The 71,662-nt window shown below is 41.3% G+C and overlaps 5 protein-coding genes across 6 annotated transcripts; 1 reads left to right on the forward strand and 4 right to left on the reverse strand.

Moving 5' to 3' along the window:
- Positions 1 to 280: 280 nt before the first annotated feature.
- On the reverse strand, positions 281 to 17,688 carry cmya5 (cardiomyopathy associated 5). The gene is made up of 13 exons (XM_080852854.1): positions 17,245 to 17,688; positions 9,517 to 15,181; positions 8,534 to 8,629; positions 8,185 to 8,418; positions 7,693 to 7,715; positions 6,729 to 6,847; positions 6,200 to 6,334; positions 5,741 to 5,887; positions 5,029 to 5,176; positions 4,392 to 4,525; positions 3,996 to 4,110; positions 3,490 to 3,666; positions 281 to 3,036 (listed from the first exon to the last, which is right to left on the reverse strand). The coding sequence occupies exons 1-13, from the start codon at positions 17,364 to 17,366 to the stop codon at positions 2,784 to 2,786; spliced, it is 7,368 nt and encodes a 2,455-aa protein (XP_080708980.1). The 5' UTR covers positions 17,367 to 17,688; the 3' UTR covers positions 281 to 2,783.
- A 549-nt stretch (positions 17,689 to 18,237) lies between these two features.
- tent2 (terminal nucleotidyltransferase 2) lies at positions 18,238 to 27,769 on the reverse strand. The gene is made up of 15 exons (XM_080853056.1): positions 27,731 to 27,769; positions 26,905 to 27,072; positions 26,622 to 26,732; positions 26,202 to 26,472; positions 25,904 to 26,018; positions 25,670 to 25,761; positions 24,944 to 25,007; positions 24,681 to 24,747; positions 24,492 to 24,568; positions 24,174 to 24,302; positions 21,252 to 21,295; positions 20,592 to 20,728; positions 19,517 to 19,605; positions 19,155 to 19,234; positions 18,238 to 18,982 (listed from the first exon to the last, which is right to left on the reverse strand). Exons 2-15 carry the CDS (start codon positions 27,033 to 27,035, stop codon positions 18,908 to 18,910), a joined length of 1,482 nt encoding a protein of 493 aa, XP_080709182.1. The 5' UTR covers positions 27,036 to 27,072; positions 27,731 to 27,769; the 3' UTR covers positions 18,238 to 18,907.
- A 2,488-nt stretch (positions 27,770 to 30,257) lies between these two features.
- On the forward strand, positions 30,258 to 54,239 carry homer1b (homer scaffold protein 1b). 2 transcript variants are annotated; one of them, XM_080852887.1, is made up of 9 exons: positions 30,258 to 30,712; positions 38,023 to 38,179; positions 42,083 to 42,214; positions 44,506 to 44,598; positions 44,890 to 45,035; positions 50,633 to 50,789; positions 51,202 to 51,312; positions 52,520 to 52,600; positions 52,904 to 54,239. In XM_080852887.1, the coding sequence occupies exons 1-9, from the start codon at positions 30,708 to 30,710 to the stop codon at positions 53,090 to 53,092; spliced, it is 1,071 nt and encodes a 356-aa protein (XP_080709013.1). In that variant the 5' UTR covers positions 30,258 to 30,707; the 3' UTR covers positions 53,093 to 54,239. The 2 variants fall into 2 exon arrangements, with proteins under 2 accessions (XP_080709013.1, XP_080709012.1); XM_080852886.1 differs by lacking the exon at positions 30,258 to 30,712 and having other exon boundaries at positions 37,764 to 38,179.
- Positions 54,240 to 59,976: 5,737 nt separating this feature from the next.
- LOC308376351 (betaine--homocysteine S-methyltransferase 1-like) lies at positions 59,977 to 64,952 on the reverse strand (the record flags this gene model as incomplete). The annotated part of the gene is made up of 8 exons (XM_080852646.1): positions 59,977 to 60,058; positions 60,229 to 60,457; positions 60,576 to 60,758; positions 60,960 to 61,107; positions 61,843 to 62,034; positions 63,611 to 63,723; positions 64,489 to 64,621; positions 64,944 to 64,952. 8 exons carry the CDS (start codon positions 64,950 to 64,952, stop codon positions 59,977 to 59,979), a joined length of 1,089 nt encoding a protein of 362 aa, XP_080708772.1.
- Positions 64,953 to 67,503: 2,551 nt separating this feature from the next.
- Positions 67,504 to 70,786, reverse strand: LOC308375890 (betaine--homocysteine S-methyltransferase 1-like; the record flags this gene model as incomplete). The annotated part of the gene is made up of 8 exons (XM_080852100.1): positions 67,504 to 67,693; positions 68,245 to 68,473; positions 68,701 to 68,883; positions 69,025 to 69,172; positions 69,291 to 69,482; positions 69,591 to 69,703; positions 70,078 to 70,210; positions 70,769 to 70,786. 8 exons carry the CDS (start codon positions 70,784 to 70,786, stop codon positions 67,504 to 67,506), a joined length of 1,206 nt encoding a protein of 401 aa, XP_080708226.1.
- Between the last annotated feature and the right edge of the window lie 876 nt (positions 70,787 to 71,662).

The following is a 71,662-nucleotide window of genomic DNA, read 5'->3' on the forward strand; positions in this document are numbered from 1 at the left end:
AGCATCTGCAGCATGTGGCGAGCACAAGGAGTCTGCTGGCGGGGACGTCACATGGAATCCATTAGGCAGTCCTTAACCCACCACACCCCCCTAAGAATGCGTGCGCACATGCTGAAAGCGCACATCGTGGTGGAAATAAACCTGATTAGGAAGTGAAAGATCTGTCTTTTTCACTCCCCCCCCCCCGTCCTTGTCTCCGTTGGTCTGGCTTCCCCAGCGACTGCTCCCGCTCCTATTTACCCCTAGAAACAAATTACATTAAAAGGAGGAGACGTACAAGAACACTGGCCAGAAAGCAATCATTTAATTATTCTCAGCAGTGACGTGTCATTGGAAAAGTAAACTGTTTCAGCATAGTTTGCGTGTGAGGCTCACTCAGAACCAGAAAGTACAAATAAAAAAAATTCAACAAGCAGTGTATCACGCCAATTTCTTGGGGGAGTCAATTAAAAGAGAGGTTCAGTTTTCTTAAAACAAATTTTGCAATCAAACATCTCCCATCAGAGGTCCATCAAACCAACTTCCACAGATATGATGGATAAAGAAAAAGAACAATAGTAATATACAACATATTCAACACAATACTAAAAACAATATTGATTGTATTTTTGACCACCTTTGGCAGTATTTAAAAAAGAAACATGAACAATTTGTGTAATTTTCACGCCAGTGCTTGGAAACTACGCCATGCTTTGAGTTCATGCACATGTCGGTTTGTTCCATCTGTAAGCTGGTTCCTTCTGATACAGTAGTGTTGTCTATCTGTTTTCAGACTACCGTACCAGTTGTGAATCAAACCCCATAGTTTAACAATTTGTGACTATTTTTAGTTTCTGTTGTAAATATGTCCATCATTTTGTAAGCACACCTTCTCCTAAGGTATAGTGCTGCCTGTGTTTACAGACATTGTCACTGCCTTTCAAAGCATAACAACTTGTTAGTACATTGATTGGATTTCACTTTAATAATTTAAATAAATGTGCTTTGTTTTGGCAGTTGGGTGCAGGATACATGTATTACAGAAAAATATAAAACTGGTGACGTACAAATGCCAAAAAATTAAATTAAAAGATCTTCAGAGACATCTAGTGGATAATATGCGCCAACAACTGCACTCCAAAACAGCATAATTGGTGTGCATTCAGACTCCAGGGTTCCCACCCATTTTCATTGCCATTGATTTCTATAATAATATTTCTATGGCCTTTCACAACCTACAATCACACAAAATGTGTACTTTACGCCACATGTTGGTTCTAATTATTGAATGAAAATAAACAACCTTTGCATTTTTTTCTGTAAGGCTTGTTAAAGCAGCAGTTCTGTTCCAAAACTGGCATGCAAAAACCTTGCAAACACCACCAACATCCCATTTGACACTGATAGAACCTTGCCAACACACTAACTGGTGTCTTTTAGCAGTTTAGCTAGCAATGTCGTGTTGTGAAAACTTTCCTTCCATTCTTGCAGGGTATTCCAGCCCAGTTTACAGAACTACATAGGGCATATCTTGGATGGCTATTGGGGAAAACACAGGTGTTTATCTGTCCTCCACATGACCATATGCTATCAAAATGAATTTCAAAAAGTGTCAAATTGCTGCATAGTGTTCCTTTAAGCTACATCAATTCAAGTGGAAACTACATCACCCTGCAGACATTCACACAAGAAAACATGATCAGTGGAAGAGTACAATAACATAATTCATTTAGACTTTAGACTTACATATGACTAAATCAAATGACATGACTTCCATAACTTCAAATTAATTTACTTCTGGACTTTTCCAGGTCTAAAAAAAATGGATTTTAAAATGACATGCCTTTTCCAGGATTTCCATGACAGTGTGAATCCTGAGACTCAGAGATCACTTAAATAAATAATTGCCTAGTTTATCTGAAATAAATATCTGCTTCACAAACTAGTCTGCTTGCCTCTGGCCCCATAAAAACATACAGTCACAGGTCACTACATTCTCCCTATTCAGTTGCAAAAAACAACATGCATATGGATTACTTTCATATGTAATATTTATGTTTATGATTTGAAATAATAACATTTAATTCTCAGATAAAAGTTTATCTGCAGCAGAGGAGTACTTTAATTTGACTTTTGCTAATACAGACATTTTATTTTCTCAGTACTCCTCATTCAAATACAAAAATAGGCTATTTCATAGGGCACACCCATAAGAGGTATCCATTTACAATAAAGGAAAACAGACGAGTCAAATTGTGATACAAAGTATGTACACTTAATAGTATAGAAAACATTAAACTGAAAAGGTGTGACTTGTTGAAAAGAAGAAAAAAAAATGCATAGACATAGTTCTGAAATGTTTATGTCAAACATAAACAAATACGTTGATATTCTGGTGGCTCACTGCCCTGTTAGTACAGAAACCTAAATTACAGGGTTAAAGTGTAAATATTAATTCTGTAAAAGGTATCTAACAAATGATTAAATACATTTTTCAATCTATTCAATCAATTTCTCTAATAAAGTTTCCCATATTTACAAAATATTTCTTTATTTCAATGCAAATCGCATGGTATTTCAATAAAATATACTCAGCAAACATTGGTAGAAAACAAAGGCTGTTTTTCTACTTCTTCAACCCAAAGTACAACCCAGTCACACCAACTAAACACACTCTTTTCTGCCCGGTAAAAACAAAAGTTCTAGAGTGAGAAAGGTTTCTATTCGCAATCACAGAAATGGACCTGCTATAAAGGCAGACTTTGGGAGTACGTCACTGAGGGGAGATAAGCTAACCAGATGCCCTAGCAGTGCCTTGCGAACTCTGGCACCTCCAGCAGTGTGTGAAGGCTCAGGCTTCCTGGGCTCTCCAGGCCGAAGGCAGCATGGCAGGCCTCTGTGAACCTGTGCTGCGTGGAGCCCAGGAGGTGGCCATTCTGGGCATTGATGAACGCCAGACGCCCTTGGGTAAAGTCCAGCAGGGTTCCGATATGGGTCGGCACGTCCACAAGGAAAATGTCGGTCTGCACACTGTTGTGGAGCAGCTCAAACCTGCAGCTGTGATGCCAGAGAGGAGGTTAAGAGTTGAGGAGAAGGGGAGATATTAGTCATTTATAAATAATGATGAACCATCACATCACAGCATCAGTGGTTAGAGCAAACTAGAGGAAGACAGCACAGAACTGAATAGAATAGAATGGCATTGAATGATCTAGGCTTTATCAATGTCTCATCATACTGAAGAAATGCATAAAGATCACTCATCCCGATCTTGTTAACATGTACAAACAAGCTGAAGCTACCATGGACCAAAGAACTGTGTCCTTCCAGAGTAAACTAATGAAAGAACAAGGCCATGCAACCCTCCCTGCCCCATCGCTATACTGTTAAAGTATGTCATCAATGGAAAACGCTAGTAGCCAATGTTTCAAACAGTGATGACATGTATGCATATTAAGCTGCTTTGGACAGCGTAATTTGCCGTGAGACAACATGTAAACAACTTTGTACCTGCTTGATGTGGGAACACAGTGCAGACACCAGGAGGTACTGTTCTCTCCCAGAAGGCTGTCACTGGGGGTTGAGTTATATGCCACACCAAGGCGGTAGGATGAGCAGCCTGACACCACTGTCTCCCAGTAATAGTACCCTTTCAATGGGAAGAGCTCTCCCAGAATGGCTGGACATCTGGAGACAGCGGTAAACAGCAGTGTGAGGATAAGCAGCAGTATTCAGGGAAGCACTCCAGTTGGTTTGAGACTTGCATTAACCACCCACATGAGCAACAGTGAAAGACATTTGGACACATTGACAAGAGAACATTTAATGTGTATGTGTATATAAAATGATATATATATATATATATATATATATATATATATATATATATATATATATATATATATATATAAACATATATACAGTACTGTATATAAAACATTTGTGTATATACAGTTACTTTTCTTTTTTTTAATACAATTTCAGTGAGAACACACAAACTGCTGGTTTTCACTTACTCATTAATGGAAGCCATTTCACTGAAGCTGTCCTGTGGGTACGACACTGTGATCTTATCCTCTGACAGCCTAAGTGCTGGACTGGCTGTCTCTTTCAGCAAATGGAAATTTGTTCCTAAACAAGGCCAAAAAGGGTTTCTTAAACTTCTTGAATTGTAAGGAAAACAGCCAGGGTTAAGGGTGAGGAAGGGGGGTGATTCATTCTTCCCAAAAGTGGACCAGTTCATGTTATGCAAAACAAACACAGAGGGCTGACAAATTGCCCCCTACGGAGCTGAGTGTCCCAAACCCTGAGCTTATAAATTAGTCCAAATCATGGTCAGCATTTTATTTCTGGCGAATCCCTTTGGTAGAGACTTTGGAACATGTAAAGTGGTGTAGGTGTTGCTGGCTGACCTCTGGTAGAGATGAGGGCAGCCTCGCTCTGCTCACTGGCTCCCGCGGAGTTGACAGCTTTGATGTAGAACAGGTAGTTCTCATTGGGCTGCAGCAGAACTCTCTGCTCAAAGCCTTTTATCCCAGAAATAGACCTAGCCAGATACACACGTTTGAGTTCAAGCAAACTAACAGTCACAACGGTGTCATTAGGTACCACTTGCTTTTGTTAAAGCGCCACTGTATTAACATTTATTCATTTAGCAGATGCTTTTATCTGAAGCGACTTACAACACAGTGCAGGTATAACATTTTCGACATGTGTGTTCCCTGGCTACAAACACAAAGGTCAGACACCAAGCCAACACACTGAGAACAATTCACAAACCGTAACAGTTCAGAAAAAGCTTCTAAGGCATGTTTATGCAAACAGTTGAGTAGGCCATACTGAGACAGCCCCCATCTTTCTACCAGTTCTGTGTCTGCCGTTAGCACATAAGCACAGCCTGTGAGCTTGGAGGTACTTATAACTTATGAACTGAACTGGCCCAGCTCAGACCGTGGGATGGAGCAACATGACAGGCAGTTTTACACTGTGCCCCTGCATGTTCTCTGGGGGTTTGTATGTATGTTTTTCTTACAGTGCTGTGTGACCGACCTGAGGCCCTCTCCCTCACAGGCGTACTGGCGGCAGTACTCCAGCGTGAAGCTCTCCGCGGCAGATGGCTGCTCTGTGGTCCAGCGCAGGGTGGCCGAGTCCCACAGGACGGTGCACTCTTTGGGCTGGATCACTGGTACAGATGGAGCTGTGGAAGACATACACATGAACACACACACACACACACACACACACACACACACACAGAGACACAAACACACACACACACACACACACACACACACACACACACACATACACATACACACACACAGACACACACACACACGCATACACACTCACATACATACACATACACACACACAAACACACACACACACACACACACACACACACGAGAGACATACACACAGACACAAACCAATCTCAATTCATCCATCAGCATATACTTTTGCTTCAGTATGTCTTTCTTTGACCTAATACACCTGCGTATGCTAGTCGTTCATCATTCAACATACTTTTTACAGTTATATAATTAATGAAAATCTTCCACTTGATAGTAGTCTGACCAGTGACATTTGAAATTGTATTTCCTGTAGAATGACCTTAACATTGAGTAAGCTTAGCTAATTCTGGCATTTGACTAATGACCACAGTTACACACATTTATCAGGCATCTCCTGCTCCCGATTACCCACTATATTATACAACCATCAAGTGTCATGAGCCATACATGCAGAAATAAACTCACCGGTTTTGAAGGATAGTCTCTCACTAGCCAGGCTGCATCCTGTATAGTTCACAGCCATTACCCACACCTTATAACTCTTGTCTGGATCCAGTTCCTCCAGAGTGCAGTAGCTCTCTTTCACTGTCACCCTGTACTCCTCAGAGATGGCTGGGGGAGAGAGAGAAAATACAGTCTGCTCACAGTTTTCCTCAAGAGCATTTGTTCTACTGCACAGTTTAATCAAATTCAAATTCATTTAAAAAAAAAAACTCACTCTAAAGAAATGTTTTTTTTTATATGACTTCTGTTTATATGTGTACATCTGTGGATGTGCATGTGCATGTGCTTGTGCATGTGCATGTGCATGTGCATGTGCATGTGCATGTGCATGTGCGTGTGCGTGTGCGTGTGCATGTGCATGTGCATGTGCATGTGCGTGTGCGTGTGAGTGTGCATGTTTGTGTGTGTATGTGTGTGTACCTCCTTGAGGGTCCTCCATGCAGTACACCTGGAAGCAGTCAATGATATCCCCTTCATTGACTGTCCAGTATACAGTGACAGAGTTAGAAGTAGCAGAGTTGGCTTCTTGGGGCTGAAGATGTGGTTTCTGTGGCACTGTGGCACCAACATATCCAAAGACAAGCACTGTTATGTATTACGTAGTCAAATATGAACGTACAAAAAAAATAACAAGACACATACAGTATAAGATACATTTAAAGATTTGGTTTTGCAAAAGGTTGTTGATATTAGAGCTCAACGGTCAATCAAATTACACCCCTCCCTTCCATGCTCCTGAAGCACTGTGTTGATTGGCTGGGATTGTTTATCTATGTTTGTGTCCCATTTGAAGGGGCAGGGCTGTGTATGAACACCAGAGGTTTTTTGAGCACAAACAGTAAATGGACAGCTAGAAGACCACGAGGAGCAATTTGCTTAATGTGGTAAAAGGTGTATGGGATAAGAATAGCAAACTGCACCTTTAACCCAACAAACAATGCAAACACACCTGGAATGCCTTTACGATGCTTCTGGCCATTTCCTGAGCCCTTGGCATAATCATCAAATACAGAAAGTCCACGTAGCCCAAGTTCCAAAGACATTGTAGACTCCAAAGCTTTGGCAAGGCTGTTAAGAAATGACTGCAGTTTTAGTTCAAAGGGAAAGCTGCTAAATCATTTGATGATACACATACAGTAATTATTACAATGCCACAAAGCGTGAAGTCTTATAAATACATCATTGAAAGCTGACTTGAAGTATTGTTAATTCCACACAAACACAACCCAACAAATCAAGAAAAGGATTAACAGTTGGCAGATGGAACTACAGAATAATGTACTGTAAACTATATGATAAAAGTGTTCTCATGTAATCTGAAGTTCACAATAACATAACATAACCACAGCCGTCCACACATCTTGTATATTGAGACATTTGGACATAAAAAGCACTGTGAAGAACTCCACAGACAGCACAGGCTGCGAGTCTGAAGCCATGCAGGACATTTGATGAGAACTTCTAGACTCTGTTAATGTAGCAGCTGTTTTATTCCAGAACAGCGTGGACTACATATAGACATGCTGATTAATCTTGATTCGCGATTTTGCATTGAGGGTGAATTAACACATCATACCAAGGGACAAAGACATTTCGGACAAATCAATAAGGAGACAACGGCTGAATATCTCCAACAGCAGCCCAACACCACACACTGACTATCCAACATCCTCAAGCAATCCTTTTAGAGACATCATTAATATGTCATTAACTGGTATATATCTGTTAGTAGTGTCATTCTGTCACGAGAAGTGTCTAATAATCACACAACTTTACTGTATTGATAAAAAAAAATATGTCGTTAATTTATATACATTCTGCTTCGTCTACTCAGAAATTCTTGGCACAAATGCAGCAATGCAAAGTTATGCAAGTTTGGTAGTACAGCATGTATATATTTCATTTTAGATTACCTCATGTTTTTGTCTTTGGATGACTGGGAATGGAAAAGAAGATTTTTTTTGATTACATGTACTCTAAGGGGATATATTCTGAAACAACCTTAAAAGTAGGACCAATTTGCAGGAATTCTGTCATGAAATATGAATATGTATGATGAAATTACATTTAACTACTGTTATTCCTTACTGTTTTGAACTGTGAAGCATCACTGATTTAGTATTTCTACCACTTTTTGCAAATCTGTGCACATTTTCACATTTATTTTAAATATCTTGTCAAAAAGAATCTACAAAATCATACTGATTGTGTGTATAATCAGTTATAATCAACCTGTTCATTATTCTGTGAAAAATATTAGTACTTTGTAAAATATAATTACAGTAAATAATTTCAAAAGGTTCTGTTCTTACTTTCAAGTCACTTTCATTTGCGCTGGGGAAAAAAGCATCTTATAAATGATACATTTGAAGCTGGATGTTAAAACATGGATAGACTTCACTTACAATCACGAACATGAAGGGGTCAGACTCATCCTCTAGCGATACGTTTTTCTCCAGCATCTCTTTGGCAGTGTCGATACTTTCTTGAAATGAGACAATCTGGTCGTAGAGCTTCTCAAGCTTTGCCTTCTTCTCCTCCTCCATTGCGTTAGACATCTCATTGTACTGATCCATCACCAGTTTCAGCATTTCCTCGTTCTGATCGTCCATAGCTTGTTCGTTGGTCTTGCAATGTTCCTTTGAAAAATTCAAGGAAGTAAGCTTTCAGAAATGGAGGTGGCTATTTGCTCTCCATATAACTAGAGACATACTTAAAATACATATATTTCATATCATATATCAGGTCTAGTACCTCCACTGAATTGTAGGCCAGCTCAATCTCTGAAACCATGTCCTCAATATTTTCAGATCTTTCTTGCAATGTAGATATCCGACTGCTAAGATGGTCCTGTCAAAAAAGATATAAACATGATGCTGCATGAAGATTTACAAAGGTTGTTTTGATGAATAAATCAATTGAGTCTGAGGATATTGACATACAACAAGGTGGACAAAAGACATGCAAGATGGACTGCAGTCTCATACAGACAATGTGTCTTTCACTGGTGGGGGGAATAAAACATGAAGGTTTTTTTCTATGACTATAAATAAAACATGACAAACAGTGAAGCAAAGTATGGTGAGAATAATTTCAAATAATTACAGCATGTCCTCTGAAGATGTAAAGTAATTTTCAGGAAAACGGTGGAAAATTTATGGCACTTGCTCAACTAAGTGAAAAGGTTATGTAAAGTCCATCAGGTATCAATATTCCTGTCATCTCTTGAAATAAAGACAACACATCATCAGATAGTTTAAAAGAGCTTTAGCTCTCCTGGTAATATGGGACGAGTGACTTTACGATCAAGGACCCCTGAGACTGTAGAGACAGATCATATATCACTATGCCCCCGGATGATGTCACACAAGACCTTTCCCACACATCAAAACAGAAGGTGACCTCATTACTGCAGTGTACTGTGACGGGAGAAGTCATTGAGACAAACATCCCTTGACTGAGGACGTGATCAAAGAGTTGATTATTGAAGAGTCATCACTTCTTACACCATATAACTCAATATACGATTGTAACATTGGTATAATGTCTTTTATCACATATCCCATAAATAACTTCCAACTACACAATGTACTTAACTGTAAAGTGAAAATATATATCATATACTGTAGATGATAAAATATAACGTAAAATAACATGTAAAATATTTGTGTAGTGTTTTACTTACTAAGAAAGATCACAACAATAGGAATAATATTTGTAAACACAATGATACTGACCTTCAGGTCTTCATACGCTTTATCCAAACGGCACACGTCATGATTTTGATGTTCTTCCATCATCATAACTGGGCACTGGCACACAAGACAGAAGGTATCCAGTAATTGGATTTTAGCCTGATCTTCCTCTGACAGCTGAATACTCTCTGACGCCTCAATAATCTCATAGTCTGCCTCCAGGACATCTTCAGCAGCCTCTTCCTCTAAGACCTTGCCCATGTCCCCCTCTGCAAGGCATTCATCCTCTTCCTTCTCAGGGATGACCTCTGTGTCCACACCAGGATACTCCGTGGTCTCTTGTGGAGCGACAATCTCATAACCAAGCTCCTCTGCAGTTTCATCATGATACTCTGGATCTTTGAGGCACTCTGGCTCGGGAAGGACTGAGAGGTCCTCCTGAGGAGAGAAGCTTCGGAGGGGAGAAAACACTGGGCCCTCTGGCTCTCCCTCTTCCCGATCCTCAGTTGTCACCTCCTCGACTTTTACAAGAGCTGGAGCTGCTGAAGGTGATGGTGTCCTTACTGCTTTATTTTCAGCAGTTACAACCTCAGGGCCGGTGGTCTCGACTGAGGGAATTTCTGCTACTGCATCAATAACAGTTTTATCTGAAACTTCCTCCACAGTTACAACCTCAGGACCCGTGATCTCAACTAAGGGAATTTCTGCCACCATATCAGTTTTATCTGACCCTTTGTTTTCCACAATCAAAAACTCATTTGGTGTATCAACTGATAGAATTTCTGCCACTACATCGTCCAAAGTTGTATCTGAAACTTTGTTTTCTGCAGTTACAACCTCATCTGGTGTCACGGCAGAGGATATTTCTGCCCCTACACAACTAACAGTTTTATCTGACACTTGGTTTTCCTCAGTAACAACCTCAGGACCTGGGGTCTCAACTGAAGGAATTTCTGTCACTGCATCATTAAGAGTTTTATCTGACACTTTGTTTTCCTGCGTTACAACCTCAGGACCTGGGGTCTCAACTGATGGAATTTCTGCTACTACATCGTCAGCAATTGCATCTGAAACTTTGTTTTCCACAGTTACAACCTCATCTGGTTTATCGACCAAGGGTATTTCTGCCCCTACACTACTAACAGTTTTATCTGGCACCTTGGTTTCTGCGCTCACAACCTCAGGACCTGAGATCTCAACTGAAGGCATTTCTGCCACTGCATCATTAAGAGTTTTATCTGACACTTTGTTTTCCTCAGTTACAACCTCAGGACCTGGGGTCTCAACTGATGGAATTTCTGCTACCACATCGTCAGCAATTGTATCTGAAACTTTGTTTTCCACAGTTACAACCTCATCTGGTTTATCGGCCGACGGTATTTCTGCCCCTACACTACTAACAGTTTTATCTGGGACCTTGGTTTCTGCGCTCACAACCAGAGGACCTAGGGTCTCAACTGAAGGAATTTCTGCTACTACATCAGTACCAGTTTTATCTGAAACTTTTTCCACAGTTACAACCTCATCTGGTTTCTCGACCGAGGGTATTTCTGCCCCAACACAACTAACAGTTTTATCTGAAACTTTTTCCACAGTAACAACCTCAGGGTCTGCGGTCTCAACTGAGGGAATTTCTGCCACCATATCAGTTTTATCTGACACTTTGTTTTCCACAATCAAAAACTCATTTGGTGTCTCAACTGATGGAATTTCTGCCACTACATCGTCCAAAGTTGTATCTGAAACTTTGTTTTCCACAGTTACAACCTCATCTGGTGTCTCAACTGACGGTATTTCTGCCCCTACACAACTAACAGTTTTATCTAGCACTTTGGTTTCTGCACTCCCAACCTCAGGACCTGGGGTCTCAACTGAAGGAATTTCTGCCACTGCATCACTCAATATCTTACCTGAGACTGCAATGTCTGGTTTTACTGAGTCCAGTTCTTCCACAACAAATTTTATATCTTCCTGTGTAATTTCTATTTGACTGTCACCACCTGCTTCTGTTGGTACAATACTTTCTTCATTTACTTTCTCGGGCATAACATCTACCTCTACTTTGGGTTTGTCTAAAGCTTGTAGCTCTCTGACCTCAGGTTCAACCTCTTCTGACTGTTGCACAGCTTCTTTATCACTTTCTACGTCAGTCTCTGGTAAGACTTCTTGTTTCAAATCTTTCTGAACACTGGTAACTCCCTCTGTAGTTCTGATCACAGGCTCTTCACTTTCCTTGAGTCCTGACACTACAGGTGGCATTTCTGGTTTACTTGTAGGTAACTGGTTTTCAGTCGCCATGTCCAGAGGTAATGGTACTTTACCCAGAACAACCTCTATGATTGGTACAACAGCTCCCTTGCCTCTTCTCCTCGGTGCCTGTTTTACGTCATGCTTGGTTATTGTCACTCCAGCCTCAGCAAGCTTTTCCCTGTTAGCAACGACTAAGTCAATTGTTTCAATATTACTTGGGGAAAGTATGACAGTGGATTGTTTATCTTCTACTTGCTTAGGTTCGTGAGCATCCCAAACGATGTCTGTGTTTACCTGCAATACAGTGGCCATTTCATTAGAGGCTTCAGATTTTTTATTTTTCTCTTCAGTTTTATCAACTGGTTCCTCAGACTCAGTCAAATAGTGAACTTTTTCTAATGGTGTTTCAGTGGCGTGGTTCATTTCTTCCCCATTCTCAGGCTCAGGACCAGCGCTAATTACTTCTGCATTAGCATGCAATGCAGGGCTTATTCCTTGAAGTAGTTCAGATGCTTCACTCATCTTCTCCACAGGTTTATCAAGTTCTTGCTCCTGAATCACATCTACTTCTTCTTGAACTCCACTTTGAGGAAGTTCCACAGACAACTGAGGCTCTGAGGCGTCCATGGTGTCTTTAGCAACACTTATTAAACTATCATCTTTTACTGTCTTCTCTATGGCTTCACTTTTATCATCCAATAATGTTTCTGTGACCTCTTCCTGCTCTGTTGTATCAGGCTTGAGGTCCTCAGTTTCTACCTCAGTTACACCCTTAATCACATCCTCTTCTATAATTGTGGCAGCAGCCACGGTAGAATTCTCTGTTTTCTTTTGAGAAATGATGTCGTTGCTGACTCCTGCGACTTCATTTGGAACTTGACTTATACCGTCTGTTCTAGGCTGTTCTGCTGACACAGCACTTGGAGGTTGGACATCCTCACTGTCTTCTATGGCTTCAGGTCCTATAACAATAACCTCTGACTTAGCAATTGGAACTGTGGAATCTTCTTCCCTAATGACTGTTTCTTTGACTTCAACTTGACTTTCAATGTCTGGTCTAGCTTGTTCAGCTACAATCTCATCTGACTTTTTCACCTCAGTGTCTTCATTTACAGGTTCTTTCGATATCTTCATTTCAGTTACCTCTTCCTTTTTTTTTACCGAAGGCTCCTCAATTATTATGGGCGTTTTTTCTGATACATCCTCTGGGGCTGGGGTCTCAACTGATGGAATTTCTGCTACTACATCATCCATAGCTGTATCTGAAACTTTGTTTTTCACAGTTACAACCTCAGGACCTGGGATCTCAACTGAAGGAATTTCTGCCACTGCATCAGTAACAGTTTTATCTGACACTTTGTTTTCCTCAGTTACAACGTCAGGACCTGGTGTATCAACTGAAGGAATTTCTGTCACTGCATCATTAACAGTTTTATCTGACACTTTGTTTTTCACAGTTACAACCTCAGGACCTGGGGTCTCAACTGAGGGAATTTCTGACTGTACTTCAGTTACCTCTTCCATTTTTTTAACTGAAGGCTCCTCAATTATTATGGGCGTTTCACTTGTTTTTTCTGATACATCCTCTGGGCTTGAGGTTTTCAAGTCCTGGGAATGTACTGGTTCCTTGATGGTATCTTTCTTCACCTCCTCTGATTCAGACTTCTGGTACACTTCATTTGGCACAACTGGAAATTTTTCCAAAATTGTTCCAGAAATGTCCTTTGTTTCGCCTGGTGTCTCTTTTGAATCTTCTACCTTTTCTGGTATGTCATCATGCTTCTTAATGTCTACGACTGTCTCAGCTCTCTCCTCCAATAACAAGCTCCTGAAATCTGGCTGAATTACACATCCTGCTGACTCATGGATAACTGTTTCTGAATCACATGGTTCACAGTGATTTCCAACACAGACCTCTGTCTCACCCTCTTTTTCCTGCTCAATTTTACTTTCATCAGTAGCCTCGGTTATGGGCTCTTGACTGACTTTCTCTTGCTTTCCTGTATCCTCTGGTTGGGCTTTTTGACTTTCTGTCATTTGTTCAGTTGGCGTAATCTCTGTCTTATCCTCGCCTGAATCATCCACCTCCTCCACTCGCTTCAAACATCCAGTGAGTTCAAACTTGTTCTGTGGCCAGATGATTCTCCCTGCCTCTGTGTCATCGATGACTTTAGGGGGATCCTCTGTCGTTGGAGTCTCATCCTTCAAGATAAACTTTTCCAGGTAACCTTCTTCTTCCTCGTCAGCAGAAAAACTTCTCTTGTAGGATTTCTCAGACACAGTGCTCTCAACATCTGAGTGGTCATCATCTCTCCCTCTGACTCCCATGGCCTCATCATAGAGGTCAGTGTAAAGGAATGACAAAGCCCTTGGCTCTTCCAGAAGACATTGATCTATAATCTTTGCAGGACCTTCAGGCAGGAATACAGGTATGAGAATTGTCTCCTGGCTGCCGAACAAGGCTGAGCCACTCTCTTTTAATGATCTTGGTGAATCGTTTAGTCCTCCACGGCTGTCATCCTCTTCTGCATTTTCTTCTGCCATGCATCCAGTATTGGCGTAGAACACCTCATCCAGATGCTCGCTCGCAATGTCATCATCTGTGACGATCACGAAGCTTTCCTCTATGTCGGATGGATTAGGCTCAGGCTTTGATTCCTCTTGATGTTTCAAGTGTTCAGGCTCTTGGATGATGTCATCTTGCTCAGGGACCTCTGAAGGACTAAGCTGTTCACTAGGCACATGTGAATCGACCATTGTGAATTTCTCTAGATAATCTACGTCGGGCCTCTCTTTCTTGGCCTGTTTCAAGGCCTCTGATGCATCTTTGTCTGCTTGGGCCTTTTCCCTATCCTCTATTTCCTGGGCGCTTATCTCTATAATCCCTGCAGGCGCTGCAGCTGGTATTCTTCTGGACTTAATCTTTGGGGTGTGCTGTAAAAAGGACAAATTGTCCACCAGATCACTGGTCTCTTCTTCGTCCACTGTGGGAAGTTTTGATGGCACCACAATGTTAAGGATCTCATAACCCTCTGAGATGAGGCTGAACAGCTCCTGATCTTGATCCACTTTCACTTCTGATGGCTTGTCGTTTTCAGGCCTCACATTGGGCACAGACACCTCTACCATCGCTGGTCTCTCAGTTCCGTATGCAGCCGTTCTGGAGCCGGGCCTCTTGAGCCTGTCACCCAACCTGCTCCTGCCAGTTCTCCTGCGCTTCCTCACAATGTTATCCTCGTCCATGATGATGGTGATCTTTCCCTGCGCCCCTGAGCTTTCCAGGCTGTCAGATGGCGAGCTTGCCTCGGACGCCCAGGGAGTGGAACACCTGCTGGAGGCAGTCTCCCAGACAATCCCACTGTCCTCACTCTGCACCGTCACCATGGAGAAGGATTGGTCCACCATAAGGCACTGAAGCTTGGGCTTGACATATGGGTCTTTGACTACTTCCTTCAAACTGCAAATGTGAAAATGGAAAAATAATGAATGGCATCCAAACGCATCTAGTGGAACACAATGTATTATGTTACTGTAAAGTAGGACACTTGTTGACTGATAGGTAATATGTAAGGCAGGATACATTTCAGAACATGGTAACTTGAGATTAAGATGTGACGGGTACTTAACGATGCATGAAGGTGTGCAGGTTTGCAACTGCTCTAAGATCAAGCATTTCAATGGGCTATTAAACGTATTATTTACCTGTAATGGTACATGGAACATGCACATGTCATGCATTGCACACTCTCACAACTTCAAACAGAGGTACAAACTGAGATAAAGTTGACAAGGTGCCTTAACTTCACAGTTTACATACATCATCCACATTCTTAGAAACTTTAGCTTGACCCCACAGATAGCTGTGACACAGGCAATCCATATGGAATGTGTATGAAAAAAGCAGTCTTTATAATTATGTGGTATGAATGAATGAATAGCTCTTGGTTGTTAGAAAGCTATTGCATAATATATTATTTTTTTTAAATGTATTGCTAGAAACAATATTTCTTTTTTGTGAAAAGGCTGTCTGTCAACATTTTTAGACGCAATTATGAGGAACCTATAAAAAAGAGCACAATCCACCATCCAAATATCTAGATTGTTTAAACAACTTGTTAAATTGGGCTCTGTAGAGATTTGAAACTGTTAATGTCCAAAAGGATTTAAGATTAACCAAGCTGGGATTTCAAAAGGAAACTAAGGCTGAGATATCTCCTTTTTTCATGCTTAACAGTTTATGCATTCCCTGAACAATTCAATGTATTAGTGACATGGGATAAAACATCATGCAAAGCTTGAACATTTTAAACTCTATGCTATGATAAGTAACACTGCATGAATGTATTTAACATGTAATAATCTGTTTTAGCACAACCTCCCAACTCAAAATGTACCTTTTAGCTTTTTGTCAACACTGTCAATGGTGACAAGAGCCTGGATTTGTATTTATTTGAATAGTTTAATACTTTAAATCAATCAGTTAATGCATTCGAAGAGACATAATAGTGAAGATGTTTTTTTTTTTTTTTTTTACATTTTAATTTTAACATAAGGAAAAAATCTGTTGACATCAGACGGTGTTGACAAATAAGGCCTTAAGTACAAAATATAATTTATGTAGTAGCCGTTTCATTTTTGTTGTTGATGCTAGCTGCTAACAGAACCTACTTCATAAGAACAAAAATCTTTGAAATTTTCAAATAATGACAGTGTTGAGATATCATGGTTGTGACAGAGGAGATATTAACATTAAGATTTAAAATATTCAAAAACTATAAAACGTATCACAGTCTGTCTGCCTTCTGGAAAACAATCTCACTCATTTTTAAAACAAATATATTTGTATTACTTATGAATGATTGAACCCTCCTCTGTGGACACAATTTTAGTTGAAGTGAAGTGGAAGTCATTAGGTGTCACAAATATGATAATGAAAATGACTAAATAAAACTCAGTATGATAATCGTGTTTAATACATTCTATTGTCAATCTTTCATAACTTTACAGTTTAAAATGTGTCAATTATTAAACCTGGTAGTAGTTTAAATTGGTGTATATGACTGCTAGGATACAACTCATAAGCCTAAAACATGGTCAAGAATTAAGACTTGACCTTCTGTCAAACTGCCATAAGACTTGCCATAAATTCTACCCACTTATGATAGATGCATCTCACTAGCTGACCTGCACCCATCAGTCGAAGAGCTAGTCTATCTAGCTGGCAAATCATTTTTTTATTACGCTTTTAGCTCTTTCGTGGTAGAGTTGTATATAGTTACTTTACATTATTGGTCTGTCAATTACATTAAGTTCAGGACTTCCAGTTAATGCGTCATCCGTCATTCCAAAATAGCACACCCTCTCTGCCCCACAAATATTTGATACGTTTAACGTCTTGTGTATCCTAATGATCACAACAACGGCATTTTGGGCAAGTAATGATAGCCCACGAGGAAAGAAAAAGCAATTATCAGTCATGTCGCCTATCTTTTCTGCACGCTGGTTCGAACACCAGCCTACCTCTTGTGTAGTTCTTCAATCTCGTCCTCATCGTCGTCGTCAAAAGTTCCTGACCCCTCGTCCTGTAATGCTTGTATTTCTGGCTCGAATTGTTCACTTTCCTCTTTCGAAGTGGTATCCATTTTATTGGTTTTGTGATATTTTGTTGTTTTAAAAGCCCTTTTGGTGTTGAAGATAGCTTCGTGTTGGGACCATTGCAAGTTGGGTGTTGTCCACCTGACTCAGCGCCTGCTAGAAATAGCAAGTGTTCCCCAACCCTGGGCGAGTGATATGAAATGCATTCTGATCTCAACCCCGCTTCAAAAGCAGTATTGGGTTGCCAAAGTGGGTCTTCTTGTGTGTTTGTTTTGTACTCAATCTATATACATTGAATCACAGCTATCGAAATTTTAAAGTGGAACCAGTCGTGGTAAAACAACCAGCTGGCAGCTGTAACATGATCTTGAGGAGCGAAGGGCACAACTACCATGCCCCCTATTCAAAACGCAAAACAGAAGTGGTAGAGGAGCCGTTACCTAGCCAGAACTAATTTTAAACTGGTCCCGACACCATACCCTCCAACGGGAGCTTACACTATGCATGGGCCATACATTAGGTGTGTTTTGTCAGAGGAAAACAGTGATAAAACGAATTGTGTGGGTTGCCAACCTCCCTGATCCAATCTCACACCACTGGTTCTTTTACTAGTTGGTGTCAGAGTGAAAACACCAAATAAGAGCTTCTTTAATGAAGTTAATGTCCAAAACTTGGTCAAATCGACAAGCAGAAACCTTCATATACAGGGCCAAAAGATGAGCTACTCCCTATGGTTTAAACAGCAACCCTACTTAATAGAGCAAGCCAGAGATGCAATACCCAAATAAAACTAACCTACGTACTCTTATTACAAAACTTGTAGTGGTAACCTGGGCCTTTAAGGGGAGATTCCCTGCACACTTGGCCTCCTACAAATGGGATGATTGGTAAACTGATAAAAACAGAAGAGCACAGTAGCAGCTTTATAATTTTAATTCATTAAATACCACACATAAAAGATTGTACAAAAGTACAAAAAGTAACAAACACCCCATGAACTTCACTGGTAAAAGGAGTGAACTGCAGCCCTCCCAATGAGTCTGTGTACACCTGGTGTGTCTGAACATTTGGAGTTGGAATAAGATACAAATAAGGACAGAGCCTCCCATGCCTTTTCCAAAGCAAAATGCACCCTCTCACAACCGATATTTACATTAGACGTAATTCCTCTGTGGGAATACGAAAGAAAATAAACCAGAAATAACTTTGTACAGCTCAGCTGAGCCTCAGAACCTCAAGAGCATTCCAGAATTCTCAGGTTGAACACTAGATGAGGTTGAAACACTGGGAGGAGATGTAGCTTCTAATGTGAAAACCTTCTGAAAGATCTCTGCCACTTGAATGCATTGACTTAACAGCCACACCTCCACTTTATTGACATACACGCTGTGTGCCACAAGTCAACTTGGTTTCACTTTCCAAAGAGGACCAAAACATCATAACCATAGTCAGAGCAGTTGCTGATGCACAGTTGATGGCTTCAGCACCTTCTCATCATTCCAAAAGCACACGGCGTGATTTTGCAACCTCCAAATTATTTATTTCAAGAGCAGCCTGACATATCCAGAGGGCATGGATGGGAAGTCCATTATCTCTTCTGCTTGGACTGTCGCAGGGGCAGAACTGAGTTCAGGTCCTTCCTCAGCTGCAGTACCTGCCAGGACTACACAGAAGACACAGACATGATTTGATCCATAAAGAGAAGATCAGACATTTCTGGTGTCATTACATAAAGGAATGCATTTAGCTTGTATACGCCCAAATTAATCATAGCCATTCAAGCTAAGTAAATTAACTAACTTAACAAATTAAATAATGCTGTGACGGTTCTTTACCGCATGGAACTGGGATTTGATTGCTTCAAACTTGTCCTTCTCATGAACTGCTCTGGCTGTATTCGACCCATCAAATGGCTCTAGAAATCAAGGGAGCAGAATGAGTTAGCGTTAGAACAACTCCAACAAATACAAAATTTAAGCAAATCAAGGGCACTTAAATCCATTTCAATATAGTGAAGTGAGGTTTAAATGAGCAAGACTCAGTACAATTCTGTTTGACGGTACAAATAATTTACATAAATTAGACACAAACTGAGTACACCGATTTGTCAATGTGTTGGTTCACAGGAAAGTAAAGAACTGAATTAGTGTGCTTGAACAACATGGCATCTGCCTCCTAGTTCTGTTTGACCACCTACCCTCCACACAGATGAACTTCCTCCAGTCTGTGCAGTTGGTCTTGGGGATGGCTTTGGCCTGCCGCACTGAGATGACGTACTTATCCCATCTAAAAATACAAATACACATACACACTTGAGATGACAAAATCATTGTACCGTCCTCCTGGCATATAAAGAAAGTAGGAAGAAAAAGTACGCTGATGGTATTCCCACTACAACTCCATCACCATGCTTTTGGTTCATAGCTGTAGTCATACTGTATAATCAGCACACACACACACGTCATTAACCGATGGCTTTACAGCATCTGCCAGAGGGGGGTCAATGTCAGGCACACCTTCTGGTGCTGTCACTCAACCAGCCAAATGAAACACAATCCTAAAAGGGTGGGACTAGAGCCAGTGACTCTTCCCTGAAAATCCACCCTCCCTTCTGAGAGGGGATGTATCCAGACACCTCAGCCACTCAAAGGCAACCCAGACCCTTCAAACAAATATCATACCAGTTCTCATCTTAAGTGTTGACAAATTACCACCTGCTTCAGCTTCTGTTTGGTGATATGAGAGAATAACACTTGAGAGTCAGCTTCATCAACACTGAGCAGACAGCCTATGATATTCTAATATTCCCTGAAAGAATGATCCTTAAAAAACAACAGTTTGCAGGAAAGAACCACTTTCGGGGGTATGTTTTCTAGGCAACTAGTTTTGGCATCATCCTTTAATTCATTCTGATGGTATACAGTCATGCGAAGGACAGATAAACACACCTGTCGTTCCTACTAGCCACCCAGACTATGCACTGTGTAGCTCTGTGGTCTGGGTCAGACACCCCTCACAGCACAATGTCACCAACTATATGGCCAAAAGACATCAGTTAGCATGCTAGCACGTTTTTATCAGTGCCAGCTGTGCTGTTGGTGTTTGCAAAGTTTTTCATTCCGTGCTGGTCTTAGACCAAAACTCCTAACTGCTGCATTACAGTAGGTAAAAAAAAAAAAGGTGACACAAATACAAATTGAGATCTAAAGAAAAACACCCAAACAGAAATTGTATTTTGAGAGTACTATGTGCAATAACATGTCGAGTCTCACTTGAAAACAGTAGCATAATACTTCAGGAAGCCCAGAAATAGTTCTCCGAGTGTGGACTGGTTCTTGGAGATGAAGGAGGGTATGTTCCTTGGTCCATTCGGCACTAGATGGATATCCATGGAGGGGTTGAAGCACTCCTGTTTTCAACACATACCCATAGGAACATTTTAGTTCTCCTATAGGGCTCTTTTTGAGAAGCAATTTACTGTAAAAATCTACCATAAGTAACATAAAAGATCCCGTAGCTACCCCTCTCCACAACAGTTTTGAACAGTCTTTTTATAGGCTAGTTAAATGCACTGTATTGTCAAAATGTGTGCCTCATCCACAACCACCACGATTATCTCGTGAGAGAAACAGAGGAGGTAATATGGAAATGAATCATTAAGTAAAAACTGGGCTTGATTTGGAACCACATTTCTGTAGCAGATGCGTCTCAGTACAGAGGTTCTGGCTGCTCAACGACAAATCCAGTGTAATATGATACGGAAATATCTCTTTAGATTTTCTTTTCTTTTGGGATAGGATGAAAAAGCCAGTTCCATACATTTCATCATCCAAGTGCAGGACCAAAGTGCACATTATTATATGAATCTGAGAGAAGGATTTGTATAAAGGCATCACACTCTACGAACAAAGTCAATTGAGAAAGTTGCTTACCGAGTAATCCATCTGAAGGCAAGGAATGACTGGCTGGGGCAGGGCTGGGTAGAATGAGTATTGGGTTAGAAAAGCCATTTTTGTACAGTGATCCCAACATGAGATTAGACTTTCTGTGGAATAACTTCTCATCCAAGGTGAAAAAAATCTTTAGGACAGAACCATACATATCCAGACAAGGAACATACCTGAACCATTGTCTGTGTCATTGCAAGAGCTGTTTGCTATAATAATAATAATCATCATCAGTTGCTCATCCTGTGACATACAATATGTTCATATTAAAGCTTGGTGCAGGCTTTGCACTTCATGCACCTAAGAATATGACCCACTTTACCAAGCCAGATGAGCTCATGTTCTGCGCTCACAGCAGTATTTCTAGGACTCTCGGAACATGTGGGAGCTTCTAAGCTATATGTATTAATAATCTGGATGTTGCAAACAGAGGTTTTTAACAAAATGAGAAAAATAAAGGACTACGAATTTGGGATCACAACATCACTAACAGCTGATGAAAAATCAATACAGCATGTTGTACTGATTTGCAGTTCTGGGGCCTTAAACAAAGAATCTTAGGGCTAAAAGTAGCTCATGAGTGGCGAATTTAGGAGAAACTCCTAAAAATAATGGGCATGTCAGTCTTAAATTTAGGACTCCTATTTTTTTTTACTAAGAGCAATTCACAAAGTATTTTATCCCTAAAAGTAGCACCTAAGTCTAAGACAGCTTAAAACTCCTCATGAGGACTCCTAAGTCACTAAGACTTATTCACAAAAGATCGTAAGATGGCTGCAGCCGACTTGGAATTGATAAAAGACATTGCTTAAACCGTGAAGGTATTAATATTGTCGTAGAATTAGCGCGGGATGCAATGACGCCTTTAAACAACGATGTGTCCCGAAGTGAATGTTTGGAAACATAAAAAAAAACGCGGAAAACGCAAATGACGACACTGGGAATCATCAGTCAGCCGTTTAATTCATCAATCTATCAACGCACTGTAGACCCCACATCATCCAACAGTTTATCCAGTTGCCTTTGGACAATCGCCTATTACACAAGATCAAAGTAAATTCCATGGCGATCGCAGGAATGTCCAGTGACGGGACACACATTACAATAGCCTAATTGCCCCATCAAAAGATGAGGACGTTTTCATCCACCGTGGCCTGGATGTACCGATGACTCGTGCATTTCAACGGAGAGCGGTCTGCAGCAGGTTTTTGAGAACTTACCAGCCGGATGCCGCTGGGGTGACAGTGGCTTTTGGTCCTTGGACCAGTAGGCTTTCGCTTAGGCTTCGTTTCACGTTCGGTTCGCTTTGATAAATTAAGATTGGAGGGCTTGAAGGGCCATATGTGCTGATATTTGAAGTGGTCAAGGGCTGGAAATATAATAGCCTAACAGTTTGCTGGGTGCTTTAATTATTACTGCCTTGATTGCATGCAATTGCCATATTTTATATTGATCGCTTTCTATTTCTCTTAACGTGCAAAGTGTCATTCCCGTTGGATGCACAAACTTGTCATCATGGGTGTGCATTCTGCTAACTGCACTGTCCATAACTATTTAATATGACTTAATTTGAAGCCTAGGTTATTCTCTTATTTTCAGTTGATATAGTGGGATTGTTAGAGGGACGTCACAAATGAGTTTTTAATGAGAGAGCCTGTCAACAACCAATCACCGTCCTCACCCCTTCTAAACTCGTGCATGATGAGAATCGACGTCATCCATAGCAACGGTGCTTTTATCTTAAGCTTAGGAGTTGGTATTATCCTTAGTATGAGTAGGTCTCAGAGGCGTTGTGAATCACTTTTAAGAAATTACTCCTACGTAAAATGTTTTAGCGCGAGTTAGGAGCACTTTTAGTGGTAAGATAAAAAGCTTTGTGAATACCGCCCCTGGTCATCTTAGTTATATTCAAGTGTGAATCATAAAAAAAATTACAGATATTTCTGAAGTCCGTCTGGTTTGAGGTATCAGCAGTCAAGAAATAATGCAGGGCTCCTACATTATAAGGCAAGTTAGATTTAAGAGTTCAATTTAAGACCAATTTTACAATAACCAAAATAAATACACTTGACTCGACTGGGGCTATATTATTAAATCATTATATATTAGAAAAAGATTGTAAAAATAGATGTTACCAATTATGTTGAGATTATAAATAGCAAAAAATCTTACTTTCCATGTCTTAGCATTTTTTTTTAAAGATTGATTAAAACTTTTTAATACCAATTAAGGCTTTATTTTTAGATGAATTATTCCAATGCCTTTCAAGACTTTAATGATCCGTGGGAACCCTGTGGTAGACATAACCCACATAATATGAGTCAGTTTTTCTTTTAAATATTGACGCAGAGTGTGCATAGACAGTGGCATGCAAAGGCTTTGGCCAACTTGGGCAAAATGTCTTGTACTGTGAAGGGTTAAGGAAGACATGAACTAAAACATCATCAAAAATGTGTGGATAACCCTCAAAAGAGCAGTATATGCAAGACAGCCCAGGAATCTCACAGAACTAAATGCATTTTGGAAGGAAGAATGGGCGAAAATCCCCAAAACGAGAATTGACAGCCTCTTGGTCAGCTACAAACAGCATTTACAAGCTGTGATACTTTCCAAAGGGGGTGTTACTAAGCACTGACCATGCAGGGTGACCAAATTTTGCTTCAGGCCCTTTAGTCTTGCATCAAATATTTAAGAAATTAGTAATCAATAACATTATGCCTTTTGGAAATCAGGTCATCTTTTACCCCTCAGCTATTCACAGTAACAGAAATTTTGACCAGGGGTGTCCAAACTTACACATGCCACAGTATGATGGAATGGTTACACCATATGGCTTTTTGTTATGCCATTTCATTAAATATACAATTTTACAAGTGTTCAGGCCTGGTAGCCCCAACAGACACTTACTCTGGAGGTAATGAAGGGCCATCAGGACAAGTGTGTAGCTGCTCAGAGTCCCACGACTCGCGTCATTGATCCTGTAGTAGCTCGCCCACTTCTTGATAACGAGGACAATGGGACGGACCCGTCTCTCAACTACAAGGACACATGGTTAAAATAAAATGAAGTGGCCCAAGACAAACCAATCATGAAGGAAGACACTGTGAAATAACCATGACTAGGCACTTCATGACTTGACTCTTGACAATACATTGACTTAATACACAAGCAATGTAGGGGTCAGGGTCTTGGGACCAAGATCCGAGTGGGCCAAGTAGGACTTACTGTATGCATAAGACCTCAGTAGAAAAGTATTTCTGATCCCAACAATATTGTTGACGTTCAAATCAAACTCCACACCACTGTAGTAACAGAAAGAAGGAATATACAAAGTTTAGGCCTCAGAACGAAATTGGCAATATTGAGTTTATTTTGAAAAGTGTAACATAATACAAATTAAGATCCGACACCTACCTTATTTTGTCTCTAAACCTCAGGATGGGCACTTTTGCTCGGATGACCTGAGGTCTGTCAATGTAAGCTGTGAATCAAATGACATCTATTTAATAAACCCCTAAAAACCTACATTCATAATAAAAACGTTAGGCTTTCGAAGTGTCTAATGACTGTAGCTCCCCCTAAAGGTGACCAAGTGAGTAACATCAGTATGGACATAATCCTATCAAATTATGAACATACAGACAAACAAATAAAACATTAAAAGACAAAATACTTACATAGTGTGTAACACAACTTCTGAACAAGACTGAGCACATGTACAGCATCTTGATTCTGGTTTACCTAAAACACAGCAATGACATCACTATGTGTATAACATCAACACCACAAATTAACATTGGAATATTACTCAAATTTACTGTGGTCTTACATAGACAGATCACTGACTATATATATTTATTATACGGCTCTTCAGAACGTTCCAAAAAGCCCCATTGATTTGAATGGGCCATCCCCAACGTTCGCAGGTACTTATTTTCATATAATGACCTGCATATAATGACCGCTGTGCTGTCAATGGCAACGAGTTTTGTGCTTCTGATATAGGTCTTTCGTATCATTCCGAAAGTATTGAGTCCGGTAACTTATCAATGGAGTTTCAGCGGACGGTTGAGCAGCTGTGTTCTAAAGAATGTTCAACGTCTTTGAAGTTCAACGTCTTTGGCGAACTATTTCTCTGCTTTTGAACACTACATATAGTAACAAATACATTGTAAAAAGACACACTGTGTAAGTTATTTTTTTGTTTTGGCAAGTTGCCGTATAATAAGCGGGATAATGTATAGAACGCAGGTCCTTATCGGAAAATAAGTCCCTTCAGGGGGAAGCAAGACACCTCCGCTTCGCGTCGGTGTCCGGTTCACCCTGTCGGGACTTATTTTCCGATAAGGACCTGCGTTCTATACATTATCCCTTACATATATATATATAAAAAAAAGACTTACAGATCCCTCTTGAATGACAAGACACAAGTCTGCATCGCTACTTCTGCTCCCAAAGCCATTGAGAGAAGACCCAGCAAGGTAAATCCTTGAAACTTGGTGTGTATTAAAATAATGAATGAAGGCCGGCCAGCCAGAGAGAGAGAGAGAGAAAAAGAAAGCAGAACAAAATCAGAGACTATTTTACAAAACACAAACCCCGCACATTGAAACAACATGGACTACATTTCAGCTTACATGGAAAGAGTCTCTGGATATCCCTCTGCAGCTGTGCTCGACAGAGCTCCTTCTTCTCCAGGTCGTCATCTTGTTGCTGGCACGACAGGTAAAGCTCCAGAATCTGCTGACTCAGCTGAAACCAACCATATTACATGTTTACCCATATTGCTCCATATGCAACACCACCAACAGGTTATGTTAGGAACTGAGTTTATGATGTTCTTCACAATTGTCCATAGCTTGTAGGTGTGCTAGCTTCACACCTTATTGTTATCAAATATGAAGATAATAAACACAGTCCAGCAAGTATACACACCGTATCCTTGGCTGCGGACTGCAGGCGTATCAGGTCACTATCCTGAGAAGCCTCTCCAAAAGATGGCAAACAACTTGCTGGTCTAGGGGACAACAGAGGAGAACTGGCCTGGCTGCGGACATCACTAGGATGGGTGACTGCCGCCCTAGCTGTTTGCAGTCGGGTGGGTAAAGGGGAACCTGATGCTTTGGCTAGTGGTCTGACGTAGAGGCCTGGAGGGCTGTAGCACTGCTTCTTCAATTCAAACTGGCCATGGTCATCACTCCTCCTCCTGCAACACATGCAAGTCATGGCAGTGGTTAAAGTTCTAGTTCATCCAAAATTATGATAACACCAGTAGACTGAAGTCAAATAAATATTGGTAGACGGGGTATTGAAAGCATTTGTGGTGAGAGATGTTGACATTCCGCAAACACCCACTTTCTGCCCTTCGCTAGTGGAGATCCATGTAGTACAGGAGGCGGCGTGCTGGGAGCAGGATTCCACTGATAGGTGGGAATGACAGGCAAACAAAATGGGAGTCCATGGGAACTACGAGGGGGAAAAAAGATCTTGATCAATTTTCACAATGACCGGAAACAGGTAATTCTGAAATGACTGATGCCTCAACATTTAACAAAGTACATATGGACATCTTTTGTTAAAACTGAACCATAACACACGGCAAAAGGTACACAACTGAAAACTTAAATTTTAAACTTACTTTGAGTTCGTTCGGTTCCTCTGAGCCTCGACAAGTTGCTGCTGGGAGAAGATTGGTGGTACTGGGAACTGACTAAGCAGACCATTGTTTTGCCTTTGTTTATGGGGAAAGCCTGGTGATCTTGAGAACATACTCGTTTTCACTCGAGAGGGACATTGATTCTTTTGCCTGCAAAAGTGCAAAAAGTAAGTATTGTCATCTCCTGCCACTTTCACGCCAGTATATCAGATATACGCTTGACTTCCCTATGTCAAGTGCCATCAGCTAACAACGACAGAAGCAAACCTGGGTAGAGAGCCAGAACATGACGTGTAATGCCAAGAGAAATACATTAATACACATTCGTGGCATACACAGTCACTTCGTTGACGGGATCTCTGCTAGCATAATCCACATTTCCGTATTTATAAACACAAAATCAAGTGAGGAGCCGGAAGAGCTGGTGCTAGCCTTAGCTAGCAGCTAATTTAGCTACTTTGTTTTGCTAAAGCTCGTTAATGCTGGGTAGCGTTAATCTCCTTCAACAAACCACCAATCAGGATTTAGCGTTATTAATGTCATCTTTAAGACTGAACCACCTAATAGAAAGCCTGTGAGTTAGTGCCCACATCACATAAAAAGCATGCTTTGGTTTCAACGCGCAAGCTTACACTAGCTATGTTAGCTAGTCTCGCAGCGTGTAAATTAAAGTTACCTCAGTTATTCTGGGGATATCAGAAATAATTCTTAGTAGACCAAAGTGCCGGCCAAAGTATCACTGAGTGATGTAAATCAAACTCCTTATAAACATATGTACTTTAACTCCATGTATCATGATTCGACTTACCAAGAGGCCTGGCTCTCAGATCCCTTACCTGCATCAGTATATTCCTTTACTTGCTAGCTAGTGAGCAAAGCTTGTTTGTACTGCGCTAACTACATCCGGGTGACAAGGCAGTGACGTAATAGTCAGAATCTTCTTTTTTGTATGTGTGCAAAAAACTATTTACTAAGGCAAACACGCATGTATTAGTGCTTTACCTTCCAGTTTTACAAGAAACAACAGCTGTGACTCTTCTTAAATACAAAGAGCATAGAGGTAAGTTTATACATATGCCCACTACACACATCGCTATGTAAGATCAAATGAATAGGCTACACAATAAACTTAAGAATATTATATTGGCCACAAGACAATTCATATGTTTCTTTTTCGAGGGAATTCCATCAATTACGGTAGGCCTGTTTAATAGACTGTGCAGTTCATTACACATATACAAATACAAAATGTGCACACAATGTATTTCTCTTATATTAAAAAAGTATTTGATTTGATTCCAGAAACCAACATTTCTGGGTCATTGGTGTGAAGTTTGACCTCAATAGCCTTGTTCATCACAAAAAAGTTTCGTATCCAGACATGTGTATGTGTGAATGAGAGAGCGAAAAAGAGAAAGAGAGAGAGAGAAGGGGGGGGGGGGTCTTATTGTGGCATTCTGCAATATGCAGAATTTGATCACTGACTGGTCGCATGCATCACTGATGCATCACTGAACATGCATCACTGATTGCATGTTCTTAAACAATATATAAAAAACCTTGTTGTTAGCCTACCTCTCTTATAACTATAAAATACCTGGCAAATATTCATCATAGGAAGATGTCTCCTGATCACACAGCATAGCTGCATCAAATTTCATAACACAAGACTTCTGATGCCATGTCTGGAGCATCCTGATCCTGTCAGTGTAATGTTTGCATGCATGTGATGAGGCCTATCTACCCAGAACCGCTGCATGGCAGATCCTATTCACTTTGATCATATTTGATGGAGATAATTTCCAAACACCTAAGAATATAATAATCAAGTGCCTTGTATTCATATATTCCTTGTATAAATCATGTGCTTATGAAAGCAGGAACATGGCTTTTGGTGTGTGTGTGTGTGTGTGTGTGTGTGTGTGTGTGTGTTTGTGTGTGTGTGTGTGTGTGTGTGTGTGTGTGTTTGTGTGTAACTAAGATGTGAGGTGCCACTTAGTCTGCATACGAACAAGAGCATGTTTAGACCAGAGGTGATAAGAAGGGTCGAACTGTGCTTCTTCCAATCTTGTGCAAAACTTCCATCCGTGCCTTGGACGTCAGAAATCCACCACATGGTTATCCCTGCTGAACGCTTAACATCTGTCTATATAAACCTTGTGCGATGGGTTTATCATTGCTTCACTTTCATGCAACCTTGTGCTGGGAGGGGAGCCCGATTGCAATTGTTTTTGTTGTCTGTCTAATAAATATACTTTTATGCAGCTCCGGAGTCCCGAGGTAACTAGGGTGAATTTCCACCTAACAATATTCAAGTTGACAGATTGATTTCACAAACTTATATAGGCTGTTCTAGACTTCAGGACAAAGCAAAGAATGCTTAAAGGTTCCACACAGGACCTCTTTTCATGATGAATATAAATACCTTGGTAAACGAGACTGGCCTTTGCTATTCTATAATATAGGAAGGTGCATGGGGATGCAACATGCGTGCATGTGTCATTCAAACCTTGATAATGTCCTGTGTCCGGCATGTGATACATTTTTGAATGCATTTACTCCAAACAAAAACAATGCAAATGAATGGTGATTTTGGTGATCACATGAACAGTCAATGATGTGAGGTGCTAGTCCTATCTGGCAGGAGCCAATAAATGGTTTGGAGAGTTGTGTGTCTCCAATCTCCAAACATTCTGACTATCTATACACTATTTACATATAGCCTATGAACAGGGCAATCGGAATAAACGGCATGTTAGGAGTTGGGAGTCTGTTGGTGTATCTCTAAGAAGCATTCTGTTCTTTCAGATGACATCAGCCGGACCTCATGGGATTTCGTAATGGGGCACTGACGTCCTTTCAGTGATAGTGTTTGAAGCCTAGTGTTAACGGAAACGAGTCAAACTATGATTTGGTGACAATGAAGTTAAATGACTGCCATAGAGTAAATTGAAATTGAATATTGCGTCGGTACACCTGCTTCTCCTGTTTTCGTACATTATCATCCCGAAAGCTTCACCTCGGATGACAGAAGATGTTCAAACCAAAAGACCAAATTCGCATCTTATTTATTGCACATATCCTGATTATCACGTTTGTCTAATCACGCAATAGCCCAGGCTATTAGCGTGTTTGTGTTTGTGTGTGTGTAATGAAAAACGCGTTAAAAGTGGTGACCTCAGCGGACTATAGCTTACCGACGCTCAGCATACACTCTGTCAATTCTTGATCAGGTGACAGTTTTGAAAGGTGAACAGTTTACCAAAGGGCATAGTGTTCTATTATTGAATGTGACTAAGGAGTGGACATGCGAGGCTCATCCGAAGATCTGACTACGCTAGGGCAGCTTAACCAACTTGAAGCACATCCATTGCATCAAACAGTAAAAGCTCGGGGGTGCATATTGCGTGGACATGATATGCTGCTTGCCTCTTGCGTTGGAATCCGAGGGATGATCGGTGTTCTGCACTTGCACCGTGATACAAAGTAGGCTAGATCAGAATCCTACGCGCTTCCTCGGAGAACAGAGACACGTTAAATACAGTAGGCTGTGATTGCTTTTTAATCGTTGAGATGATAGACTGCAAAATCCATTGTTTACCCGTGGACCATGTTTTAGAAACCTCGTGTAAGGGCTATATGGATGCCGTTATTTGTTAGCGCCGAGGCAAATTAAAATAATATTAAAATTCCCACCCGAAACACTGAACAATACGACAAGCTGTTTCCAGGAATTCGCCTCTCGTTCTCAGGGTTCTTTTTCATCAGCTCGTTTCGCAAAGATAATGGGGTAAGTACATGTGAATGAGTGCGGACGCAGGTACGTTGGGATGTAGGGAGACCGGAGAACGCTTAGCCTACATGTTTTTACGATGTAAATACACTCTTAAATGTTATATTTGGTTTATGGAGACACTTTCATTCACCAGCCTTAGATCTGATCATTTTAAGAACCCCAACTCGACCTCCCTAGTGCAGTTCAGTGCTGGTCAGAACAGTCCGTTGAATTGACCTGCTGTGTTTCTGCAGGTTTAACGTAATCAACAAACAGGATTAGATTAGAGATCATCTCAATAGTCAGTGAAAATCTCCCTGCTTAAAAAGCCTTACGTCGTTTCAAGTGAGAAGTTGTAGCCTATTGCTGAATCTCCCAGCAGTGTGGGCTATATGGTGGATCCATTCTCCTGAATAAATGAATGAAATGTCTGTAAGGTAGCCTTTGCAAGTACGCTTACATATCTTTTTTGAATTCAGCGAATTATTCTTATATTAAAGAGTTGTAGACATGAACATACGCTACATTTAAATGGCGACCTAATGAATTGTTGACTGTAGCTTAGGCTGGTAGTCTGACTCCTTTCTAAAAATACTACTCTTGGGTTGTAAACTGAAACGTATTTAGTATGTGTTGTAGTCCATGCAATGTGTTAGCAGGAATGACCAACTACATGAAAAAAAAAGATTTGAAGCACTTCTCCTTTCACACCCTTTTGCACCTGGTGTCATTCAATGTCTTCATTTTAAGGGGAAGATCTGTGTTCTTCCTTATGTCCTCTGTTACATGTATGCTTATCTCATTGCTGATTTCTTCTTAAAGACATTTATGTATCTGTGCAATGTGTTTTTACAACACTGTTAGGACCCTGCATCATTGAGGGCTTTTGTGGATGTGATTAGCCTGGTCCACATAAGAAGCATTCCTGACATCTCCTAATGTAAGGCCCTCCCACATAAATCCAGCTGCAGACTGTCCGTAATCTAATGAACCACTTACTGCTCACATTCAACTGCTGCCAATTCAAAGGTCAGGAGTGAAAGAAAAATGTACTCTGTATAGGTAAAGTCTTTCTTTCCTCCATAAAATTCCAAAGAAAACACGGTCTCACTTCACACATGGACATATGAATCACAGATAAATGAATCAGAGTCGTTTTTAAGATAAATTGCTATATTGTTGAGGGACACCAGTTGTTCTGTTAATGACTTGGCTGATAGTCATTTGCCTTTCTGAAACGGAATGTTCTCGCTGTGGAGTTGCTGATCTGAAGCATAAAATTGCAGTCAAGGGATTTGCTGACAGCTTTATTTCTTCCTCTCAATCATAATGACACATGTAAAGCACTATTTCATATTGCTGTGTTTCAGTAGCTTAGCCCTGTATTAAATAGGCCCACAATATATATTTTGTCTTGAACTTGAAATGTAATCATACCACTATAGTAACTCTGTAAGTCACTCCACAGTGTTAGTCACTCTCCTTGGCGTATATTTCTCACATATAATTGTAATCTCGTTGTTATGTGTGACTTTGAGAATTGGAGACATCTTTAAACTCTCATGGGACTGCTCACAGTAATTACTCTGCCTTCAAAAGTTCCTGAAAATAATGGGGTACACTAGCTGAAGTCTAGAGTCTGAAGTTTAAATTTGGATTGTACACATAGTGGGGTAGTTGTATAAGTGTTACATTCTGTTGGTGCCTTATGTGAAATAGCTCTATTAACTTGGCAACCCTCTTCATTAGGGTTGACCATATCTCTGAATATTCCTTAAGTATATGTGGTGAAAAATGTATGTAGGTGGGCATGTTAATCATTTTTAAACATTCTTAAGTTTTGTTGAAGGAATTATACAGGTTGATGTATTGGATTAGTGGATGCTTTTCTGCTGCTTAGTCTTAGGTCTTGGGGTGTAAAAAAGTAATGTCACATAATGTATTAGCATATGGTATGAACAAGGGGAAAAGGGAAACTTCAGGATTTTTAACTGGAGCCTATTTTTGGGTCCAAATTTGTACCACGGACAAAAACGATACCAACCAACCAAAACCGGTCCAGTATTGAGTTACAATGCTAAAACTGGCAACCAAAATGGGTATTCGATGGAATCCTATGGAGCAAGTATGCACGTAAACTGCTTTTTTTAGCCAGTGAGAGGCTCGGAAATGTTATCCCTTCAACTACAGGCAATGAGTTGGGTGCTACGTCAGAGACCAGAATAAGAGAATGGTACTGACTGCAAACTACTGTCATTCTTAAGACAGTATCAATATTATTACAGGGTTGTGTGAGTGTGAGGGTGAGAGTATATGATATACTGTATTTGCCTTACTGGGAAAATATAGAAAATGGGGGCTTGGGTCAAAGCAAGATAAACTTGTTAAATACTTAAAAATCCACAGAACCCAACCAGAAAGCAATAGCAGTCACATGAGGTTGAGGAGTTTGACCTGGCTGTTGGCCTTTTTCAGTTGTGCTGAGGTTATATTGGTCATTAATTATTAACATCGGGCTAATGTCACGCATCTTATTTGTTCCGACCATTTACGATGATGATACATACTAACTGATGGAATCTTGATTATAGAATGAAAATAATCTGGTATTGATGCGTCTTTCTAAAGCATTTAAACACATTCTTGGCATTGACATTGCGTCATGTCTGTCTTTTTTCAGGGAGTGACTTGTGATGTAATGAACAGGAAAATGCAGGCAAATTTGATATTTGTCAAAAGTTAAATGCTTGGATAAGTACTTTCTGTTCTCACAAACGCTTGCATTAAACACAGGATCATTATCGTATCGTATACAACTTTGTGTACTTGACACATCTTCACTCTCTTCCATTTTTCCATTTTACCATATTGATGTTTTCGATAGGCTGAGTTCTGTGGCAGTGCAGAAAAAGTCCACTAAAAAACAAGTGGAACCATTTCACATTGTGACTGGCATAGCAAAACCCATCATTCCTGAGGTGTAATGGAACATGTTTCTCTGGCTATGCATTCTCTTTTATGACGTTTGGATCAAGCTTAGCCTGAGCAAGCCAAATGCGCCCCGTCTCCTCGAGAGTCAGTGCCAGCACATTGTAAATGTTTGTAAAGTTGGCACATGTACATGTATGAGGAAATGGGAAGAAAGAGAGCGCTGCGGCTAGGAGAGGGTTTTTAATTACATCAATATGTAGAGTCTTTCTGCTATATGATAGTTGACAGTCTAAACATGTGTTTAGACACCCTGCTCCCTGGATTGGGGAATGAGATTGTGTGAGTGTGTGTGTGTGTGAGTGTGTGTGTGTGTGTGTGTGTGTGTGTGTGTGTGTGTGTGTGTGTGTGTGTGTGTGTGTGTTTGTGTGAAAGAAATCTCTGACTGCTGGTCCTCTGGGTCATGGGGAAGGAGTTATCTGAGCTAGCAGCAGTTATATATCCTCTCTGGAAAACCACTAATAATGTAATGAAGGCAACTGCTCTTAGGCTAACTGAATTATTAGCCCAGGCACTCAAAAGTGCACCATAAGGCCATGATTGGTATCTACACTGATGCCAACAGGGCTTTAAGATGAAAGATGCTGGGCACTGAAACACCATGCAAATATCTACCTGGACAAAATAGTGAAGGGAACAAGAATTTATGTGGTGTGTGTGGTGCAATTGGATCTCCGAAACCAGCTGTGAAGGTGTAAGAGGGTGCTTGATACAAGCAAAACTTGCAATATTTCCTCACCCACTTACTTGGAGTACATCATGTTTACTTCATTAATGTTGGAGATGACAGCGTTGCATGCTGCACACATTATAATGGTTGACCACACAGCTGATCATTGTCCTGCAATGATTTGCTTTTAAGACTTGTGACTAGTGTGGCCGTTAGGCTTGTGACTAGTTATCTCTAAGTTCTTATCCATGCATTTGTAGTTATTTGCAGAATTTACACTTCTAATCAAGTGCATTACAACTGAATTGTGCAATAGCATAACACATGATATATACCATAGTGATATATGACACATAGATGTCATGATAATATATCACATCTCAACAGCCACCCTGTCTTTAGCTCAAGAAAGGAAAGGTGAGAGGCAGGTGGAGAGAAATGGAGAGAGAGGGGGGGGATAGGGAGAGAGGGAGAGAGACATACTATATCAGAGGGAGAAATCACTCTCTTTGCCATCTTAACATTCTAGCACATACTTCTCTCTCTCTCATGCTCACCCATGCTAACGTCCCTGCGAGATGTCACCTCTACGCAGTGCTTAACAGTGGAGGGTTTCATTTAGAAGGATCTCTCTGAAACTTCATTCACTGGCATTCGCTGAGGTGGATTTAACAGCTCTTCCAGTTTTACTTCTGGTTTCTTTTGCTTTTTTGTCAAACACATGCCCTCTGAAGAGGACAATTCAGTTTATCTACAAATCAAAATAGGAAAGATGACTTAAGATGGCCTGAGTCTATTTATTATGTGGTTAATAGACCTCACTAATGGCGTGATTTGGCGTAGTGCAAGGATGCTAAAATATTTAAGCAGCAGATTTGCGGTATTGCCCATTAGATAAAATACTTGGTGAAAAGTATGACAGCTCTTTTTTGACGCAACATTACCATAATATTCTGTAGTTTTAATGATTAAAGGTTGAAAATGTCCTGATAATCAGTATGTGAATGATCAGCACCTGGGTTAAATGAAGGACAGTTGATTAAAGTTGAATTCAGCCTCTATGGTGTGTAGTGTGGTGTTTTAGTGATTTCTGGCCTTCTGGTCTATGTTGTTGTAGAGAGCCATTTTGGAACATTGTACAACCTCAGTGAACGATTATGCAATCCCCCACTGCTGTTCCATTCCTATACTATTACCAGACTTGAATTGGGTTAATAGTTTTCATTTGCCCTATGTGGAGATTAACAAATGAAGTCATTACGTTGCATAATAGAATGCCATTGTCTCTGTATCACCATGTTATTATTTATGGCTATTTCTAGAAAAAAAACCTCAATATCAGTAAATGAAAAAACATTCTGAGGCTTATGGCTGAAATAGTAATGTGGTAACATATTTGACTGTAAATGTCAAAGGATTTTGTATGAGTGCTAAATTGTTTATTTTGTTTTTAAATGCTGGCTTGGCTAAACATGGATTTTTTTAGAGAGGTGCTTAGGAAGGGCGTAGAGCAGTGAACTCTCCTTCCTTTCTCCAAGTGAGAGCTGTACGCTTACAGCATGAATGATCTTCCTTCATATGCTATTACATGCTAGGATCAATCTTTATGATAATCACATTTATTCACTCATCATACCAAAAGAAACCCACTGTCAGATGGGAGTAGCAGTCTCTTGTTCATTGGAATCTTTCTTTCTCTCCTTCTGTCTGTTTTCGCTTTTTTCCCCAACCGTTCCCCCCCAACCCCCATATGGTGATTACTGGTGAATTTGAATGTTAATTATGCAGTGCGCCTTTGATGTTTCTCTAAGATTTTCAGCCCCTCGGTGCAGCGTAAGCACTTCCCTGTCTGCTGTGTGCCTCCCTCCACTCTCCCCCTCACTCCTTCCCTCTATCATCCTCTTCCTCCTCTCTCTCACTCTCTCTCCCTCTCTACTGCCTCCCCTCGTTCTCTCTCTCCCTCTCCTGTATCCCTGCATCGGGCTGATGGGGGTTGATTGGGAGCATGCTAATGGAATTGAATATGGTGATTTGCCCAGGTATGGGAATTGTAGACAATAACCGTAGTGTCTTTACCCACGGCTGCAGCGGGTGATTCAGGGATCCTGGAGAAGTCAGAGACAGAGGCAGCTGCCTGCCTGCCTGCCTGCCTGCCTGTCTGTCTGCCTTGACACACCATGGGGCAGTTGAAACACTATGGAGAGAAGAGAGGGTGTGAGAGTGTGCATCCGTGCTTCGTTGTGAGGGAGCCAAAGCTGCCCACCCCCTCATTGTTTGTTCTCGGGGGAGCAGCGTCTGCAAATAATTGCGCCTCCATGATGCTGCATTCCCTGCCTATTAAGCTTCCACCTATTAAACTTCTCAGGTGGTGCCCAGGCAGCCAAGCAAGCAACCCCCATGTGCATATTTATGAAAGTGTGTGTGTGTGTGTGTGTGTGTGTGTGTGCGTTTCTCCACTGCTCACCTCTGCTTTTCGCAAAGCACACACTGCACACATGTAATGCAGAGAGAGAGAAATGGGGCTCTATTTTAAGAGTGGTCGGTTGGTAGGTTCAGATGGAAAATCGTTTAAATTGCTGGAAGGAAATCTGATAGAAAATAATTGTGTTGCCTTTGGAGTTTTTTATTTTAAATTGAGCTGTCTTCTCTTCTGGGGTAAATTAAAATGAAGATATGATGAAGGGAGACAGCACCATGGGATCTAAATATTTTGGGGATTATTTTTAAGACCTTTGAGCACAGTTTTTTTTTTAGTGATTAAGTAGAAATACGCAGGGGGTAACAGTTGTTTTTGTTGCCTGTTGATGTTACTTAAAAGGCTTTCTATTTGATAATGTATTATTATGCGAGTCCTCTGTTTTATGCCCTAGATGAGTATTCAAAGGTTTTACAGTCGTATGAAGATTAAAATGCCTACCCCATGGCAAAGTGCCTCAACTGCACAGTGTAGTGTACTGTATTTGAACCCTACAGAATTTGCTTAAAGTTTACTGCAGCCACCAGCCATCTATGGAACCTATCAAGTACAGTAGTGCAATCTCTTTTATAGTTTTCTTCTTTTGTGTCTTGGCAAGACATTTCTAGATTAAAAAGTTTTTTTTTATAAATGAACCAGATTTCCTTTGACAATGCAAATGTGTGTCAAAATGTTTGTATTGTTGCTTGCATATGTGTGTACAGTATATATGTGATTGTGTGTAAGTGTATATATGTGTGTGTGTGTGAGAGAGAGAGAGAGAGAGAGAGAGAGTATTTTACATGTTTGTACACAAGCACATATATATTCCTTTGGCCAATCATATACCCAGGGGCAGGCGTTAAGGGTAAGCTTAAGCAGGGGCGGGCCTCTGGCTTGACAGGGTACCACGACCCAAACTATAATTAGTCTGCCACCCTTCTGCGGAAACCAAACAGCTGACATTTCTATTTCAGCCCGTGGATCCAGCCCTCCAGCTCCTGTGCCTTTGTGTTCTATTCACCCATGGTGTTATGGTGGGTGGGCTTCTGCCACCTGCAAGCAGCTCAGAGCCGCTAGAGCCAAGATGGAGGCCGGTGGCGAGATGGTGATCCGGCTTCCTGGTCACTCCAACTCGCCTGGTCATGGGTTCGGGGAAACTGTGGTGCTGCGGCCCAAGGAGGTTCACCACTTCTTCTTTGTGCCCTTCAGGGAGCAGCCGATCTACAGCACTCGCGCGCACGTCTTCCAAATCGACCCCAGCACCAAGAAGAACTGGGTGCCCACCAGTAAGCATGCTGTCACGGTCTCCTACTTCTACGACAGCACCAGGAATGTCTACAGAATTATCAGTCTGGATGGTACTAAGGTAAGAGTGAAACCCTCAGTGTGGGTTATGATTCATAACCCCCCTGCAGTTTTGAAGAAGGCAGCTAAACATAACCCAGCTCTAATTAATCATCATAATTTCGCCACACTTGTGCGGACATTTGGCCATTGTTGATCCCACTCATGTGTACCATTTGCTGAGGGCAGCTTGGCGTTACTCATTTGCCCCCCCCACGGGAACATTGCGTCAGTGCAGATGGGACGCTCATGGCCACTGACTGTCATCAGCAGATGTGAACTTGGGAATTAATCAGCGGCCTTTCACTCAGAGAGTAACCGATTAGAGAGTCTACTGACCAGCATCATACATGCGTCCAAAGATAGGGGCAGATGTCTGACCTGCTTTCGCTAAAAGTTCGCCTCGGCTCACAGTGTAACCTGAGACCAAGGTTACCATGGTCTTCTGGTCTCCAGGCAACATCAACAGTGGCTGTAGCTGCAGAACGGCAGCTTCCTGTTGGCAGCAAAAAAACAAAGACATCAGATCTACATATACTGTGGATGGCATTCCTTTGTTGTTTTTCTTGTGAGCCATGTCAAACAGATCCTGCCTCAACTTATGTTTTTATGTTATTTATGCAGCCTATTGATGTGGGATGATAGATCTCGCAGATCTCTCATTGCCCACACTTTACACTCAAAAAGCAGAATTGCTCTATTTCTGTTGCGAACCATATCTTTCATTTGTCATTTTAAAACCATTTTCTCATGATTCAGATACATTAGCACAATTCCAACAGGACTATCTATCTGATAATTGGCGCCAATAGAAACTCCCTACCTTTCCGTTTTCTTGTCTTATCTGGGGAGAGTGCTGCTGAGTGGTTAAAATAACTCCATCAGCATACACTACTGTGTAAGGGCTCTCCAGGACGCTTCAGGACGCTCGCCATCCAGGACAGAAATAAGGCTGCCATACGATCCCAGTGTGTCACTGCGTAGCTGGAGCAGAATTTGACCGACCTTGTCAACCCCTCTAGTTTGCTTGGACTGTTTGATGGTATGATTATCCACCTAGAATCCCTCCACACTGGGTCAGTGAACTGACTGGTGGCACAAGTGTGTACAACTCAAGGGAACAATGGAGTTGAAACTCATGAACCCTGTAGTTATGCTTGCCCTCTGTACTTTTTAAAGCTTTCATGGATATGGTGTGTCTGTATTAGCAAAGGCCAGAGATCTGACACACACACACACACACACACACACACACACACACACATACAAACACACACACACACACACACACACACACACACACACACACACACACACACACACACACACACACCGCTGGGGAAATACATAGCCGGTATCTCTCCTCACTTCCTGTCATCTCATCCAACAGTATGATCCACATGAGTGGTGCTGGGGTTTCTCTCTCTCTCTCTCTCTTTCTCTCTTTGCCCTATCTCTGTCACCACTTCTCTCTCTCGCTCTCTCCCCCTTTCATTCTCTCCCTCTCACCTCTTTCTTATGACTCCTCTCTTTATGCCCCGTCTATTACTCCCTCTCTCCTCCATCTCTCTCTCCTTCTCCCCCTCCACTCCGTCCATGAAGAGGGATAGAGGGACCATAACCCCTGTCTCAGAGGTGGTTGTTGCTGGGATGGGTGTGTTTCCTGTGTGTTAGCCACACTCCCCACCACTGCAGCTCAGTTCCAGGCCTGAGCCTGGGCCTCTGCTTAGCATTCCAGAGGTGCAGCAGGGTGTATGCAAGAACATGAAAAGCCTCCAAACTGTCAGCTCCTAGGGGCTGTGCTCTTGCATGAAAAAAAAACAGCAATAGTAAGCACTCTCACATTATTTCAATGTATCACCAGCACTCTCGTTCAGCTCACTTTAAGCCTCTAGAAGAAGAAAATAATATCCAAGATGAATTGCTTTCCTTTAGCTCTTTGCTCACTGGTTTCAAATTGAACACAGGTTTATGATTCAAAATTAAAAGGATGCCAATATTGCAGGAAAGAATTATCTATTGCTTTCGTAACAACATTTCAGTAGAAGCTGATAGCAAGTGACGACATCTTTCATTCCTCCGCATAATACCTACAAAAAGGCATGCTTGACAATACTCTGCACGTTTTTCATTCTTTCATGCTGTGTATGGTTTAGCTAAGACAGGGACACACTCACACACTCACACGCATGCACGCATGCACGCACACACAAACACACACACACACACACACACACACATGCGCGTGCACAACAACCCAGAGAGTGAGGGAGGGAGTGAGTGAGTGAGTGAGCGAGCTGTGTGTGTGTGTGTGTGTGCGTGCGTGTGCGTGCGTGAGAAGCAGGAGCCTAATGAGAGCAATCGCTCTTCCCTGCACTGGCTAAGAGGAGAGAGTGGGCGGATTGGATGGGAGGATGGGAACAGAGAGCAGAGCAGGAGAGGAGAGGGGCTGAGCACTCTGCTTTCCCAGTGGACTGGAGGTGGTTTGTGTAACGCAGGAGGCAGTAGACAGGGAACCGAGGGAGGGAGACTTGAGTGCTTTTGTAGTTGCTGTGTCCCCTATCCCCACCTCCACCCCACCCAGCCACCCAATCACCCTAGTGTCCATAATCACCAAAATCACATGGATATTATGCTCTCTTTCATAACCTCAATGCAAAAATGGGCATCATTGGATGGATGGAGATATGCTGGTATGATGATTTGTGTCTTTGATAAATCTTTTTATTTATCTATCCATCTATCTATCTATCTATCAATCTATCCATCCATCCATCCATCCATCTATCCATCCATCCATCCATCCATCCATCTCTCAGTCAGGGGAGGTTAGTAAAACACCATATAAATTATGTATTTGTCCCTGTCTCTTTCCCCCTCTTTGTGTGGAATGTATTGCCACACGCAAGCATTCACAAACCATTAGGGCAACCGTTTTGTGAAAATAATTAATCGCCCTCTGTTGTGACGGAGCACGTTCAATTAGAGGCTTTTGAAGTCCTTATAGCTGTCTTCTTTTAGCCTGATGGCCACTCTGTTTATTTTTGTCCTGAGAGACCTGAGTATGAGTCATGAGCTCAGCGCCAGGATCTACTAATGCAGCAAAAAGAACCCGCCAGAACCACCATTTACAGTCCCCATGCTGCAGTAGAGACTTTGAGGGTTTGTGGCGGTGTTATAGGTCCAGCTCTCAGATCAGGAGCATCGCTTAGGCTACACGGGGGAAATGCGTGTTGGATCGCACACCGCTGATGATTTATGCCCTCTGAGGCATGACATCACACAGGGGTCTTGTTGGTTTATTGGCTTGGTGAGACTGAGATGAGTGGACTCATGCACACGCTGACCAGTTCATGGCGCTCACCCTTACACTTCGCCATTGTGTGCTTCCTGAGAGCTAGATTGTGTGGCCATTGCAGGCCGTTGCTTAAGGTTTAAAGTTTGTGTTTGGCTCATTCATATATTAGACCAGTTTGTCCCTCAATTGCATGTAAAAATACTGTATGTTTTTTTTTACGCTATATAATTGAGGTGCCGCTCCCCTCACAAAAATATTGTGCTTCATACATAGTGCAGATTCTTCATTTAGAAGGCCTACATTCCACAGTGAGCGTTCCTTTCTCAAGGGAATAAAGACTTTAAGTACATTCCACCCTATTCATGCAACTACAGTGTGGAGGTAACCAGAGCCAGTTTTCACATGGATCATGTTCTTCTTATTCTTCTTGATGAATAACTAAAATACAAAAATTAAGAACATTTCTAAGTAGAGATGCAAAACCCTCATTACAGCAGAAATGCAAAGTGTAGCAGTGTTACAGTTCGCTCTGCAGTGTTCACTGTGACTGTCTGTGTCCTCACTCAGCACCTGACAGTGCTGTGTTAGGTGTGAACTGTTGAGAATGCGGTTGTTTTCTCTCCCCAGGCAATAATAAATAGCACTATCACCCCAAACATGAACTTTACCAAGACGTCACAGAAGTTTGGCCAGTGGGCTGACAGCCGCGCCAACACAGTGTATGGGCTGGGCTTCTCCACGGAGCGACACTTGACAAAGGTGGGTGGAACTCTCTCTCTCTCTATCTCTGTCTCTCTCTCTCTCACTTTCTCTCTTTCTCTCTCTTTCTCTCTCTCTCTCTCTTTCTCTCTCTCTCTCTTTCTCTCTCTCACTATTACTCTCTCTCTCTCTCTCTCTCTCTCTCTCTCTCTTTCTCTCTCTTTTCTTTTCTGCTGACAGTCATTAGATTTTTGTCTCTCTCTCTCTGTCTCTCTCTCCATCTCTGCCCTTCCTTTTATTTTCCTCTGCCTGTCTCTTGTTTTTTGCTTCTCTGTCTCTCGCTCTCTCTCTCTGTGTAAACCCCTCCCCCTTCTCTCTGCCCCCCTCCCATCCCTCTTTGTCTCTTTCCCTCCTGGAGTTGGGAAACACCTACACACTGTGGTCTAATGAGGAGCTGTACAGTCATCAGTGAGTGGGTGGCTGGTCGGCATGGGGTGGTGTTCTCCTCTCCTCTCCTCTCCTCTCCTCTGCTGTATTATGATGAAGCTCTGTCGTGAACCGGGGGTGGAAGCAGAGCACAGCCGCCTCTCACTGAGCCCTTATACAAGACACATACGTGCAGCTCCCTTCTCTCTCCCTCTCTCTTTCACTCTCTCTCTCTCTTGTATCTCTCTGTTTCTTTCTTTCCCTCTGTTTCTCTATATATTCGTGTACATTGTCCTCTCTATATTGCTCTCTTTAACGCTCTCTCTCTCTCTCTCTCTGCTTTGCATGTTCCTGTCCTGTCACTCTTGCTTGTCTGCTTGCTCTCCACTGCAGACATTTTGTTACATTTTATTCTAGCCGTACTCTAGTACTGCAGTTGTCGAGGTCGTGCCCACACATGTGCAATCTCACACACACACACACACACACACACACACACACACACACACACACACATATGCACACGTAACTCTCATATAAGCGAATATATGTAATTGTAGAATAATCTACATAATGAAAACAATTGAGATGCATATTGTCCTTTAGTCTTTGTAGTGTAAATAACACCACAAATGTGGAATAGCAAGTAACTATGCATGTAAATATTCTCACATTGATAAGGCTATTGCTGTAAGTGGCTGCTACTCCATTTTCTGTTTGGAAATGTAATGAACGTAGACTGTACTGATATGAGACAGAGTTGAAGTGGAGCAACTTTACTGAATAGACAAACCGCATCAGGTTAGATCCTCTTTTTGAGCAGTGAGTGTCAACTCAACAACTTGCACAAACTGTGCATTTTACAGAGCTTAGCATGGGCTTCCTCTCCTTACCTGGCATGTTGCCACACCAAGCACTGACTCCCCTCTCTCCGTGGTGCTGTGGTGGAGGTTCAGCGGTATCTGCTTACGCTCCTCGCGCCTCCACAAACACTTCAGGAAGTTGAGGCGTTGCTATGTCTTTTTACAGCAACCATAGCAGTGACCAGTTCAGCCCCTCAGAGATGAGCATAGCGAGAAATCTCAACCTACCCACTCCTACACACCACTCCTCCTACACACCACTCCTCCTACGCACGTCCTGCGCTTGAGTTTAAAATATTATGTTGTGCATACTTGCCTATTACATTATAAATGTCTATTGATTTTACATTACTACATTACTATCTCACTTGTCTCATGCACTGTGCCATTATCCACATCTTTAAGCAAATAGAGATTCATTGGCTGTGCGGTTCCTGCTCAGAGTGGCAAGAAACTTTCAAGCCATCAAGTTGAAATAATAACTTGAAATAAAAATGTCTTCTCTTCTCTTACTGAGCTCCAGTACTCCATGGCCAGACAGGATGAATTTGATTAGCTTTGATTTCTGGAGAATGAGGAGAGGGTATCTCTTACTCCCTGTACTCCCCACTGGGTTGATGATGCAGGGCTGTTATGAAATTATGGAGCGAGCTGTTTAAGTGTATTAGCGGGGTGAGAGGAAAGAGAGAAGAGTGTACAATTAGCAGTGGACTGATCCTCTCTCTGAAGTGCGGGACCTCTTTGGTCTGGACATGCCCTGCAGTCTTTAGCCTCTTTCATTGCGCACATTTACAATGTTGCTTTTTGCTAGTTGTGAGAATGATAGTTATTAGAATGCTAGCAACCTTTCCCATATGTATGAAACAAACGCAGCCATTATATGAGCTTTGGCATTTAAAATGCAATATCACTCTACTTCATATCCTTTACCTACAATTTCTATCAGGCGGTTATTGAATATTACTTATTCTCATTCATACTTTCAAGGTGTACATAGCTAAATGTATTTTTAATGGTGGCTTTAGCCCTTTAGGTTGTGGTATTGATTATGTTGACTTCCAGTTCGCAGATAAATTTGCTGAGTATAAGGAAGCAGCACGGCTAGCTAAGGAGAAGTCCACAGAGAAGATGGAGCTGGCTAGCTCTCCCTCTCAGGTAGGCTATGCTCTCTCGAGGATGCACTCATTTCCATTTTGATATACCCAGTTTGTTTAAACAGTGTTGTGTGGAACAGTTGGATGAATGCTCCATTTTGTATGTGGAGTGTGATCACGAGAAGAGAGGAAATCTTTGAATGAATGACAAAAGTGGTAATTAAAGTGATCAGTTGTTTTTGTTTGTGCATTTGTATTGGTTAGAACACCGTGTGCAGGATTGCTATAAAATGTATATGCTGGTGACGTCCAAACAGTTTTTGAACATGATCTCTTTTGTCTGTGGTGTCAGGAATCAGCACCAGGAGATATACAGTCACCTTTGACCCCTGAGAGTATTAATGGCGACGACGCAGCCATGTCACCCCAAGAAGTCCCCACCCCCACCCTTGAGTCGCTGCCCGAGCCAGCACCGATCCCACAGTCTTTCACACACAGGTAAACAGACCCCCCCTTCCCTCTCTCATGTGGTGTTTAACACACAGGTAAACAGACCCCCCTTCCCTCTCTCATGTAGTCTTTCACACACAGGTAAACAGACCCCCCCTTCCCTCTCTCATGTGGTGTTTAACACACAGGTAAACAGACCCACCTTCCCTCTCTCATGTAGTCTTTCACACACAGGTAAACAGACCCCCCTTCCCTCTCTCATGTGGTCTTTAACACACAGGTAAACAGACCCACCTTCCCTCTCTCATGTGGTCTTTAACACACAGGTAAACAGACCCACCTTCCCTCTCTCATGTGGTCTTTAACACACAGGTAAACAGACCCACCTTCCCTCTCTCATGTGGTCTTTAACACACAGGTAAACAGACCCACCTTCCCTCTCTTATGTAGTCTTTCACACACAGGTAAACAGACCCCCCTTCCCTCTCTCATGTGGTGTTTAGCACACAGCCCTTAGCGGTGTGGTCTCTATCGGACAGTAAGACAAATTGTCTCTCCCTCAGGCTGTGTACAGTGCATTTGTCCACATCCTGAATTTTTTCTTAGTCTGGTTTCACCGTGAAGACCACTTCTATGACTCAGTGTTTACTGGCCATGTCATGCAAAGGTTTTGCCACAAAGATACACAACGTACCCTACAGCACTTACTGAGTAATACACCCCATCTACATGATAACTGTGCAAGTCATCGTACCTAAATTTGTGTGCATAATTGTTATAGCCTTTACGACAAGTAGTTATTTTAATGCTACATCACAGGCATGACTAGGCTTATTCTATGCTCCAAAAATGCTCCCACAGCATATAGTAGAGATTATAGAACTGAGAGGAGAAAATGCATGACGATAACAAGGATTGCAAGTCGACGTCAGTTAGTTGCTTGAAGTGCTTTTTGACAGCAAAAATATCCGAAGGGCTTCATGAATTTAGTTTCTTATAATAGTTCATGTAGTGGAGTTCACTCATGTTTCATTCTCCTTAATGGTTGTTTCCATGCAAAGAAAGTCCAGGACATTGTAGAGAAATGACAATTTTACAATATTATGACAAAAGGGTGCTCGTACGACACATTTAAAAAAGCTGCTGAATTAGTAAAAGGGATTGTTTGTTTGTGGTGCTGAATTCACAATCAAAGTAAATTACATTTCTTCTTTTTCTTCCAGACAAGAGTTAAAAGCATGTCTGGTGTGCTCCTTCTGATAGGCGTAGCGCCTTTGCCAGGACTTATGCTCTGAGCATGCGTTACTGTTTACAACTCAGCTCTTTCTACTGTTGTTGGCATCCCACATGGAGTCTCCAGGGTCTTGGGGCATTGCATTCCTGAACTGTTTGCATTCTTAACTTGAGACAAAACATGTTGTTATTAAAATGAGAAGTTTGAGGGCTTTTTCTGTGCAAATGATCCGTGTTTTTTCAGAGTTTTGTTATTTGTATTAAGGCATTTAAGGGACTTTTCTTGTAGCACTATGATGGTGCTGTATTGTTTAAATGGCTTATGCTGTATCTTATTAGTGACCTCTCTTGTGTGAATCATGACTGTTCAGAGGAAATGTGTCTGTTTTGAAATGTGCACTGGCTATATGCTTTAGTGATCCTTCTTTGACGATGATCGCAAAAAATACAGCATGTTTTCTGTTGTTATACTGAAGTGTATTTATGTAGTGTATACACAAATCGATTTGTATTTGTTCTTGTCAGTTTTGTTCAATGATTTGAATGTGTACATATTGATATAATAGCACAGTTTCCATTATTATGTCAGCCAGAACACAACTACACCTATTTATACATGAATGAACATACTTTTAATCTTTTACAAGGGGTATATCAGTAACCATATTTTCATCCAGTGGACAATCCAACATCTAGTTTACTTATTTCTGCTTTTGATAATTGTTGCATGCTCGTGTTGATTACAAGTAATGAAAGTTTTACAAAGATGCATAATGAGATTACATTGATCATAATGAGACATATGACGTAACGCACCATCAGTGAGTAAAGTAATACTAAATTAATGAAATAGCAGTTTGCTGTGCAAAGAGGAACTGTACTATTTTGGTACAGTTCCAAAATGAGACTTTACGCTATGCACCCTGCAACCTCAACAGATAGTCAGAATATTTTTCAGTTTTATCCATAACAGTGTCATGTAGTATTGCATGTCTATGTAATACCCTTAGGAAACTAGATGCAGTTCGGTGCACCTTCCATTACTTGTAAACTACAAGCACGTAACTGCAAAGCAGAAATAAGGAAAAGTCATTTTGCACAGTGAATGTGCATTAGAGGATCAACTGCATGAAAAGAAAGCAGTTAATTTAGTGGCACTAAAATCTTACACCAAGTGTTCCTTTTATCCTCACTACTTACCATTAGATAATCTTCAAAGAAGGAGGTTAATTTGCTATAAAGTCTCTCTGTAGGATGAATCAGTTTCATTGATATTTAATGAATTGAAGGCTTGCAAATAATGGCAAATTAAAATGGCATCAGTTAATGAATGATTGAACTTTATTTTATGTTGAAAATTGATGCATGTTCTTATCAATGCATTTGACTTCACATTAAATTCATTTGTTTAAATCACATGCCTGAAAATCTGATGACTGCACAGCTTTGTAGCACATGGTTGTGGGTGACGATATCCAAACCTTAGTAATTGTGTTCAATCAGGTGTTGATAATTCACACACACCCACACGCTCAGGCACGCACCCCAGATAATCAGCCAGCCAGCCAGCCACACACATACATGTATGCACGCCAGCACACACACACACACACACACACACACACACACACACACACACACACACACACACACACACACACACACACACACACACAAATGTATGCACGAACGCACACACAATCTCACATAACACCAAATTACTGAAATGTAAAGACTAGAACAGGTATTTAACTCATTTATATAGGAACACCATTGTGTGTTTTACTAATATTAATTCAAAATGTAATAAAAGTGTTATAGTTATATAAATAGTTTCAATTTAACCTTGCCACATACACTATGTGTAGATTTGCGATGTACGCTATAACAGACCTTGATTATAAGGTATAATTATAATGAGTAGGAGAACTATACTATTATATGTGGTTCATTCATTCATTCATTCATTCATTCATTCACTCGTTTGTATTCCCTTTATTTATTTGTTCTGTAACTTATTCTGTCTGTGTGGCTATCATTGAGAGGTGTGGGTATGTGTATTATTTGAAACAGTGTAATGGCATTTAAAAGGCATAACACAAAGACATTTATGTAAGAGATTTTATTTTGTTCTCACATGGTGCTATAATAATGGAACATTGACCTCTGAAATGGCACACAGGCAGTGGACTCCCAGTGAAATGATCTTTACCTCCCAGTGAAATACTTCCTGTACAGTGTCAGGCACAGTGACAAGCTGCCATTCGCTCCAAGTTAACACAGCATTCTCTGAGAGTGAAGTATGTTAATAGTGCTCAATATCTTACAAATGTCATGCTTCAAGTGACCATTGAACTTAGTACATCTTGTCATCATCTACTTGACAGTAGTGTTGTTCCTAATATAGATAAGGTGAAAAAGATCACATCAGTCATTGACAGTGCAGATGATCAGATATACATATACATGAGCATATCCCAGCTCTTCCTAAAATAGCAGCTTGGTATTGTCTCAACTCCACTGCCAGTGAAAGGAATGGAATAGTCATTATAAGACATCAGTCATAAGAAACAGAGAAATATGCAAAGAGAAAATTAATACTGTAGTATCTCACTTACTATGTCTTCTCATGGCTCCTTGTAAGCGTTCTGCTCTTCGCAGGCATGATGTAGACGCTATCAGGCTTGGGAGGCGAGGACCTCAGCTCTGTCTCTGCCATCCCTGCTTCTCTCTTTCTGTCTCTATCTCTCTCTGAGCCCTTAAAAGCCTGTGCAGCTCCTTTTTGTCATGCCTGCTACCGTAGGTGTGGGAGAGTGTGGGACGAGGTGTTTGTCTTTGGGGCTTACGTCACCGTTTGAAGGTATGGAGGAGCTGGCGGTGGCAGAAGCAGTGGCGGCGTACATGGCGTTATGTAAGCGCTGCCGGGAACAGTGGGAGACTTCTGAGGAATCGCAACGAGAGAATTAGCCTCCCATGCCACAGCGAGTGGGTGGTTTTCGTGCTCAGTGTTTTTTTTCTTCTCGTCGGTTGATGTATGGGAGTGAGTGAGTGTGCTGCTGATGTGTGGGGGTGATGATGATGATGATGAGGAGGGCAGTGGCGGCCGCCCACCCTCAAGTGGATCAGAACAGAACTCGCCACCGCATTAGTGACCCTGGGAAACACGAGGAGGTTGTTACAAAACCTTGTTTTTCTGATTACTACGAGACTAGTATTAATCTGGAATAGCCTCTGGCCCATTGCTGGTGAGATGTGTCATTGAAATGCATTGTGCGGGACACACGTGCTTGCAGTTCACATGCGGCATTACTGTACGTGGGCTGTATCATGTTTTGAAACACATGTCTGTGTAGATAATGAGAGCCAATCACATCCAACATACACACTGATGCTTTGATGCAGGAATGTAATTGTATTCTTTTGGATATGTGTGTGTCTGTTGCCTTATGTGGGTTGGCGCAGTATAATCCTTTGGAGCTATGAAATGATATACTTCTAGTTTTCTTATTCAATATTTTACGTCAGTACACAGCCTTCAGAAGGGTTTCTAGTGAATGATAGTAAGCCACACTACAAGGCCCTTGTTGACAGAGAACCACTGATATTTATCAAGTGTGATGTTGTTCATTGGCTGATTTTACAGTTGGTATTATCTGACATTTAAACACCAGATTGCAGCTCTTTTAAACAGACTCACTACTAAGTGTGTCAGTCATGGACCATCTGATGCAGTGGGCAGCATGCTGGTGCACTCTTTCTCTTTCTCTCTCTCATTCCCTCTCTCTCTCTCTCTCTCTTTTGCTTTCTCTCTCTCCCCCTCTTTGCCATCCTCTGTGTGACTCTTACCACGGGCTGTTGCCCAGTCACCGTCACCCTCTGTGCACCAGAGCCGATTACCAAAGCCCATGGATGTGATTAACTGACGGGGGGTTCAGATTTAATCATATTAGATGATGACCACAAATATTCAAGGCTCCGTGTCTGTCTGTGCTGTTTTCTCTCTTTAGTTAAAAAGCTTTGAAGCCTTTTTTTTTGGTTTTCTTCCAGGCAGGGAACACTTTGTGTTCCCATCTGGCCTAAAGAGAGCAAGTGGCGCTTAGCAACTGGAGAAGCATTTTGCAATATGTGGCCATGTTTAGGGTATTCATGTTTAGGGTATTCACATAGCTGATGCTTTTGCAGATTTAGCAGGTATTGGCGCCCAGCAACCAGTATGGCTGATGTTCTTTTAAAAATGTAGAATGTCTGAACATAATGCTCCGTTCCAGCATTTCCTTGTCCTGCTTTCCACCAAAACCCTAACTGTTCAAAGTCCTTCGGTCTCAGAGAACACAAGAGCAAGCACAATTCAGCCGTAGTACTTTGACAGAGATGTTTAAAGCTTTGACGTCTCTCTCATCTTTGTCTCGCAGCCCCACAATCACCAAGCACTGGGAGGCAGAGCTGGCGGCGCTGAAAGGCAACAATGCCAAGCTGACGGCCGCCCTCCTCGAATCCACCGCCAACGTCAAGCAGTGGAAACAACAGCTGGCAGCTTATCAAGACGAGGCCGAGAGGCTGCACAAAAGGGTGAGGGATTGTGGGATTTGAACCACGGGACCCAGCGAAAACGGTTGTGCAGGGTTTTGGGTGAGATGACAGACGAGAATGCAGCCGTAGGAAGAAAAGTGACAAAAAATGTATAAAAAAACATTATACAGTGTGGACGGAACAGCTTGGATGTCGTGATGAGCAGTATTACAATTTTGGAAGGTGGAGGGGGTTGCGATGAGGAGGTGGGAAGACTGTGAAGGGAAGGACACTGAAGAACTGTTGAGTAACGTGCTAGAGCAAGGGAGGTTGTGTGGGTATGTGTGTATGACTGAGGTTGGGCAAAGTAGAAGCACAGCAAGTTCAGGCATCGTATACGTTTGAAGTAAGACACAAAATTAGAAACCGTATCTTAACAACCAATTTGTTTTGCTGTTTGGTTTGGCTGTAGGTGACGGAACTGGAGTGTATGAGCGGCCAGACAAATGTGATCAAATCCCAGAAGACTGAGCTGAATCAAACAATAGAGGAGCTGGAGGCCGCTTTAAAGGATAAAGAGGAGGTACAGTATTCCCTGCCAGAGGCTTGTTTCTTTTTCAAAGCATGCCCTGAGTCCTCCTCACACAATGATAAAAAAGCCAATGGTGACAAATGTCTGATAAGAACAAAATATATGACATCATTTTGTGTATGTATGCATGTTCCTTTGAATTGCTGCTGCAGGATCCGATTATGGATATAATAATATAGGACATTTACATACAACAGAAGTGAGTGCATCACTGTGTATTATCACTTCAAAATGTGAAATGATTTAAAATTATATCAACTTATAGTAATTGCATTACTTTTAAGTTGAACAGCAGGTCATTAAAAACTAACAGTTTAGATTAAATATATTAATAAGGTTGCAGAGTAGGAACTCAGTATTCAGTCATGTCACTTTCATGACAGAGATTCAAATCTTTTACTTTTTCAATACTCCATATGCCCACCTCTGATGACAGACTCAATCCTCCTTGGCATGGAGGATACCAGTGTTGCATCCATTTCTGAAGAGATGTTCTGCCATTCTTCACAGACTGTTTTTTTAGCCGCTCGTTTCTGGAGGGGTTGTGTTGCTCTACCCTTCTCTTTAAAATACCCCAAAGGTGTTCTATTGAATTTAAGTCAGGCCACATGTTTGGAAGGTCATAGTTTTTTTGCCTGTAGAAAGCCTTGCATGATTTTGGCAAAGTGCTTTGGATTGTTATCGTGCTGGCATATTTCTTTTCTACCAAGTTTCTGGAGACTGGTAGTCATCTTTTCAGCCTGCATGTTGGTTTATCCACAGGCTTTCATGGTGCCATCTATAAATGTCACCCCCTCAACACCTTTTGCACCCATGTAGCCCTATGTCATTATACTCCCACCTCCGTGTTTCACTTTTGGGACTATGCATTCACCTGGCCAGGTTCATACCAAAAATGCTGGACCCCATCTGAACCAAACTGTTTATCTTGGACTCATCTGACAAGAATGTTCTCCCAATATCCATCAGACTTCTTTTCACATTCTTTAGCTAAGTTTAATCTTGCGTTTGTTTGTCAGGACTACTACAGTAATGAAATTTCTGTAAGGCCATACAATTTTGAATCATTTTACATTTCAGTTATATTGCACATAGTTGTACTCACTTCTGTTGCATCCTGTATGTAACCATCAGACCAGATTAGAGCATTCAAAAGCTACAGTACATGCTACAATTTGTCTCACCTACCTCTTTTCAGGAAGTTGAAAGATTGAAAGAGGAAGTTGACAGGAGTAAGGAGCTACTGGAACAGAGAGATTCTCTTGCTCAAAAATTACAGGTAACTAGAGCCTATGTCCAAGATTTTATTTTATTGATTTACTTTGCACACAATGATATGTCTGTAAATACAAAATTAACCACAGGAAAGCTTTTAAATAATAGCCCAAGTTTTAAATGGATCAGGTGATACCAAGTATTACGGTTTCCAGTTTCCAGTTGGCCTTTTGCTCTCGAAAATGTCAAGGTGACATTGATTGATATGGGTTCCTGTCTAGGTAATTGCCCACTTTCCAGACTGAGGGCTGACACTGGATGTGCGGTGTTGTGAATATGCGTTCTCATGGTTACGTTTCCGCTGCAGGAGACAGACCTGCGTAACAAGGAGCTGGAGGGGCAACTGTGTGCCCTGGAGCAACGTCTTGACAACAGCCAAGTGGAGCAGGAGACCTTCCGCAAGGACCTCAAGACGCTGCTAGAGATTCTGGATGGAAAGATCTTCGAGCTGACCGAGCTGCGGGACAACCTGGCCAAGCTCATCGAGAGCAACTAGAGCGAAATCCTCAGACAAACCGATCACCACTCAAAAACATGGTCGTCCAACTCCCAAAACCAATGCGTCACAAGGTGCAAGATTTGACGTGGTCCTGCCTTTTTTTAATTTTCAGAATAATATGATTGCACCAAATATGCAGCACATGAAAACATACAAATAAATTAGAGTAGAATTTCCCTGATGGGCACTTGCCTTTATATCTGTGCCCCTTTAAACTCTTCAATCTATTATTTACTTTATTCAGTCTTTCAACTTTACTTGGCCTGTTTGTGTGAACCATGCTGCTAAGGAAAACGCATTGATGGCTGACTGTGAACCTCTTCAGTGACACAGTTTTCATGATCCCAGAGCCATGTGTTGTAGCCAGACGTGAACGGCTTGCTCTCTTGCTGACCTTAAAGAACTGCCTCTTTGTCCCTTCTCAAAGGCGGAGGGCAATAAGTCGCCAATGCATCGCATCAACTTCTGGAAATGTCACCTTATTATGACATGTGGATGTGAGGTGAAACACAAGCCTGTATGTTCCGAGCAATACCAGGTGGGGCCTCAGATCCATCGTTTTAGTTCGAACTGTCAGGTATTCAGTTCCCGTGGTTACCGGCTGTTGGCCCACACAGATGAGACTGACTCATTCTGACGGTAAAACAGTTTCTTTTCCCTGTTTGTGTTTTTATATACAAACTATATTTATACTGGACTTGTGCGGGTGAACCTGAATCTTTTTGCTGCTCTTGTAAAAGCAGTGGCAACACTGGACTCTGCCATTTTGGACTGACATCTTAATATCAGATATCTTGATCTTGTATATCAAATGTATTAATGAAAGGTTCCATTTGGTTACCTTCAAAATATTTATTTTTTAGAGGTACAATATTATGAACTGAATGATTTGACCATTTGTAATAGCATTAAATGAGAATGAGTGAGACTGCAATTTGACAAAGGAATAAATGGATAAATGTGTAGGCTAAGAATCAGAAATGAAAAAATGATGATTCAGGAAATATATGATGTTTACCAAATATGGTTTCCTGGAAAGTAAAATGAAGCCATTAACAATGTAGAGATATCATAGTCCTGCTCTGTTTACTGTTGTTCAATATACGAGAAAAATAAATGAAAGCACTTGTGGATTGTATTACAACTGATTAGTTGTGAAGATCGGTTCAGTGAACTGTACTGTTATTGATTGTTATGCCATGATGTTGAATTTACAGATGTACAAAGGGAATTGGAAATCTCTCTTGGTTGTTAGAAAACTGAGACAACATGGCATGTATTATAAACATGTCCTATATCTTGCTCCTTTCAACCTATAATGCATACTGTTTATCTGAAATGCACATAAACTTTATTTATAGTACATTATAAGGCAGTCACTCTGTAAAGTAACGTTAAGTGCTATTCACCATAATATAATTCCCTTGCTATCCAGTTAGTTATTCTAGTTGCAATCCAATGTACAATGCGCTTCAGTTATGATGTATTATGGATGTATGGTTCACAGAAGGTCTCACGGAGGGGTTGAGGCTCCTCCATCTGGCTCTCAGGCCAACTGCCTGCCGTGTGAAAATGGTTCTCACAGTGTCAAAACAGACGATGCTAGATCAGATAGCGTTAGCCGGGGTAGAAGAGCATTTGAGTTTCAAAGGGTTTGTTTTTTTGAAAGGTCATTACAGATTACATTATCCCTTTTGGGAGAGCACATGGGGGGCGCATCAACCAGAGGGGTAGTCAAAGAGAGATGGGGGAAAAACAGATGATCATCAAAGCCATTCTCCACAGTGGACTCAGCGAAAACGGAGTTAAGGGGAACCTTGAGTGGTGAGAATGTGATCTCCCTCTGCTGCGCGCCGTTGTTGTTCCCACGCCAGCATGGGGAGGCGGCTCCCGCAATGAATCATATCAATCTGTGCCAGAATAAGTCCTTTCTCTGTGGCTCAGGATTTTTGGAGCTTATGTAACGTCCTTCACCACTCACTTCCAAAGGTTGGGAATACTGCAGTAGCCACAATTTTATGATAAAAAATGTGCACTCTGGCCTCTTAGACACTGCTTTATATCCTAAGAGAACCTTGGTATTCTATCAGTATTCAAAATACCTGTACGCAAAATGTGTATGTTTACCCTAGTAGTGGCACAGGGCAGGCTGGCAGTTTTGTTTTGATCAGTAGGCATAGAGGGTAGTGAATTTGAAGCGGAATTGGCAGGAGCAAAATGTTATAATGTGAAAGTATGTTTGAAATACAAAAAAAGAAAGCAATGTAGTTTTATTGAACTTTTAACACTTATTTTTTTATTTTTAATAGCAAGCAGATGGTGGCACCCAACTTAGCTGTCACTGAGTAAGCATAGTGTTGCCCAGTCTGGACTTGGCAGATGTGGAGCTGGCGCATCACAAAGGTGTGGAACTGCTTCTGATCTTTTCACCATCCTGTCAGAGACAGTGGACATGTACCCAAACATTCACAATATACTTAAAGTTCTACTGACAATGCCTGTCTCAATTGCTTTGATGGAAAAGTCATTCAGCTGCCTGATATATTTAAAGACATAAGCTACCAGAGGAACAGTAACACAGACGCATTGGCTTTAATAACAGGATTGGCTTTGAGACTTCAGAGAGAGTTCAGTCAATCACATTGTAAGGTAGGCTGAGTTAAATTCTTTTGACGAGAGACAATGAGAGCATGTTAAACCAGGATTGGGTTACTGTTGGTGCACGTAATAAGCAAGCGACCAAGTAACACATTTGCTCCAGTATGACTCCAGGTGTTCTCAATTGATGGTTTCTCTACATTAACTGAAAACGAGCTTCTGCAGTTCAGGTTTTGCGTGGCACACTCTATGGTGGCACAACTTTCTTTAGTATGCCTTCCTTAAATGAGAATCCTGTGGTCACCCCTGTATTTAACTGCTACGTTAACATCATGGAGAGGGCAAACACTGAAGATTATAATGTATTCACAGCGGATAATTGATTGTTCAATTGGTTCTTGATTCCCCCCCCCCTTGTTAGCTCACTACTCTAATCCTGTAGTCCTACCTGTATCAAACACTGGATCAATGGAGGCTTGGATAATGTGTGCACTGTGAGAAGTGGTAGACTTTCCCTGGGGAAAACCTTTCCATTAAAAGTTCTCAGACTTATTGTCCAGCAGTTGCCTTTGAACGTGTTTCATCTCCTGGTCCTGAGGCCTCCTCTGGTCTATTCCCCTCTGGGTGTTGTTAGCTGACACCTGCAAATATGTTAGGTTTCACAGGCTTCCAAACTTAGTGTCTGAAAGTGTTATGTTCTTCTAAGTGAGAATTTATTCTTACTTCAATTATCTCACATTTCTGTAGATGTGAGAGGCATTTGGCAGTGATATTTGCTTAACGTAATTATGATATCACTGTATAAGGTACTTGCAACCAATTCTGGCATCAGCACCTGGAACTTAAATCGTATTTTATGTTTTGACCCACCAGTGCCTTCCCTGTGGCATTTCTCCTAACTCTGAACTGGTGGAACACTAATACTGCCAAACCCTCAGGGATGTCTAACCTTGACGAGATTTTAAAGGATAGTTCCAAGTACCTTATTCAAATATGAACAGCTTATTTATTGATTTCATACTCTTAATTGGTTTCAGTTGCTCCCCTAAAGGATGAACTATTGTGGTGAGTAGGTTGCTTTTGTAAAAGCAGTAGCCTACTGCATCCAAGTCATTTCTTGTCACGCAGAATCGGGTTAAAAGGAATAACTTAAATGCTCAACAGTAAAGAATGTTCAGTCCCTTATCATATTGGGAAGATGGTAAGCTTCACAAACAACAGTCAAGGCAAAGGCAGGGATGGGCCCTCTCTTCTTTCCTGTTGGTTTTGCTGGCTAAAGTGTGCCCTCTTCTGGCAATAGCTTCAAAACCTCTTGCTGTTTTTTCCCGTCATTTGAGAACAATGGGGCAGCTGTGGTGAAACACACAGAAACACGGCATCCATGCCAAAAATTGCAGGCGTGTTTAGACAAAAGAACTGTGTAGAGGGAAGCAGTTGTTTACTGCTTGTGCTGCCGGTATGGGCCTTCAGACAGAGCCGAAGTATGCTCGATACTTAGAATGTCATTGTGAGGGAAGTGAGGGTGATGATGATGATGTATTGTAACACAGAATACATTGTTTAAGACTGAGTATTTTCAAATAATCTGTAATTCTGAATCTCTGCTTAATAAAGTATTAAAGGAGATTGTTATGAAATATTAAAATTGAAGTATTACTTGAATAATCATGGCTCTGCTAGTGTTCCTCATGAAGATTCGCTTTAAGGTCTTGAACTCGAAAGTGTCTGAGTGTTTCTCAAATGTGCAAAGACCACATCTTGGTATTTAGTAAATTGCCATGTCATGCCTTTGATAAAATCACATCTGCAATGAGGCTGCAGTCATACTCTGCCCTTATCCTTGGACAAATGTAACATATTTAATGTATTGATATTTTAAATCATAAAGTTTTGATATACAGTACTTAAGTATACATATTGTTTACAGGTTTGAATCCAACCCGTGGTCATTTCCCATTCCCACTCTCCCTCTTCCACACAACCCGTCAGTCTCCAAATAAAGGTTAAAGTTTGTAGATGGAAAGAAGGAATAGGTCTATTGGTGAGGTACCTGCTGGGGTATATTCTAAATGAGGGGGAATTTGTATGAATTTACTCTATAAAATTGTCTTCACTGTACTGTGAAATTAGGTCATTTTGCTTCACTTTTAGTATGACTAAAGTTTATAATCCACACACACTCAACCAATAGAGCATTAATGAATAACTCCAAGGCACTGAATAAACACAGTCAGAGTTTAAATCAGGTCAATGCACCTTCATATGATAATAATCCACAGCTTGATGAAAGAAAACTATAAAAACAGCTATAAAAAAATAATTATGAACAGACTTCCTCATTACTAACACCTAATATGAATGCACAATTTCTACTAAATTGTAATAGCATACAATATCTTTCTTATTTGTCAGGTTTACCCTGGTATGACAGTGTGTGGGTGAAATCTAGCTGGGTCCAGCTGGCTTATGTCTGGCTCTGTGAATGAGCTAATAATAAAATGTTTACCCTGTAAGATGTTAATGATTTTTAAATTCTGGTTAACCATCAACATATTTTTGTGTGATCTCAAATCCAGCTGTCCCGAAACCTTGATCCTGAAGTAACGTTTACATACAATGTCTGTCAAAAGGTATGAATCTTGGCGCGAGCCAATAAGCCCCCCATTTACGGCTACAATGCCTGTGGGGACACAGGCTCGATTCGGGCCTGCTGCTGTTGTTTCCCGATCCTCTTCCACCCTCTCACTTCTCCTCACTTCCTGTCCAAAATGTTTCACTGTCCTATCCAAATAAAGGATAAATCTTTAAAAAAAAAGGTAGGAATAGATAGGCTAAGGTAATGTGAAGCTAACTTTACTTTTCTTTTATTTCGTTACGGAATCCAGAAGAACTCATTACTGTAAAAATGTTCCAGCCTTCTAACTCAACACTGGACTTATTTCGATCGGTTTTGTCTGAGGTAAAACTTTTGCTCCAAAAGATGGGAAAATAGGGCCCGGGGTAAAAAAAATACTGGTGTTTCCCTTTAAGGAAATGTATGGTTATTTAATCTTCTTCACAATTCTTGTTTATGGATAGTGATTGTGACTCCATCTGCACAATGGGTGGCATATCACTGCAAGTGCTTGCATGGGCAAGGATGAAAAAGCTAAAACCAAAATTACCTTCAAAGATGAATACATGTCTCCTGTGATTTGATCAGTGTGAAAACAACGACGATCAGAAAATAGACAGTGTGAAGGATACTGTAGGCTAGTTTCTGTGTCATTTCACTTACAGAGCTCAACAACCGTCCTCCCAGAAGAGCTCTCAGAAAAAAGCAGACATAATGTATTTTCAAGTGACTGTGTGCTGTTTCCTCCAAGCTTCCTGCCACTGGCAGCACACCAGATGTGAGGACCTATGATTATAGCAGCTGGGGTTCAGCAGCGGTGGGGAAATCAGCTGCACTCTCTTTTCTTCTGGATGGTACGTTCCAGACTCTGGTGGGGACACCCCAAAGTTGATGAGGGGGGAACCACTGCTGCTCATCTGCTGTTAATAGCTACAGCATGCTTGGACTCAACTTTTCATGTACTAAAACAGTGGGAGCCAACTTCTTCCTCACTCCACCTCAGCAAAAACCATGCAAACTCCACCAACAGCCCAGCTGACAATGATAAAAACTTGCTAACATGCTATCTTTTGGCGATGAAGTGAGCAACGTTGTGCTGTGAAAGCGTACCACCTTTTAGGATTTGTCAGTGCAATACAACTTTCAAAATGTGGCAAAAGAGCTTGTGCAATCACAGCCTGTGACTCACAGTTACCCCTCCCCCATCCCTGAAAAGCCTGTTAAGCTACGTCAAGGAAGCATAAAAATAACAATTACGACATTAAAAACCTTACAGGATTTATGGTTCACCTTGGGTGGAAAGCCCCTTAATACTTTGCTTGAAGTTTTATCTAATATTCTGATTAGTGTACCCCAGCATTAATTAGAGTAGCCCTGATTCTAAATTCTCCCCCCCAAAAAACATCTCAATGTCACCTCAAAATACAACTCAAGTAAACAGTCTCTGAGATTTCTTTATTGGGGTTAAATATTCAGAGTACAAGAATAGAGCAATATCTCTCACATTGTGTTTGATTATTCATTTCATGTGAAAAAAAGGAATATAAAAGTTGTAGTGGTTGTGCGTGTTTGCGTATTAGCTTTGCCTGTGATTAGAACTGATGATTTGTGATTGATTGATTGATGATTAGATTTGCATTGTTTTGCAGCTGTATTTTCCTGCTGGTGGTCAAGCATCAGGAGTTGCCATAGAGGGGCACTTTGGTCGCCCTGATGCCGGCAGAAGGTTTTCCCAGTATTCCCGCCGAGCCCTTCAGCAGGATGGGAAAAAACAAATATTGCAAGAAAATTTACAAAATACAAAAACACTAAAAACTATTGAGTGAATCCTGTAAATACTACTAGTGCATTAGGTCCATTGTAGAGATACGGGGATGATGAAACAGTTGGAGAAAAGTGTAAGAGTTATTCAACAACGGACCTGGCCCGGACCCAGGGTTTGGTGTGCAGTTCCAGGCCTTTACCCCACAGGTCATGCTTCTCGGACGCTGGGGGCAGGAAGCCTCTCTCTACGGCCAGCTCCTCTGCCACAGCCCGGATGTGGTAGGGCTCAAACCCGCAACAGCCTCCGATGTAACGGATCCCTTCTTTATAAGCCTCCCTGGCATACTTTTGCATATCCCACCTGGTCATTGCCCTCGTCTCCAATGCTGAAAGCACACATCACGGTTGAGCTCCTCAGATGGTACAGACCACACACACACACATACCCCCCCCCCCCCCCCCCCAACACAAACATATACACACACACAAAAGGAAAATGCTCACCGAAAGGAAACTCGGGCAGGCTGAGGTAGCCGGTGTGGTTGCACTCTGGTGTGTGGAAACCCAGGGGCTGAACCATAAGGTGGGCCTTCAGGTTGGCAGCCTCCAACCCGTTCTTCATCAGCTTCACTGTCCTTACACAAGTCAGTGGGTCCAGATGGCAGTTGACTCCAACAATCTGTGCCCCTGTGCACCTCATAAGGTCAGTTATTGGACAAACAGCAAGAGCAGGACACGGAAAAAAGTACTACAAAGGATCAGGTTTACACATTTGTAGTAATGAGAATGTAATAAAGTATCCATTTCAATGCAACCTAAAAAATGGTGCATAATGGTGTAATGGCAAATGTAATTTATGTTACGTCATTGCTAAATCAAGTGACTTACCAGCCTTCACGAGCCTGACTGCGCAGTCCCCTGGGGGAACCCCATCAATGTCTCCCTCTGGGGAGATGCAAAGGGTGGCCGCCACTGGCTTCCCACTGGTCTTAAGGACTTGCACTGCCCACTCGGCCTCTGCCACATGCTCAAAATACTGTGGTCAAAAGCAGTAGGAGTATGGTACTGTTACAGATCAGTCAATCAAACAGCTGAGGCTTTGCTCCTGTCTTTACATCTATCTGGCATAACATCAAATACGCTTTAAAGCCACACAAGACACTTTTTAACACCATCTTTAACTCTGTGTCTAAGGACATTCTAGCCATTGTAAACTGTCCCCTGCTTACAGGTATTTTCCCATCAGAACTTAAAACTGGTGAGACCCCTCCTGATGAAATGCAATTTAGACTCTTCAGTTCTAAACTATTTTAGACCTTTTTCCAAAAATGGTCTTTAAACAGTTAAATAATTTCCTAGATGCTAACTGTGCCTTTGACACTTTACAATCTGGTTTTCGTTCCAATCATAGCACAAAAACGGCATAAGTCAAGGTTGTAAATTACCTCAGGATTAATGCTGATTCCAAAAAACTATCTGTCTTGGCCCTTCTGGATCTGAGTGCAGCTTTTGATACTGTCGATCATGATATCCTTACTAATAGACTTGAAAATTGGGTTGGCCTCACTGGTCCAGTCCTGTTTAGGACCTATCTAACTGGTCGGGAATATTTTGTCACCCTCGGAGACCACAGCTCAAAACACATTTGATTACTTTGGTATTAGTATTTAGTATTTTCAGATACTGGGCTATCATTACCTGAGGCTGAGGATGACATACACGCAAAGATGTAAACAGGAACTATACACAAAACAAGATTATCTTACAGTACCTCCACAATTAGAAAGTCCACATCTTTTTTGATGAACACGTCCAGCTGTTTCTTGAAGACGGCCTTCACTTCCTTCTCACTGCTGCTGCCACTAAAGACTGGGGTCTGAGAGACGCCACCTGCAACTAAAGCATTCCCCTCATTGGCCACCTCCCTGGCGATGTCACAGGCGGCCAGGTTGATTTGTTGACCCTTGAAAATTAGGAAACGAACTAGGGTTTAAGTCCCGCCATTAACCACAGTTAGGGTAAAGATGTAATATGTATCAAACATGCCATATTTTGCTGCAAACAGAAATATTAGATACAGAGGCTTACTTCTTGGTCACAAACCTGTGTAATACTATTTATTGTCTGAATGGTCAATGTTAAAGATCACTGCTGTATTCTTCAAAACCCAGTTCTACAATTGAGCTAGTCCTTTTCCACCCAGTGGGAGTTAATAATGCCTACCAGTTGGTGTAAGTGATACCCATTAGTGACCTGTACGTTTAAGAGGGATTATGGGGATGCCTAAATGTTACTTGTACGTCTTGTTTCTCCTCCAATGTTACACAATGCTGCTAATCAACCACTTTTGTAATACACACATTTTGTGTTTATACGAATGTTACACCCACATGTAATAACTTCCCATAAATGTAATAAACCACAGACTTAATACATATCTGCACTTTATAAACATAACAATCCCACAAATGTAACAACGTGCTTGCAGAATCTGTATATATAACAACGTTAAGTGTAAAACATGCCATGTTTGATACCTTAATTAATATAGTCTGGTTCACCAACTTCATATTTTGAGCATTTACTAATTAAAACATGCTTTTTGAAGTGGAATGGATGTTTTTATGGTACAGTTTGTCATGCATAAAGATATATGTAAAATAATGCAACTTTCTGCCAGCCATAACTTGGCAAAATGTTAGTGATTATGCTGTTTAAGGTCTTGTATTTCTGGCAACATGTGCTTTAGTTTAAATTTTGATCATGTGGTGGTGTCTTGTTTTGTTTTGAAATGACATCCCTGTCTTTGTTTGATTTCCCGCCATTTTGTGAGCACACCTGATTTCTGTTTGTTGTGATTTGTTTGTGGGTATTAAAGCCTGGCGTGTCCATCCGTCTCTGCCAGATCTTGCCAGTTTGTTACCTGTGCCGTTCCAGCGCTTAGTAAGACTCACCATTGTCTGTCTGCCTGTGATTTGGACCCTTGCCTGATTTTCGACCTGACCCTGTTGGATTCTGTGTTTTGGAAACTTCTGCCTTTGACTCTGTTTGACTGTTGGATTGTTGACCTCTTGCCTGCCTGTTGACTAACGAGACTGTCTTCTGCCTTTGGATTGTTGCCGGAAAACTTTATTAAAACTAACACTGATCCTTGAGCTGTGTTGTGTGCTAGTGGGTCCTTCACTACTGAAAGCCTGACAACAAATGTGCAACTGTGGGCCAACTATTAACCATTCGAGAAATTATAGACATGTAATAGTGTGGAACAGTCCCTGAAAAGGTCAAGCTTATGATATGAATAGTTTATGCAGTATAATAAAGCCTTCATCCCCCAGAAACTAAAGAAGAAACAATCCAAACGTTTTGCCCACAACATGTTGGGTACAATGACATTATTTACATGTATGAAGTATGAAGCAATTCCAAGATGGACAATTGTAAAAAGTTTCTAAAATCTGTTGATGAAATTATCTGAAAACTCTCTTGATAGGCTAGCTCATTCAGGTGAACACTATGTTATGCAACATGTGTGCACTTACTGTAATGTTGGTGACATTGCCACTTAACTCCAGTTTATCGTCACTGGAGTAGAAGGTGAAGGTCTGTATAATGTTGGCCCCTGCCCTCAGGAACTCCCTGTGGATCTGTCTCACTGAGAAGAGAATGTGGAGTAAGGGTAGGAGTTGAGTTGAACATTGTTCGGACATCAGATACAGCCACAACCCTAAGAGTACCTTGACGGAGGCACTGCTCATTGAACTAACATTGAGCTCTGAACACAAAACACATCTGCAGTGCTTTTTACTGAACGAGGTTGCCGTTTTGAACAAAACTTTTGTCTTTTAATGTTAAGTGAAAAATAAGAATAAATAAGACTTATATTATTGATGAGCTGATTAGAGAAATTAAACTTTGTTTCAGGATATGGAGTAAACTACTGAGCCCCCCTAAGGGTCATGGTGGGAATGTTTTTTTTTTTTTTGGGGGGGGTGGGGAGTTTTTTAAACTACCTTTGGGTTCCCTTGCAGTAGTTTTGTTTTCCCCCTCCCTGCATCCTGCAGCCTTATTTGAGGTGCACCTCATTGTCTACTGAGGGGAGGACCGGCTGAACATTCTGGAAGGAAGCTTGGAGAAGGTACCAGACCAAACCTGTTAGCACATAGTTGTACCTTGTCTGTTTTAGGATTTTAGCTTTGTACAAGTTTGTGTTTATATATTATGGAATTTGAATTACCCTGGTTGTAAATAAATAGCTATTTTAAGTAAGACACTGTCTCCTGCGCCGTGTGTTCAAACCTGCAACCCTATTCCACCAGCCAACATCCCACATTTTGGCAATTCCCTATCGATAACGGATTGATTTTAATCTAACATGGTCACGAATTTCATATGTGAAAGATATAAAAATCATTCCTACCTGCATCAGGATGTTCCACAGCGGCCTCTGGCGTCCAGTGACCAGCCTTTACATAGCCCCTTCTCTCCAGAGCGATCACATATCCCCCGTCTCCTATCACCACCTCCCCCGCATCCAGGCGCTCAAGAATACCCTGGAATACCGGTTAAATGAGAGAGTCAACTCGTGACAAGTTCATGACATTGCATGCGACCAAGATCCCTCATGTCGGAATCGTTTGCACATGTGTCCACGTTGTAATGTGACGTTAGCGAGAGAAGTAGGTTCTTCGTTGGTCTCAGAAATATCAGCAATACACACTAACGTTAACAGACGCAGGGGAAACACGCATACTTTTTAAAATGGTAAGCTGCACACAGGATCCAACATTAACCATTCTAACATGCACACAGGCTCAACACAAAGGCGCGACCTATTGCAAACTTATTATGATCTCACAATTCCAAACTTTTAACCTTTTTCATTGCTCCTGTTTCTTGGTCGTCAGTCCAGTATTTATAATTCACTCCGTGTAATTTTAGTAATACAGCGTAACTAACTGTGCACCTCAATGCCTACTCTCCAGGAATGCATGAAGAGATAGAGACAAACTCCTTTAAATATAAGGAGGGAGTGTTGATAGGTGGGGTTTGTAATCAGTAAGCATGATGTAAGTAAGATTGGTTTATTATTAGACAAGGTGCAGACAGAATGCCATAATATCAGCCATCTTCTTTCATGGGACACTTGTTGGACATTACTCTTCCTCATTTTGTAAGGCAAACCCAAAATACCTGGACTCTAGCAGCAGACTTGCCAGACTAGGTTTTTAAATAAAACTAAATATTTAAAAAATTGCCTAAATTGTTGGTTTCAGATTTACTTTTATTGCCCATATTGGTTTGCAGGCTAATTGTTCTATAGAGTCTCTGGAAATGAAAAGAAACAAAAACAAATGAGAAATACAATGTGGCTTTCTGTCTAATCCTGAACTTTGGACTTTTATGCCATATCACAAGACCATGACCCAAGCTTGCATAGTTTATCTAGACTTGATAAGATTACCCTAATATCTGTCCAGCAAGAGTCCATTTAGAGTATATTGAGTCCAGTCCTAGTCTTTTTGTTTTCAAATAACAATGCACTTCCTAAGGAACTTCCTTAGCAAATAACATTGCACTTAGGAAATGCAATTCTGAAGGCATGATATAGACAGTAATATCCCCAGACCCTAAAATGCTTAAGACACAGGAATCACATTAGATGAATGCTGTGTATTGGAGAACATAATTCTTCCATTGTTTCTTCAGTGTTATGCCTATTGCATTATTATAGGTCTACAACCACTTGTATTTTCTTAATATTTTCTTGTATTCTTTAACAATTCAAACACACACATACTTTAACTGCAGTTTGGTTCATTTCCTAGATTTCCTTTTTTGAATGAAAATCTTTTGTTGATGGTCACTGTTTATCAGTGTACAGTTGGCCCTGATAAAAGATTGCTAGCATACTTACTGATGTATTTTGGAGATATAGTTGCCAAATGGCGACATCATTTTGTGAAAGCGGACCGCCTCCCCTCTCCAGTTAAATGGACTTTGCAGTTAAATGGAAATGATAATAAATGCTATGCGCATACTTAACTAGAATATGATCAATACAACCCATAGACACAATTCAAACATCAAACCTGTAATGGGGGGAGGGGTGGACTTCTCTGCATGAGTCTACCTCAGTCTGCCCTGCCCTTTTCATCTCATCTCCTTATATAACATCCCACTGTCCATCCCTTTACTGGCTATACTAGCCCCTTGCACATACTGAACTACTTATATTTCTTTGCAATATCCACACACACACACAAGCACAAGAACATTATCTCTCTGCACTGTCCACACTTGCTGCACAAGAACACTTTCCTCATGGACATCAACACTGTCACAATCAATGCATACTGTACCATATGGTCAGATCCATTCCTGTATCTGTAAACACCCCACTCCTTGTGAACATGTTCTCCCTATGTGTATGTGATTTATGTATGTATGTCTGTGAGTTACACAACTGCATAAGTGTATAAGATACTGGATGACCTAAATTTCCCCTTGGGATTATCTATCTTCTATCATCACGTTTGTATGTCATGTGACTGCCACTGTAGGTTCTTCTTCCCACTTGGAAAGGGAGAAGTATTCATCATTCAGTATTGTTGGTTGCAATTCAGCAGCCTCACCATTAGACTCCACTAAATCCTACACAATGAATCTACAAAGGAACATGAATATGTATCCCCAATATGTATCTACTGTCCTAAATCGTAAAATGACCATGATGCCATCAGAGAAGAGGGAAACATGCTAAATTGAAATACTGGCTATTCTGACAACAATGCTACAGCCAGTATGTTCTCCTTTGAAATGTCCATGCTGGAGCAGAACATCTGTTTGTGTTTTGGCCTGTGTAATCCCGCCCACTGCCCATTTTCCAGTACCATTTTGTATAGAAAATGAACCAAGGAGCCAATGCCCCTGTTGGATGGCTGGATATAATATGTGATGGCTGGATGTTATATGTAATTTATATAATATGTCAATCAAATTATATCCGAAGAAACCAAATCAAAGAAACATGCCGAATGCCGATGGCATTTCTTTGCCATATTTTTTTTAACAAATAGAAATGATGGTGACATAGACATATTTGACCGGCTTTGGAGTCTTTAATAAGATGTTGAAATATATTCAAATGAGAGTACTGACCAAGTCATAGATATTCCTGATAAACCTCAACACAAAAACTCAAGTGTATGTGAGATGTCTTAATTTATTGGTTGTGGGACTGTACAGCACATGAGATTCATGTGAAAACACCAGTGCATGACCAGCTGTTGCCAATGCTTGCGTCTGAATGCTGAAATTGAAAGAAATGGCAGTCTTTCCCTTCTCCCCCATTCCCTCTTCTTCCTCCATCTCTGCTCTTTCTGGGATGTTCTAATTAAACAGTTGCTGTTTGTAAGGATGGACAGGGGGCATTCTAAGCGCTGCTCTTGGCTTTCTTCTGCATCTGCAGCAGGTGCTGGATCTCCTGTGCAGAGGTGGCCTCCGCGTGCTGGATGAGATCGGCATGGCCCTTGGTCACCCCCCACCCTTCAGGGTGTGACATGGAGGGGCAGTCGGGGCGACCAGAGGCTGGCTTCAGAGTCTCCCAGTAATCTCTGCGGGACCTAGAGGGGTAAAAGGGAACAAGATTTTACACCTCTGCATTCAAAGATCTGCCTGGGATGAATGTATCTTAACAGTTACTTGCAAGATGCATGGGTATAGTTTTACATGTTGAATAAGTTACAGAGGAAACGGATGACATTGTTTTGAGCATCCAGAAGGGACCAGAGATATTTAAAACATGTGGTATAACCATCTCTATCTGTCGTGGTTCATATATTGGTTCTTGAATAAACAAAGTCCAGTCAGCAGGAAACTTATACTAATCTGACAGATAACAGTTAGAAATCTTTCGTGCTTAAATAAACATTTAGGTCTCTTTCCTAGTCATCTGAGAGGAGGGCAGAAACAAAATCAATAACTATTGGGTCTGGGACCAAAACAAAGACATTTTTGAGCATGAATGTACATAGGTTAAGATTACAAAATACCATAGTCATCTCCGTTTGTGTTCTGTACTGTGTGACCCAACCGAATTATACAACGGGCAGCGTAACTAGAAAAGGATCATCAGTTAAAACTAGCCATGAAAAGTTTAAACTACAAGTCTCACCTGGCCCGGACCCAGGGTTTGGTGTGCATTTCCAGGCCTTTGCCCCACAGGTCGTGCTTCTCAGATGCTTGGGGCAGGAGGCCTCTCTCTACGGCCAGCTCCTCTGCAACAGCCCGGATGTGGTAGGGCTCAAACCCGCAGCAGCCTCCGATGAATCGGATCCCTACTTTGTAAGCCTCCCTGGCATATTTGTGCATGTCCCACCTGGTGAGAATTCTGGGTTCCAGGCCTAAGATGTAAAATAAAGGGTCTTAGTTAACTGAAAAACAACTAGTGACATGCAGCACTGCTTACTATACTCAACATATTCTCACTAGCTTGTTGTCTACTTTTACATAGAGTAAGGTATAGTTTAATGCATATTTTTAGATCATTTTGCTGAAGGCACGTTTTATTGTTTAGAACCTTTTACACTACTTTGTATATTTCTTTACAAAACATGCTGTGGCAGTGTACCAAATGGGAACTCTGGGAGGTCAATGAAGCCCTGGCGGTTGCAGTCTGGAGTGTGGTAGGCCAGGGGCTGGCACATGTAGTGTGCCTTCAGCCCTGCACGCTCCACCCCTTCTTTCATGAGCCTGACGGCTTCCACACAAGTCATGGGATCAAAGTGGCAGTTTACTCCCACAATCTGAGCACCTGTGAACAAGGGTGAGGGAAAAAATGAGGTAAGTAGGGCAATAAACTTCGGCCATTATAACAGTTGCCACTGAGCGTTTTATTTTCTTTAAAACTTTTCTTTCTTATTTTCAGCAAGTTGGTGTACTTTAAATAGCATACCAGCTTTGACCAGTCTGACAGCACAGTCCCCAGGGCTGACACCGTTTAAGTCTCCCTCAGGCCCGATGCACAGATTAGCAGCCACAGGCTTCCCAGTTGCCTTCAAGACTTGAACTGCCCACTCGGCCTCCTCCACGTGCTCAAAGTACTGCCGTGCGAAATAAAAACATCACCTCTAAAACATATGATTTCAATAGTACTGAACCCATGACAGGTAAAGTTAAAAAAAAAAAAGAGATAGTTCATGTGTCATATATTATACAGACCTCTGCAATGAGAAAGTCCACATCCTTCCTCACAAAGACATCGACTTGTTTCTTAAAAATGGCCTTCACTTCACTCTCGCTCTTGCAGCTCAGGTAAGAGGGGGTTTGGCAAATGCCACCTGCAACCAGTGCATCTCCCTCATTGGCCACCTCCCTGGCGAGGTCACAGGCAGCCTCATTGATCTGTTGCCCCTGGAAACCGACGACAGTGGAATACAGCAATCAGAGGCAGTCGGTCTCATGAATCACAAAGTTTCTCAATGGTTTTAACAGAAGTGCTGAGAAGTAGCAAAAACCTACAGTGAAAGCCAGCTTCTGGCCTCTATTAGAAAGTTTATCATCACTGGCGTAAAATGTGAATGTCTGCATGACGTTAGCCCCAGCTCTCAGAAACTCCCTGTGCAGCTGACGAACTGAAACACAAACAGAAAAAGTCCATATTCTCATCAAGAGGTGACACATTTGTAGGCATAACAAAGCGGAATACTTAACATGTGATGTCTTAAATGACATGACATAGTTTATAGTCTGTCATATAGAGACAACAGGAGGACATTTGTCCCATGAAATTGCATCTAAACTAAAAGACCGAAGTGGAAACTTTTCTTTCCCCAGCTCTTCTACATGCTTATCTCAAATACTGCTACTTTCACGACTAAATGACTCATATGTCCAGCCGTTCAAACATGCAAACATGTCATTTATGCCAACAAGACTGTTTTCCAGAGCCTGTGTTTAGCTCCAGCTAAGTTTTAGCCAGTTTAACCGTGATGGATAAGAATCTCACCAGCCTCGGGGTGGGTGGCAGCAGCCTCTGGGGTCCATGGTCCGGCCTTGACGTAGCCTCTCTTCTCCAGGGCAAACACAAAGCCCCCGTCCCCAATCACAACCTCGCCTGCGTTCAACCGCTCAAGAACTCCCTGGTTGGAGAAAAATGTAATGGATGCTGATTGGTCAGTTTTTCAACTTGCACCTCTACTCATTTTTTATTTACACAGGTTTCAGGTGCAAGAGTGCATTTGTCAATGGGAGTGTTTGAACTGGCTCCAAGTATACTGAGTGTAGCACTTTGCTCATTCATAATCTATTTGGACTGGACTGGATTTGACTAATCCAGCGCATAGACAACTGCTTTCAAGAGATAGCTATCATTGAAATATAGGATTGGATGAAATTAGAGGAATCAAAATAAGGAAAGAGTGGAGAGGTAACTTCCAGTTTAATGCCAATAGCCTTTCAATCAGTGACTAGTGTGAGAGCCGTTACTTCTGATAAGCATAACTTCATTTTGTGAGGGGAAAAAAACATTTAAAAATTATTCCCAACCAAACGTTTTCCCCATTTTTTTAAAGAGCTGTCACATATTGCCCTACTGGGCCCACTGGTTAGTTGAAATAACAGTCACTATTGAACAAGAAAATGCAAAACTAATATCAAAACTTGTCGAGAGCTTCAGAGAGGAAGAGGAAAATGTTTACCTTCTTGGTAGGTGCCATATCTTCCAATTTCACTTACAAACAGCAGCAACAGCAACAGCAGCCCCACTCAAAGCCTGAGTCTTGAGTGACCAAATGTTGTAGAAGCCCTGTATATAACCTAGAGAGTTGGGTGGTTCTGAGGTCATAGCAAAAAGACTGCTGATTGGAACCCGAATATTTGTCTAGACAAATTGTGCAACCTAATAATGCTAGGTTGCTCCGCAACATCACAGCTTGAACTGGATCCATGCAGAATGGCATGTCCTCATATCTGGCATATCTGACCTGTTCTAAAAAATGCAAAGTTTGAATTATAGGCGTAAAAGAAATCCATCTTCTTTGAGATAACCACCTTACATAAACACAGATCGTCAATATCATGAACAGACACTGACACACTTACTCAGAAAGAAAAAGAGGTGGTTAAGTACCGTTTGAATCAACAAGCCAAAACCTTAAATCTTTGACAAGTCATGTTTGATATTATTGTAGTACCCCATAGCCATAGCTGGATGATACTGCCATTGCTTTGCTGTCCAGTGTTCTAGTTAGCCTGCATAAAATGAAACTTTTTTATCAGAAATATTACAGTTATTGTAGTAATAATAGGCCATGCAGGACGTTCCTTTAGTTGTTTATAAGCCGCAATTAGATTTCACATTCACATAGTTCACAAGAACAAACCATTTCATGATTGGTCACATGATTTCCTCATATTTATACACCAAAATCCAGATCCTAAAACCTTTACATTTGAACTAATTTAAGATGATACTTCTTTCAATAATAGAGTACAGTTGGACGCTCAGTTTCTTTCACAGTGACTCTCCCACTCCGTGCCAAATATTGAAAAGACTCTTATCTCTCTTTCTCTCTCTCTGCTATGGTGGGGAC

This window comes from Sprattus sprattus, assembly GCF_963457725.1.
Source record: "Sprattus sprattus genome assembly, chromosome: 15".
Taxonomy (NCBI): domain Eukaryota; kingdom Metazoa; phylum Chordata; class Actinopteri; order Clupeiformes; family Clupeidae; genus Sprattus; species Sprattus sprattus.

What these genes read in the sequence shown, in the direction of transcription:
- cmya5 (XM_080852854.1), bottom strand. Translation starts at nt 17,366, where the DNA reads ATGGATACCACTTCGAAAGAGGAAAGTGAACAATTCGAGCCAGAAATA. An exon ending in AAGCGTATGAAGACCTGAAG is followed by an intron (nt 8,630 to 9,516) that starts GTCAGTATCATT and finishes CTTTTTTGACAG; the next exon opens with GACCATCTTAGCAGTCGGAT. An exon ending in CATGGAGGACCCTCAAGGAG is followed by an intron (nt 5,888 to 6,199) that starts GTACACACACAT and finishes TCTCTCCCCCAG; the next exon opens with CCATCTCTGAGGAGTACAGG.
- tent2 (XM_080853056.1), bottom strand. Translation starts at nt 27,035, where the DNA reads ATGTTCTCAAGATCACCAGGCTTTCCCCATAAACAAAGGCAAAACAAT. An exon ending in AGGAACCGAACGAACTCAAA is followed by an intron (nt 26,733 to 26,904) that starts GTAAGTTTAAAA and finishes TCCCCCTCGTAG; the next exon opens with TTCCCATGGACTCCCATTTT. An exon ending in TATCCAGAGACTCTTTCCAT is followed by an intron (nt 25,762 to 25,903) that starts GTAAGCTGAAAT and finishes ATACACACCAAG; the next exon opens with TTTCAAGGATTTACCTTGCT.
- homer1b (XM_080852886.1), top strand. Translation starts at nt 37,898, where the DNA reads ATGGAGGCCGGTGGCGAGATGGTGATCCGGCTTCCTGGTCACTCCAAC. An exon ending in TCAGTCTGGATGGTACTAAG is followed by an intron (nt 38,180 to 42,082) that starts GTAAGAGTGAAA and finishes TTCTCTCCCCAG; the next exon opens with GCAATAATAAATAGCACTAT. An exon ending in CCACAGTCTTTCACACACAG is followed by an intron (nt 45,036 to 50,632) that starts GTAAACAGACCC and finishes TTTGTCTCGCAG; the next exon opens with CCCCACAATCACCAAGCACT.